Source organism: Lactuca serriola, chromosome 8 (assembly GCF_051521515.1).
Source record: "Lactuca serriola cultivar US96UC23 chromosome 8, Lser_US96UC23_V15, whole genome shotgun sequence".
Taxonomy (NCBI): domain Eukaryota; kingdom Viridiplantae; phylum Streptophyta; class Magnoliopsida; order Asterales; family Asteraceae; genus Lactuca; species Lactuca serriola.
The window spans coordinates 116,096,904-116,168,992 of NC_136415.1; the positions used below are offsets into that span (position 1 = coordinate 116,096,904).

Sequence of the window (72,089 nt, forward strand, 5' to 3'; positions counted from 1 at the left end):
GGAGAATTCAACGCAGTTAGGCTTAAAGAGGAACTTTTACCTCATACAATTTGGATTAAGGTTTTGCTTTAACTTCATAAGTTGTCTCAACTTTGACTGATGATGTTTTTATCATGTTTTACTAAGCAATATCGATCTCCAGGTGGCGTCAATGATGTGGCACTTTGTGCTTCAATGGATATAATGTGTGTGTATGTTTGGCTTAAGATATCTCTTTGTGTGCTTATTAATTTAGTGCAAATACTAATTTCCTTTCTTATATATCTCAGTTTTGTTTATTTAAATTAACAGTTCAACCGACATAAACTTATTTTTCATTTCTTCATTCTCTTAGTTTTATTAAAAGCAACTATGTGATCTGATTCTTCTCATGTATACATGGTGCTTCATTCCATTTATATAATTATCACCAAAGCTAACATATTGAGCAAATGTATGAAGGTCTACATATGGGGATATTTTTGACTGCATAAGATAGCTTTAGAGAGTTGTACTAACATGAATTCATTCTTTCTTTCTCTTGTAGGAAAGACTACGAAATTTGTTGTTTTCTTGATCGTCATGGTGGGATTAACCCTTTGAAGTGATTGTTGACTTGCTTATTTTTAGGCTATGTTATAAGTTTCAAATCTTTTCTTTTGGTTCTCTAAGGCATCAAAACTTTTAGACCTACCTACCCTTTTATATTTCTTTTTTATTTCATTCTTTGTCCGTTGTCATTAACAGTTATACGCTTTATGCAAATAAATAGTGGAAATTACATCGCTTTTAATGATTTTGATGAATTACTAGATAAAAACTTATTACATTTTTACTTACAATTTCACAAAGCACTGTTGCAAACCACAATATCATAAACTTATATTTATTTCAAGTACTTTGTTTTACCGTTGAAAGTGAAACAAAGGAATTTGAATTTTCATGATTAAATTATCTACATTCGGATTGTTTGACTTGCTTGTATTGATGATTATCAAAGGATATTAACTCATATTTATTTTTATGTTTGAAAATACATTTTTAGACAACTAGGCATGAATATTTTTTTTGACATTTAATACTTTTTTGTTTATATAATAATTTTAAAATACAAACGTTTCCACGGGTTATAACCTAGTATATATATCAAATAAGAACTCCTAAAGGTTAAGAAACCTAATAACCTATAACTTTTATCCTATCATCAAATAAATATTTGTTATTTATCGAATAAATGTTATTTTTGTCCAATAAACTAAAACAAAAAATGGTATGATGGTAAATAAAACAAAACTTAAGCCTGATTTTTTTTTTTTGTGTCTGTTCTTTCAGATCTGATCATAATTTCTCTTAGACAAAAAAAACCCTCTCAACTTCTTCTTCATGTGGATGAACATCAACACCTCCACCACCGCCGACGACAACCTTTCCACCACCACACCGTCGACAACGGCCCTTTCCACCGACGGTAACCTTTCCACCACCACACCGCCGGCGACAACCCATCCAGCGTCACATCTCTTACTCTGTTGCAACCTCCAATCACCGCCACCATTTCCGATGACGAAACAACCACTGTCATCACTGTCGGGGTCTTAGTTCTCTGACGAATGAACCAAAACCTTTAGCAAACGAACATCAAATCCTCGTATGTGATATCCAACGAAGTTCCGACTATCGTATCCGATGGTTTGTCAAGAGATTTATGAATCCGGTAACTTTCCTTTACACTTCCTGCTCAAATCTACTTCGATTTTAGTGATTCCAGTGGTTTTTCTAGTCCATATATGTATAGATATAAGTGAATTCGAGTTTCAATTGCTTCAATCTTTGTTTCTGGCATTAACTATGTTGTTTCAAGCCATCGTCGATGTTCTTTTTGTTCCAGATCTGATTGATATTTATTTTGATGATGAGCTCCGACGACGATAGCTCAAAATGATACTTTAGGGAATAAGTCGTCAATGGTGCAAACAGAGAAGTAAAAGCAGCACCTACGATTGGGAATTAGAAAAGAGAATAATGAGACGTCGACATTTTATTAATATCATATTGAGTTGTAATTCTCAAAGTTGCAAAAGTAAACAGGAGAAAAGGAAAAACTTAAATTTTGATGCTGCACTTTTGCAGGTACTTTTTATCTATACTTTTGAATTAATTAAAGTATTAATTAATTAACTATGATAGATAGAATAAGTGGTTTAGGTATTAGTTATAAATAGTTATATATAAATATAATATGCCATACACACAATAACATACACTTATATATATATATATATATATATATATATATATATATATATATATATATATATATATATAAAACGTAAATATGTCATATATACTTATATATATACTAATATACTAATGTGTGAAGTAAACTTTGTCAGTAAACATGTAAAATGAAGATGCTGTTACTCGAAAGCTGTAATTAGAACCAAAGTGGAGATGCATAAATAAATCTTATTATCATTAGACAATTATACAATTTTATTAAGTTGTGAATGTACAATGTATTAAGTTGTGAATAGATTATTTATTAAGTTGTGAACGGACTCTGAAATTTATGTTAAAATACGAATAATTTATGTATAAATATTTGTATTAAATTTCTACTTACATTTATGATGTAAGTTTTTTTCTTGTTTTTCTTTTTAAATTTCTACTTACATTTAATATTTGTATTAAATTTCTACTTACATTTATGTATAAATATTTGTTAAAATACGAAAAATTTATGTATAAATATTTGTATTAAATTTCTACTTACATTTATGATGTAAGTTTTTTTCTTGTTTTTTTTTATTAAGGTGTGAATTTAATATTTTAATCTCTTATTTTTTTGTCTATTTTTGTTCGTCTTAGTTTTAAGTGCTGTTAAGTTGTGAATATATAAATTTTGAGAACTAAACTGTGAATTTATTGTAGAAGCTATGAAATTTGTGTATTAATTTGTGAATTGACTGTATTAAGAGTTTTAAATTGATAATATGGTTATCAATGCATACTTTTTGTTTATTAATCTGTGAATTTATTGCATTAAGTTGAGAATTTTGTGTATTAAGTTGTAATTTTTGTGTTTTCAACTATGAAATGATTTTATTAAGTTGTGAATTTCCCGTTTAAATGGTGAATTGACTATATTAAATTGTGAATTTTTTGTATTAAATTATGAATTAACTGTATTAAAATATAAATTGACTAATATTACGTTGTGATATTTTATAATTTTTTTGTTTGATTTTAAAATATATTATGAAAGAAGCGCGTTATATACCAAAATGATTTTATCTAATTTTGAATAAAGTGTGTGAAATTTAAATTGTGAATAGTGTGTAAAAGAACTTTGAAAGAAACACCAGCCTCAATATTTGAATGTATAAATGTAAGTTTTAAGTTAAGAATATGACTATGAATGTATAATTTTTGTGCATTAAACTGTGAATTATGTGTACTAAACTGTGAATTTATTATATTAAGTTGTGAATTTTTTAATGAATTTTATGTTAAAACTAGGCGAATGCCCGCGCGTTGCGCAGAAACACCTATATAGTTGATGTCTTTACAAATATATGTTTTTTTAAATATAGCAATAATGTTATGTAAAATTTGATACAATAATTTGTATATACTAAATTGATATAATATATTGATTATATTTGCATTATATGATAATATATATACATTTATTGTAACTTCATATTCTCAATCGTTTAAATGACTTCTACCCGCGAGTTATACATGAATAACATTAAATATAATATATGATTTGATGTTATTTCTAATAGTTTTTATTGTTAATTAATTTTTTAAAATTTATTTGCTTAATGTTTTAATTTCTATCATTATAATTATTTAAAACATCAAACATTGTTTTTTATTTTAAAGACAACAATATAATCATTTATATAGAGTTGTTTTTAACTATTGTTATTGTAAGTTATTTTAAGCTACTTATTTGGAAACTTTTAACGATTATTAAAATATATTTAAGAAATATTTTAGTTAAATTGAGATTATAATTTAGTTTTTGCTTTTATCACTACAATTTATCACTTTTAACTATTTACAAAATATTCTTTAGTTTTTTAAATGGAACTGAAATTTATATTTGAGTTGACATTGTAATGCACATAAACACCTATATAGTTGAAGTCTTTACAAATTTATATTTTTTAAATATAACACTAACATTGTTTTTAAATTTGATATAATAATTTGTATATTAATTTGATATAATATATTGATTATTTTGAATTATATGATAATATATACATCTATTATAACGTCATAATCTCAATCGCTTGAATGACTTCTACTCGCGAGTTACACATCAATAAAATTAAATATTATATATGATTTAATATTATTTATAGTTGTTATTGTTAACTAATTTTTTAAAATTTATTTGCTTAATGTTTTAATTTTTATCATTATAATTATTTAAAACATCAAGCATTATTTTTTGATTTTAAAGGTAACAATATAATCATTTATATAGAGTTATTTTTAACTATTGTTATTATAAGTTATTTTAAGCTACTTATTTGAAAATTTTTAACGATTATAAAAATATATTTAGGAAATATTTTAGTTAAACTGATATTACAATTTAGTTTTTGCATTTATCACTTTTAACTATTTATAAAATATTATTTGGTTTTTTTAGTGGAACTGAAATTTATATTTAAGTTGACATTGTAATGTTATATTTAAATTAACAAATTAAGTATTTTGTCCAAATTATTCAAAAGTTGTAGCTTTAAACTAATAATGGTTTACATGCAACAACATTTTTAATCTAATAAATTAAGTATAATATGTTAAAATTTAAAGACATAACTTTATAAATAGAAGTAAAGATATTATTTTAAAATTGAAATTTAGTCTATTTATGATTACACTTTAGGTTTGATATTTATTTAATCTTATTAACCAACTTACAATCATTATTAGAAAGACACTATATTTTATCACTTTTAACTATTTAAAAAATAGTTTTTGGGTTGTTTAAGTTAAATAAAATTTATATTTAAGTTGAGCCTATAATTTTATATTTTAATTAATAATTTAAATATTTTATACAAATTATTCAAAAATTATACATTTAAAATGATAATGGTTTACATCCAACAATATATTAAAACTAATAAATTAAGTATAATATGTTAAAAGTTAAAAAAACATAATTTTATAAGTAGAAGTAAAGATATTATTTTAATATTGAAATTTAGTTTATATATGATTACACTTTAGATTTGATATTTATTTAACCTAATTAACAAATTATAATTATTATTATAAAGAAATTGAAAAGTCATGGGAGTTTCAAATGAATGTGGTGAAAGGAAAAAAGAATGGGGGTTTCAAATGCATGAGATTCAAGAAAAAATGCTAGCTTTATAAGTATGTATGATATGATATGAATGATTGATGTATGAATTTTTGTATTAATTTTCTTGTGAATATATTTATTTTTTGTGTTGTATAAATATCTAAAATGTATCATTTTTTATAATTATTTTGTATTGAACTTTGGATTAGTAAATTAATTAGTTTATTAAATTATAAATATATTACTTAAGCTATTAATCCATGATTTTATATGCAGATCTAAATTGAAAAGAACGTTATTTGCGCTGGTGGAATAAGTTTTAGGTGGTGACATGTGGTAGTTGGTGGTGGCATAGCTTAGGTTTGACTTTTTTGAACATGTAAACTGGTTTATAATGAATTGTATTATGTTGTGAATTTTATGTTTTAAATTAAAATTTGACTGTATTAAATTGTATATTTTATAGAATTTTTATGGTAAAATATGACTGAATGTATGCATAAAAATATTAAACTATTTATTAGTGAATTAATATGTTTATTAAACTATGAAAATGGTATTTGAAACTGTGAATATGTCTTATAAACGATATATATATATTTTTTAAGAAATCTACAATTTAGAAGAGAGAAAATTTCTATATTTTTGTTATTAAATTTTATATATTTTGCTGCAAAAATAAAATAATAAATGTTAAAAAGTATTACCAAATAAATGAGAGTTACAATGTTTGCTCTATTAAACTGCGAATTGCAAATACGACCTAAAATATGTCATTGAATTTGGTGTTAGTCCGACGGTGGTCTGGGGGCGATCCAAGGGCAGTCTGATGGGACGACGGTCCGACAGCAAGTGGCAGTTAGTTGAAAACTAGGTTTCTTAATGACAACTACTTTGCTCTATTAATGTTTGATTTGTCCAAAATGTCTTTAATGCAAAAAAATTAAAAATGATTCTTAGGGTTCTTAATTTCTTTTGGTTCTCATTTGAACCACACACACACTCTCTCTCTCTCTCTCTCTCTCTATATATATATATATATATATATATATATATATATATATGGATTATGATTATGATAAATACCTTTTATAGATATATATTGGCACTTTAGTCTATCCGAAAGACCAAAACTATATGATTACACTGTAACCTTTTTCACACATTCATTTGCCCAATATCATTAAATCCTAAGATTGAAATCTTTTCCTCTCATGCTAAACTAGTGAAGATTCCACACTTTGCGGGGGTTGGAAGTCATTGAGTGTTTGCAAAAGGATGTTAACTTGAATCTTCTATAAACCGATGAACATGTTCAATCTACACATTTGTCAAAATGTTACATTTTTGTAAAAAAAAATCTCAAAAGGCATAGTGTGAGAATACATAGGATTTTTTACCTATGCATGAGCCCTGTAAAGCAAATCAAGGAAATCTTTAAGTGACGTGATAAATGTTGTTAAAATGGCTTGTGCAGGAGAACATAACCTGAATGTTGACGGTTACAGTAACTTTTCCAAAACACCTGACACCGGTATTTATCAGAAATTCACAGCCATTTGCAATTGAAATGCATATAGAAACAAAAAAGTAACAAAAAACAACACATGGAACTTAAAGTTGAAAAAAAAACACATATAATCAAAACTTGTAAAAACCCTAATGATACAAGAACAGAAAACACAATTTAAATCACACACAACAGTGTGACAAACGTACCCTTAAAGAAATGCCTTTTGGTGTAATGTCTATGGATCCTTTTAATGGTCTATATTAACTTTTATGAGTTGAACTCCAATGAATAGGCTGAAAAAAAGAAAACAATATTTGTGAGAATTGAAGAACAAAAAGTTTACATTTGGATTTCTATCTTCACCTGTTGCGACATCAAGTATAGGGTTCTTCAAAATTCCCAATCAAACTTTTGTGTTGATCTATAATGGTTGTTGGTTTATTTAAGCTGATAACTTGCATTTTCAATTCCCATCGTTCAAGCTCTGGTGATGTTTCTTATTGTTTTAATGCATAAAAAAAAGGTGCTATAAAGAAATTAAAAAAGATCATATAGCTGATAAACAATAGTTAAGGTGGTGATATATATATTTTTAACAAATCAATCTTTTCGAATAGTTTTTATTAGTGTACTTGATATGTGGAAATGATTCCCAGTTTGTATTCGGCGTGCTTCTTGACCTATTGAAAGTGATGAAAAAGATGAAATAAACATTAACATATAGACTTCAAGTCCAATGATCATGAAAACTGGTAAATTAAGAAAGAATTTATTTTCTAGGATATGAAATCTGAATTATTGTAGGTTATTAAAGTCATATGAAGAATCTGGTACCTAACAAATGTAATCCTCCACCTTTTAACATAGAATTGAATACAGTCCCTCAATACACAAACATTTTTCTTAACTTTATGTCTAAAGAAGTAGTAAAGCCAATGGTGTGTACTACAAATAAACATTACCCAAGAGAAAGGATTTTACTGAAATAAGGCATGAGTATAGCTCTAGACTTGTGAAGTATTTTTTCCCCCTAATTTTCATGCCACTGGTAGAACTCTATACATAGAGGAAAGTGATTTGTCACAAAAAAAAGCACGAAAGGAAATTTATGCAAAAATAGTCTAGTTACAATACCTCACTATCATTTTTAATGCTAACAATAGTGGTATAACGATAAAAAAGATCATCTACAATGTAATTTGTGTATAAGAGCATCACACAAAGATATGAATGAAGCAAAGAAATTTTTAAAGAAATGAGTATTTTGTTCTCAATTAGGAAAAGTCGATTTGAAACAACATGTGTACCATGGTCATGAAGAGTACCACAGTTATTTCCTAATAGGAAACTGGCAGATAGTAACTCTGGTACATATGATACGAAATGAAAAATAACAAAACTTGAACAGTGCATGTGTTGTTTGACTGCGATTAATTTTTTTGATAAAAAATGCGACATACCAGAAAAGGGAAGTAGAACAATTGAATATGTAACGACTGAATATGTGTGGGTATCAGATTCTTAGTGTCGATCTTCATCGAGGCCTTGCGTGTTGCCGCCCTTCTCTTTATGTAACGACCTTTAAACAGCAGCTACTTCGATAAATGAATCGATTAATACCAAATTGAAATCAACAAAGCACGGTAGAGGAGGTAATCTTGTGTTGAATCGCCTGCATAGGTAGGGTTTATCATCATCGTTGGAACTTACTGTGTTCCTCTTCGATATGTGCAGTAGACGCAAAAACATCGATTGTAGATTTTGTGGGTAATTGTGGAAGCGGTGGGTTTCAGAAGAATGGAGCGAAGCATACCCACCGACCTACCGACATCTTTCTTATCACCCACAGAATTGCAGATATGCAGTAAAAAGATAACTCGGGTAACAAGTAAAAAGAAGAGGAAATTTTTAACCGTACATACTGTTCCTAAGGGAACATAAAATTTATAGTATTATAAATTACGAAAATACCAACACCTTTTATCTCATGTATCACAAGTTGTATATAAGAATTAAATTTTATTAATTGTCAAAAGACATTAAATCTTCCAACAAATTACTTGATATTATGTTGAATAAAAACTTCAAATCTTATTTATAAAATAGTAATGTACTTTCAAAATATTCTCACCTAGGATAAATCTTATGAGAGAGAATTGTTATTAACATGTCGTATATGCACTTTTTAAACATCAAAATATCAATGATAATATCTAAAATATCATTCATCTACAAAATGATAATAATCAACAACAACAAAAACTAAACAATCAAAATATACATTCCATAGAAAGGGTTAAAGATAAATTTTTTTGTCTGTCAAGAGACCGACATTCCAACAATTTAGAAGTTCACATTCCATTATCATAGACGTAAGGATAATATGGTTAAATTTCTTAATTATTATAATAATTATAAGGTATAAAAATTATTATAAATATTAAAAACATTATAAAAAAGGATTTAGGAAAATATAATATTTTGAAGGTTTATGAAAGGTAAATATGATATTGAGAAATTAAACTAGACAAATATGGTATTTTGACGTTTAAAAGGGGCATATATGAAATTCTCCCTAACAGAAATGAGGCCTCTCTCCTTTAATCTTGAAAGATGTTTCCGTTCCTCCCTTGTTTCAGCAAAAACCTAGATTAAAATCTTGAAATTTGCTATAAAAACCAAGTAAAACAAATGACGAAAAACAGTAACCAATTTCTAGATCTAAACAACACCAATTTTTGAAAATTTTATACACTTTTATTGAGCAAAGAAAAATATAAAACATGTTGGCTCCATTAATTAGTTACCTTCTCTAAAGAGTTGGTCGAATATGTATATCCTGTTTCATTAATAATAAGTGTGATAATTATGAGAGTGTAATTGTTGAATCGGTGTCAAATGTGTATCATGTTTCTAAACGCTTCAAAAAATCATGGAATAAAAGATAGAGATTGAGCTAAACACTTCAAAAAATCATGGAATAAAAGATAGAGATTGAGCAGTCCATTATGTAAAATCATCATAAAGTAATTTAAGGCTAAATAATATAACCAATTTTTTTGTTAGTCTTTCATATAATCTAAAGTCTTATTAAAAGTTAAAACACATAAACCACATCATATCGTTTAAAAATAACATAAATTATTTAGGACCTAAAGAATCAAAACACTAAAAGAAACAAAACCCTAGAAACTAAAGCAGTTAAAGAAGACTAAATTGAAATTGTATTTGACCAACAGTTACACCATTCAAATAATACACCATTCAAATAATAAAAATCTTGGTTACCCGAGAGAAAAGGGATCGATGTTCTTTCGTCACCTCTAAAGTTTCCAAATATGATCTGGATTCCTCAAACACATCTCCATAAGCCTGAGGGCATCCTATGACGCCCATAAATTTCAAAATCAGATGTAGAAATTTCATTATCGGCTTTAGTATGAGATAAAACACAAAACAAAGCATCTTACATTGTTACATCTTTCGGTTGAATAAAAAAATACAGCAACACTATAAACACATTCACTTCTAATAGACTGATGAAGAGACCATAATCTTGATGTTTGTGGATTGTGTCTCTGTGTGTTCAGAGACACTAAGAAGTTGAAGAAGGAAGTTTGCCGCCCTAGTTTATAGGAATTGATTTGGAGATGATTTCGTTTCAAACCCCTAGCTTCCTCTAAAAACGGCTAATTTGTAGTTGTTTGTGAGATAAAACGAAACCGTATATAGAGGAAATTTAGGAAACTTCATAGCGTGAAAATGAGCGGGGAAAATCGATTGGGTGGGGGCTAAGAGAATATGTTATCTTTTAAGACTATTACAAGTTCTTCTAACTTTAAAGCATGGCAACTTTGAAAAGCTAAACCATTTGTTTTTGAAGTTTGAGGCGACAACTAGAAGATAGAATGCAATGTTTAGTTGGCTTGATGTTAATATGGTTTCAGCTAGAGCTATGTTTGATGCTATTGATGATAGGGATGAGCATATAGACCGGGAACTGGCCGAAACCGATACCGGAACCGGAACCAGCACTGGAACCGGAACCCGATGGAACCGGTCGGGCCGGGACCGGGACGTTATTTCTGTGGATTTTTTGAACCGGGAACCGGTAGTAACCGGAACCGATAGAACCGGACCCGATAGAACCGACAAAAACCGGAATTGTATGATGCTATTTTTCGAGGATCGGTTCCAACATTTGAAGACACGACAAGAACCGGTAAAACCGGGAACCGATAGAACCGGAACCAGTAGAACCGCTGGGCCGGTTCGGTTCTTGATTTTGGCCGAAGCCGGTTCCTGGGTCATGTCCGGTTCCGGCCGGTTCGGTCCTTTTGCTCATCCCTAATTGATGACTATCATGGTTCTGTGGAAAAAAAAATCATTGATGCGGTGATGTGTATTGCCTTTTGGAATTTGTGGCGATTTCGGAACGGTCAAGTTTTTGCATGTATTAAGATTAGAAAACATCAAATTGTTGATGTGATAAAGGATTTTTTTTCTTATGGTTTTGCAATAGAAATAATAAATGCTCTAGAAATTGGGTTTGTTGGTTACAACAACCTTTAGACATTTTGTAATTGGTTTTTTTCTTTCTATAGCTTCTTGCTAGAATCTTTAGACATTGAGCCATTTGAATTTTTCACACAACTTGTCCGACAATTTTTATGACATGTTACAAAATATGTTTTTCATATGATACAACTATATGAAACTAGACTTTATTGGAAATAAGTGGTCTTTGCACAACTTTAGTGACAAATTACAAAATATGTTTTTTTTTCATATGACAACTATTTCATGCATGATTTTGAACAACTATTAACTATTGACTACTACATACAAAATTCTTTAGCTACTCAAAAGTTTAGCTCCAAATAAACAAAATCATCTTAAAACTTACCAAAAATCCTTACAAGAACAAGATCCATCCACAAAGTGATGAAACCGACTATTATCTCTAAGAATAATCTCTCTCCCTTCAACTTTAGACATCAACTTAATTGCAGAATGACAATCAACACAAACTTTTAAATTCTTCTTCACAATAATCGGTTTCCCAATTGGCATCCTTATAAGTGCATACGCTATTGCAATCCTCTCACTATGATGATTCAAAATATTCACCTTCATATCATAATCCAAATCAAATGGAACATATTCAACATCAGGAACATATCCAACTTCAATTATCTTCCTCAAAAGATCATCAAGTTTCAAATCAATCTCCTTTTTATCCCCATGGCACAAATCTTCAACTCCAAAAACATGAACTCTGTTATCAACATCAACCCAACTACACCCCTTGAGTTTTTTCACATTTTCATCTTTCATCATCTTTCTAACACTTTTCACATCCTCCCATTGTTGTTCTTTTGCGTATATATTCGAAAGTAAAACATGGGCCCCACTGTTTAAAGGGTCAATAATCTTTAAACTTTTGGATGCAAACTCCCCCCTTTCTTTATCACCATATTTTCTACAAGAAGCTAAAAAAGAACACCATGCGTAGGCGTTTGCCTCAAATGGCATACTTTTTATAAAAACTTCAGCTTCTTTAAGCTTCCCTGATCTTCCCAATAAGTCAATAACACAAGAGTAATGTTCTGATTTAGGTTTTACACCATAGATTGTTTCCATGGAGTTGAAGTAGCTTAATCCTTCTGTTAATAACCTCGAATGGCTACATGCGTTTAGAAGATTTATAAATGTGACTGAATTTGGTTTAATGTCATGCAATAACATCTTTTCAAATACATCTATAGCTTTGTGCCCTAATCCATGGTGAGCAAACACACCAATCAATGAATTCCATGTGTACTCATTTGGTTTAGAGATTTTGTCAAATGCTTGAAGCGAATGATCAAGCAAACCACATTTCCCATACATGTCAACAATGATGGAAGAAACAAAAGGGTCTTGATCAAGATTGTATTTTAACACTAGGGCATGAAGTTGGACCCCTTGTTCAAGTGTAGCATGATTAGCACAAGCTTTGATTAAGCTAGAAAAGGTGAACTCATTAGGTTCAACTCTTTGTCTTTTTAGCTCAATGAAAATAGTGAATGCCTTCTCGATTTGATCAGATTCAACATATCCATCAATCAAAGAAGTATAGGAAACGATATTTGTACATTTAGAGTTGATGTTGAGCAACTGCGAACCACTATCCATGTCTCCTAGTTTACAATACATGTCCATAAGTGCATTGCCCACAGAAATATGTTGTTCAAATCCCAATTTTGTAACAAAGGAATGAAGAGATCTTCCAATGTTATATGCTTTTAAAGGTCCACAAGCACAAAGTGTACTACAAACAAGATGTTGATCGATTATAACATCTTCAGTCAGCATCTTCTTAAAAGAAATAAGTGCTTCTTCGTTATAACCATTTTTTGCATACCCATTAATCATTGAGTTCCATGAAACTTCATCTTTAGAAGGCATCTCCTCAAAAACCATACAAGCCTCAATGATAGACCCACATTTTGAGTACATGTCTGCTAAATTACTACCCGCAAAAAGCTCAAAACTAAACCCGACCTTAAGAGCAAGACAATGGATTTGTTTACCAATTTGGACAGATTTGAGAGACGAGCAAGCTTGAATCACACTGGAAAGCGCAAATTGGTTTGGGCTTTCACCGGAGACGCACATTCCACAAAATGTGGTAATTGCTTTTGTGAACTCAGAATTCTGAGAAAACGCAGAGATCATAGCAGTCCAAGACACCAAGTTTCTTTGAGGCATTTCATCGAACAGCCTATGGGCGTACCCGAGGTGACCGCATCTCCCATACATGGACATTAGATGATTGGTAAGATATGTGGATGATGGGTAACCAGAAGTGATGAGCTGCGCATGAAGTAGCTTTCCATTAGTTAACTGTTTGGATTGGGCGTAGGTTTGAATAATGTGCGCCAAGGTATTCGAGTGTTCTTGCAAGTGTTTGGTTAACATTCGAAATGTCATAACAAATTACGCCTCTCACTTCTTCCCAGATCGCTCCGTCGTCGCCCGCCTATCCTTCTCGTTGCTGTCTCCATAAGCTATCAGTCAAAACAAGATGCAGTGGGTGATAGAGTTGAATCAGTAAAGAAATAGAGGAGTTGATGGATCGAGGGTTTAGTGTAGAAGATGTAGGGATGGAATCTAATTTGTGTGAGTGAGGGTAAGACGCAAGCGAAAGGTTGTCTCTCCGTGCGTGTTGGTGATGGTGGTGGTGGTTTGTAGGTACATCCACTCTGGTGCGTGTTGACAGATCTTCTTCTCATTCATATACCTGAGGGGCTTAATCATTTTATGGAGCGAGCATTCTTGTTTTTCTTGGAAATATCCACCTTAATAAATGAAGGTTTTTTTGCCACGTGTCAATCTTTCGTTAATTTTGACACTTGTCATTTTGTGGTATTTTTGAATTAAATATTATCCACTTGTTAATTTTTGGTTTGTTCCAATTTTTAAAATTAAAGTCATATACTTATATATGTAAAGTATTAAATATGATATATTAAATTGCAATAAATATGTATCTTTCTTAATTTAAAGTTATACATTAAAAAATATTTTCCGTTTACACTTTAATGTTTAATTTTTTTTTGAACCAACCCGTGTAATACACGGGTTTCACACCTAGTCTTCAAACAAACAAAAATAAATAATAAGTCATCTTTTTAATGATAACAAATTAACATGTTATATGTGTTTTGTATTCGATTTACTAAATTTAATTGACTGTTAAGTTTTAAATATATATATATATATATATATATATATATATATATATATATATATATTATAAGCTTTAAATCAAGATACCCACCAATATTGTTCTTCAGAGTTTAATTATTACTCTATTAGATTAGAGGGAAACATACGGTATTATGTTTCTTTTTTCATACCACCTAAGTAGTGTTGTAAACAGATTATGAACGGAAAGTTAGACTTGGCAATGGGACGGGTTTGGAGCGAATCGATCTTGATCCAAACCCTTTTAACAAATTTCAAAATCCGATCCAAACCCGCTCCGTAACCCGCAGGGTTTTGAATAATCAAACTCATACCCTTATCCACCGAATCAGCAGATATCCAAACCCGCCCCGTAACCCGTACGTTTTTTGAATAATAAAACACATTTTACTTAAATCATAAAATCACATTTATTAAATAAAACTAAGTTTTGATTTAGAAAACACATTATGTACTCGAGAACTTTCTATTGGAATTAAAATCATTATTTTAATTACTTCCTATTGGTTTTTGACCGTCGATCGCATTGATAGAGAATAGAAATTACAAACTTTCTTCCGGTTGATAAATAACCTTATTGATTTATAAATGAAATTGGTGATTACATGATGAAAAATAAATGAAATGAAATCATGAATCTTGGGAGAAGAGTAGAAGACTAGAAGTCTAGAAGTTGAGTCTTTGACTCCTATGTAAAAATAATTTAGTCTTTAGCTTTTTATCTTTGTATTTCTGATTGGAATTTAATATAAACTTTATGCAATATAAAATATAAATTTATATTTCTAAAATTTATATGGGGCGGGTTATAAACGGAGCGGATCGGTGCTGATCCATACCCGACCCTTTTAATAAAAGGGTTAGTGGGTACGGGTCGTTAACGGGTAAACGGATCAAAAACTATGCTCCAAACCCATATAATTTTTAAGGGTTTTGATCGGATCAGGGTCAAAATCCGCTCCATTGTCAGACCTACTGAAAGTTTGTCGAATTATTTGACAGAAACTTTCTTCTCTTTATCATGTTAAAGAAAAGTGGTTGTTTTTTAGGTTAATAATAAAAAAAAAGATCATGTTTGTTTAGTTGAATGAACAAACATGAGCAATGATCTTATTCATTTATTTATATTGGTAAATATTCATTTATGTTGTACGTTTACGTTTGTTTATATTTTTTCATTTAAGTTTATTTATATTTATTTATGTTCAATTTATTATTATATTACTATATTATATGTTTGTTTAGGTTCATATGTATTTAATCGTGTTTGTTTATCTTTGTTCGTTTACTATGTTCATGTACATAAATGTACGAATATAAACAATGTAATTTGTTAAACGAACAAACACGAACAATAGAATTCATTCGTTTGCTCGACTTGTTTAAATGAACGAACATGAACAAGCTCTTATTCATGTCATTCGGCTTGTTTCCAGCCATATACCTAAACATAGCATGATGTTAGAGAGTGGTGGTTTCTTAGCATACCACATCATTTTTTTAAATCATTTACAATTTATGCTTATTTTTTAACAATCATTTTAGTGTTATGTGAAATTTGATTGGTTTAAGCTAGTCAAGGGGTCACCGTCATCTCTTTTCCTTCTCTCTCTCTTCACACTAACCATACATCATGAAAGTCTTGGTGTACACCAGAGTGCGGTGTTTGGCGTGATTAGCGTGCAGGGCGAGTGAGCTTGACGCACCCATTTGGTGCAGTCTTATAGTTAACCGATTTATATAGAGTCATTTTATAATTATATCATCTTAATAGTAAATTAATTAAAAACTATTGATTTGAAAACAATTATTATTATAAAAATATAGTTTTTGATCGTCCATTTTTTTGCTTAATTTCAAATTTTCATTTAGGTTGTACGATCTAACATTATTATGATATTTGAATCGACTTATTTTAATTTAATTCTAAAAATAACACATACTATAATCTTTTTAGTTTTCATTATTATTATTATTTTAAAATGTGTTATTGTTTTCAAGGTAATTAAATATTTTCTCCGCCCCATATTAATAGTCTATGTTTCATTTTTGGTTTGTCTCAAAATAATAGCCTACTTATAAAACTAAATATTATTTTTACCAAAATACCCACAATTATTAGTTAAACTACCATGAAATTAAATTCAACTATCATGGAATTAAACGCAACAAAATGATATAATTGTCATTTCTTTTAATAAAGTTAATGGTAATTAATGTTTTATTAATTTGTGTTTTTTTTCGTGGACAATAATTTTGGGACGTGGAAGTATGTTTTTTTTAAAGTTATTTATAAAATAATAAAATTTTAGTTATTATAAAAGTACCTTTATGGAAAATTATACTTATTATAAAAAATAATTTGTGGTCATTTTTTTGTTTATTTGACATTTTGATGTAGGCTTTACATTTAAAATTATATCATATTTTTTTAACTATCTAAAAAACTAGTCTATGGATATTTTTCTCAAGTTTATTTGACTTTTGATTTATGTTTTGCACTTAATATTATATTTAGATTACAAATTTAAGTATACTAGATCACTAACTATAAAATGTTAGCATTAAAAAGATAATATTATAGTTTGCCGAGACTTTGGTCTCTTCCAAAAAAAGATAATGTTATACATCCAACTTAAATTAATAAATTAAATATATTGGGTTGAAAATTGAAAAGTTATTATTGAAATTAAAATAATAAATGAGTTTAAGTGTTAATTAAAAGAGAAATTGAAAAGTCTTAAGAGTTTCAAATAATTATTATTGAAGTCAAATGACACTTGTTTTAAAGTATATTAGAAGTGTGTCCGTACATTGTGCATAAGTAAAAAATATTAACATATCATATAAGAACTGGACAACATTATATAAATATACATGATTAGTTGTAAATATGTTATCACAATACACATCATGTATCAATTTATAAAGTTTTCATCATAAAAATCAAACATTCTATCCTAATCACCTATTTGCAATAATTATAATGTTATCAACAAGTAAATTTAACCAACATCAATTACATATATAATAGTATTTATGCATTATATATGGAGTGTCTAATGATAAAACATAAGAAAATATGTTTACATGAATTAACTCAACATCTAAAATAAAATTGAAAATATAGCTTACATTAAGTTCCTTCTTCTTCTTATTGAGTTTTGAGTTTTGTCGGATGTTAAGAAAAATACCATTTAGGAATTTGTTAGGTACAACAACATACTTAATTACATTGCAACTATTATATTTCATAATTGCACATTTCTATCATAAAAATAGCAATATGGTTTAACTTTTATTTAAATTCCTAAATAAAACCCCAAAACTCTATTTTCATATAACCAACTACAATTTAACTACCATTTAGGTAAGTAACATAAAAACATGCTTTTGGCCTAATCTATATGCTGTCACGCCACTTTTTTGTGAAATTGTGGGTTAAGTCTCGTCCGAGACATATAAAATTAAAGAGTAGTTTTGAAGTAAATTAAAATGTGTGCGTTAAAATAAACTAATATAAAAATTATTGATTACATGAATAAATTAAAACATAATCATTTTTTTCTTTAATGATTTTCATGGATTTAATCAACAATAAGTTCATTCAAAAGATAAAAGTTCTATCTATTTATCTCTTTCATCCCATGAGCATATAAATGCTCACAAAAAGAAAAATCTTCAAAGAAGTTGGCAAATAATAGAAGTAACGCACAAAATCTTGCAGGAAGTTAGAAAAAAAAATATGAACGCATTTTCAAATCCTCTTTTCCTTCATCTCATTCTTCAGGCTCTAGCAACTTGATTTATCTCAATGAACTATATTCTCGATATAACCAGTCGAATAACATAACCACTAATTAAATACAATAAGTTAAAAAAATGATTGATTAGTTTAACAAATTCAAACGAATATGGTTCAATATATATAACCTATCTTGAATGATATTAAGTTGGATGAACCTTTATTATAAGATATAGATTTAAGACTATGTTATTGGTGATTGACACAGACCAATTTATCAAAAAAAAAAATATAATAATAATAAATACAGGATTATAGAAAGAAAAGAAAACAATTAATTCAAACCCACACACAAAGAGTTCGACGGAAATACAACTTATACTATGAATATACATCACGATCAATTCAAACTCACACAAATAATTTGTTCTATGTTTCATGAAAAGCATAAACATAATGATCAATGTAGACAAGCACAATAGTAACATCAAGAACAATTTAGTGTAGTTCAATCTGATGCAAACACAAAAATAAGGGGAAGAACAATTTGTTGCTGTTATCATATACAAATTACAAAATAAGGTTAATCTGTATAGTTTTAATTTGTTGAATGAATATACAAACCAATGGAGTTGTCACCTTTCTCCCATTCAACTATCAATAACCCTCTATGTCATGAAAGATTCACCACACCCACATTGTCCCTTTGAGTTAGGGTTGATAAATACAAACTCTGACCTGTTTCATAACAATTATAAATAAATAAGAGATAAGAGATAAACAACAGCTTACTGGTGTAAATATTGAAGATTGAGACACTAATGATGATGTTGAAACGATACTCTAAGTAGAAATAATTTATCTGGTAATGAAGGTATGATGTTCGTACCTCAACTTGTCATCTACAAAGTCCATTTTTGTTCCGATTACATGCATCAGAGCTTTTGGATCAATCACAATCTTCACACCTTTGTCTTCAACCAGTTCATCGAACTTTCCTTTTTCATCTACATAGAAAACCAACAATTTACAGGAGTTAGTTTGATAACCAACAGTCTAACTACACGTTCATCATCTAGCACTTCAGGATACACCCTTTGATTCTGATTATGATTTTCTGATCTTTTACGGACAAAATAATATGTGATTTGAGGAGAATTAGGTTTAACAATTCACATAAATCTGGAGTCGAACGCAAACACTTGAAAAAACGAATGAATACAAATTGATAAGAAGCAACTAGGGTTTTTGCGAAAAGCAATCGAGTACGATTAAACAAAACGAAATACAAAAAAAGCCCAATTCTGTAGAGACAAGAGAAGCATAAATTAACATAGATAACATATTCAAATATATATCGATTGCGAACCTGCGTAATTGAGGGTGTAGGATAAGCCATTGCAGCCGCGAGCCTTGACGCCGAGCTTGAGAAAGGCGCGTTGGCGATTGTGAAGGAGTTGTCGTATTCTGTCCGCAGCGGCTTCCGTTAGCGTGAGGGCTTGCCGGCGGGCTGCCGAACCCACCTTCGCCGCCGCCTTCGCCAGTACCGGAGACGCCATTCAACGGATCGCGTTTCGTGGTTGGGAGAAATTGTGATCTTGAAATGGAACTTGAATCGAATAGAAATGGAATTTTCTGTTGTTAGGGTATCTACTTTTCGACATTTTTTGACCGTCACGTTGGTAATTCGTCATCAAGATTAGAAAATCCAAAATCAATGGGAAATCACTGAAGACATTTTTTTTTTTTTTAATAATAAATAAGAATTTATATTTAATATACACTAGGTGTCAGACCTGTGTAATATACGGGTTGATTTAAAAAAAAAAATTAAACATTAAAATGTAAACAAAAAATATTTTTTAATATACAACTTTAAAATAAAAAAAGGAAGAAATGTATTTATTGCAATTTAATATTATATATATATATATATATATATATATATATATATATATATATATATATATATATATATGATATTCAATACTTTACCTATATAAGTTTATGATTTTAATTTTAAAAAATTTAACAAACTAAAAATTGACAAGTGGATAATATTTATTTCAAAAATACCACAAAATGACAAGTGTCAAAACTCATGAGAGATTGACATGTGACAAAAAAAAACCTTCATTTATTAAGAAGGATTACATCATTTTTAAGCATAAATTATTGTGGGAAAAAAAATTATTGTCTACGAATTACCTTCCAAAATAAATTACACAACTAGCCGTTTTTACTCAAACTATTACCGTTTTTTTTAAATCAATTTTTTACCCCCTTTTCCAACCTACATAAATACTAGACAAAAATGCAAAAATGGTCCTTGTGGTTTGTCATTTTTTATGGATATGGTCCAAACCTTTTAAAATTTGGATTTATGGTCCTTATTGACAGGTTTGTTTGTGGAACAAGTCCCTGGGGTTAACTTCCGTTAGTTTGTGGCTGTTAAACCCCTCACGTGCATTGCACACGAGGGCATAAATGTCTTTTTACTTGAGGGACCATTTTTACAATTCCTGAAATAAACCCACTTGTTACCGTCTTAGCGCCATATTACACACAAAATCACAAAATATTTAGTTATCTCCTACACTTCCATCTTCTTCGTCATTCATTTTGAACGCAAAAACCCTAATCAAGATTTGGTCCAAGGTGTTTACTTGTTTTTGCTTTTCAACTGTAAATGGTGTTCGTAATGTGGGCGATTAGGCCAAAAGGCGAGACGTATGACATCACAAATGAATATCGTTAGTTTCACTTATCCTCTGTTTACGAAATTTTGTTGGGTTTCTTGATGATCTGAAGAATAGAGCCAAAAATACAAACATCTGATAATTTCCTACTTAATGTTTTTTGTATCTTGTAGAGCGTGTACCAACAATGTTCACCATAAAGCTACGCCATGGTGGAAATTTTACCAAGCTTCCAAACACGAAATATGTTAAAGGTGAAGTGCGATATATTGATTTAGTAGACATTGATGAGTTCTCAGTTCATGAACTAGACGCAATGATGCTAGAGCTAGGTTACTCTGTACCCCCAGTAATATATTACCATTTTAGGATTCCTCATGAAGACTTGGATTTTGGTCTTAGAGCTTTAGGGAATGATAATTATGTCTTGAATTTGGCTCAATATATTGGAGATAACAAGGTCATTGAAGTGTATACAGAACATGGACAAACTAATTCGCTGACCTATTTTATGTCTCCAAAAGGAAAGCAAAAAAGTTATTATTAAGGAGCTCTGTGATGGTGATCTTCCAAAAGAAGCAAATGTACCTCAAGTACCAGCAAAGGATAAAACCCCAATAATAGATGAAGCTAATGATCAAACACAGTTGGCAGGGTATATGTCCTTGATACTCTTTGACAAAGTCCCTACACAAGTTTCACCAGAGTATAGAAGAAATGGAAGGGTGAACTCAATAGTTGGCCAAAGTTCTTGTGCCAAAAAGCTTCGTTTAGTTGAATTGGATGATGTAGTAGAAGATCAAGGTGGTGATCATGCTAAATTGGATGATGTTGTACAAGATCAAGGTGGTGAGAATCCTAAATTAGATGATGTGGTACAAGATCAAGCTGGTGAGCATGCTAACATGGATGATGTGGTACAAGATCAAGGTGGTGACCATGATAACTTTGATTATGATGACTTTCATTATGAGAACTTTTCACATGATCACTTTGATCCTTTTGATGGAGAACCTTATCAACCACCAGAAGATGAGAATGTTGAAGACCATCAGTCTAAACATGAAAAGTTTGCTGACGGTGATGATCTTGGGCAACAATCAGAAGAACGGTATGATGAACTTGTTGATGATGAAAACAATGTATCAGAAGTGGAGGTGGATATGACTGACTTTAACCTCAATCTTGATAAGGATAATGGTTGTGTTCAAATGGATGGGTTTCATAACGGGGTTGGGACAAATGATGAACATGAGGACATAGAAGTCATTGACAATGATAGATGGGATTCGTTAGATGAAGGGTCAGAAGATGAAAGGAAAAGAAGATGTGTTCTTAAGAATTTGGCTAAGGAGAAAAGATGCAGTCTTGGCAATGTCCATAAGGCCAGTTTTTATGTTGCGAAAAAGTTTAAATCAAAGAAAGATTTGAAAGAAAAAATTGACATGCACGCATTAGAAACTAGGAGGAATTTATATTATAAAAAGAATGACAAGCTTAGACTTCGGGCATTGTGTAGAGGTGTAGTCCCTGTCATGAATGCAAGTGGGGTGGTGGGCCTTAATACCAAAAATAAAAGCAAGAGCAAAAAGGTAAATTCAGAAAAAGTAAACTGTAGTTGGTTCCTTCATGCTTCTAGGTCAAACACAAAATCTCCCTGGTTTGTAAGGACATTAAATGACAACCATACTTGCCTTCAAAGTAGGAAGATTAGAGCTTGCACTGCTACTTTTATATCTAAGTGAATCATGGACCAAATCGACACGAATCTAGGGATTCCTCTTCAAGCATTGCAGGAACAACTTCAAAAGGACTTCAAGGTTGGTGTTTCTATTGACAAAGTATTCAGGGCCAAGGCTATTGCAACTAAGATCATGGAAGGTGACTATACGAAACAATATGAGATCTTGTGGGACTATGTCCTTGAATTGCAAGCAACCAATGTTGACACAACTGTCAAGATTGATGTTTACAGTGAACAAAACCCATCAAACCGACCCAATGAGGAGGTTTAAAAGAATCTACATTTGCTTAGATCCCCTGAAAAAAGGTTTTAAGGTTGGCCTCAGAGATCTTTTGGGTTTCGATGTTGCGCATATGAAAGGACCATTTCCTGGGCAAGTTCTAACAGCAGTTGGGTTGGACTCTAACAATGGTATTTACCCCCTTGCTTATGTCATTGTTAAGACAAAGAACAAAAGTAGTTGGATATAGTTATTGCAGTGTTTAGGAGAAGACTTGGATCTTGGTTCAAACTCAAACTTTACTTTTATCACAGGTCGACAAAAGGTATCTCTTTCTAACTTGTATTATTAATCACTTATTATTATATAAACTAAATACTTAATTTTTGTTATTGTTTTAGGGTTTAATACCAGCAATAGCCCAATTATTCCCATGTGCTGAGCACAGGTATTGTCTCAGGCACATACATCAAAACATGAGAGTGAAATGGAAATTAAAAGAGTACAAGGATCATTTATGGAGATGTGCAACTGCAACCACTGTACCTGAATTTGAACATTGCATGAGAGAATTTAGCAACTATGACAAGGAGGCATGTGAATGGCTTAGAAAGATTCCTCCAAAACACTAGGCAATAAGCCATTTTACAGGTACATAACTTACCCTAAATTACTATATGTTAAATGTGCACTTGTACTTACAACAATATGTTGATTTTTTTAACAGGCAGAGCAATCTTTGATATACTGTTAAACAACCTTTGTGAGGTATTTAACAGCAAGATAATAGAGGGAAGAGATAAGCCTATCATAGGTTGTTTGGAGTATATTAGACAATACTTGATGAAGAGAATCTGTAATGTTATGAAGGTGATGGACAAGGCAAAAGGGCCTTTAACACCCACTGCAACAACCATATTGGATGTAAACAAGTCTCATGCATCGCATTACATTGCAAGGTGGAATGGGGGTGAGAAATACCAAGTCACTAGGGAATGGCAAGATCAACATGTTGTAGATGTTAGGAACAACACATGTACTTGCAGGAAGTGGGAGCTAATAGGCATCCACTGTAAACATGTCATTGCAACCCTTTATGAAATGACCAAGAACTCAGAGGATGTTGGTGACATTTATAGGTGGGTCAATAAGGTATATTGGTTGGATACATGGAAGAATGCATATTCCTATAAGGTAGAGCCCATAAAAGGAAGAATAATGTGGCCTAAAAGTTTGTGTCCCACAATAGTTATCCCTCCAATACATCATAAGTGTGACATCCCCATTTTCACGGCCAGAAAAGACCGATGTTGTTTATGCTTTATAAAAATCAGAGTACTTCATTTTATAAAAATGTTGCGGAATTTGTTCCCAGAAAAACATGGTAAATACGTTATTAAAACATTTTCGAAGAAACGTATTTATTTCATTTTAAAACGTTTGGGATGTCATCGTTAATACAAAAACATAAGCATAAACAGAACTTACAATTATTTACACTAGTGATCTACATCTCTTTAAATCTCTCAGTGTAATGTCACTTCATATCAACACCTGTGATATAAATAAACTGAGTGGGTCAGGTTGGGAAACCTGGTGAGTACATAGGGTTTTCAACCCACAATAATATAATTATTATGTTTAAACAATCAAACAATCAACCCAATTACCCATCCCCATTATCTTCTTTATTCTTAAGGATCTACCCTAAGAATCAGCTATTTCTCATTCATTCATTCCTAAGGATCATCCTAAGGAAACAACATGAAGTCCATTGTTGCCAATGACACATTGGTCAAGCGCAGCTGCTAATATTGTCACTTAGGCTCAGCTGCCAGAATTAGGACATTTTCTATGAGGCGCTTCTGCCGGTATTGACCTTTAAACACTACTGTCATGGTCATAAGGCTCCCTATTAGGCGCAGCTGCCGATACTATCCTTGGAGCGCAGCTGCTAGGACGTTTACCGTAGATCTAAATCATCTACGGGTTGTGGCGCAGCTGCCAGTGCTCATCTATAGGGTACTAGGTCCACTGCTGCCAATGTATACCTATAGGGCACTAGGTCCGTACTACTAATGTTCCTCTATTTCAGCTTTTATCCATCATCATTCATCTACCCATGTTTTACCCAACATATCTTGTAGATATAAAATACTTTATACAGTTTACATCATTTAAAACATGTATAAAAATCTTTCACCAGCATAGACAGCAAGTATTTACACAATATGCACACATAGCACGTAAATTTATAATAAAATACTTCATATCTATGTGTAAGATGAAAGTAACTATGCACTCACCTGATTAGGTGGTGATTCCGAACTCAGACAGCACTTCGTTATCTCAAAACAATTTTCCTCGACAAAACCTAGTATCAATACCACTAGGGTTTAGTTTTTAACATTAACCACGACTAATTAATAGTCTAGCTATTATTACTATTATATAAGCGTTAAATAACACTCAATATAACTCATAATAATAGCCCAAATAATTATTTTAAGGTCCTAATAATGTTACTATAATTAAATAAAATCTATATTAAATATAGTATAGGCGTAGCTCACTTACAGCGAGTTTTTATTAAAAACCAGGCTTCGCTGGAGCAGCGTTTCCAAGCCGAAAGCTTTTCTTCTTGGAGTCGTCGGGCGCTCCGGGGCTTTCTTCTCGTGCTAGGGAGGTTCCATAGACTTGGCAGGGGTTTAGGGAGGCTAGAGAGAAGTTAGAGAGAGAAAGAGAAGCTTATGGTGTGAAGAAAATATGAGGAGTTCACCCTTGTATTTATAGGAGTTTTATAGTAAAGTAGTCTCTAAGCTTCGTCCGTAACTTTTGCATACGAGCTCCATTTGTGTCTGTCTTTTTACCATTGAGTTCCTATTAATGAGATCTTCAACTTTCATTTAGACCTCGTTGGCTAATTCTCATTCTATCTCGGATTTACAAAACTGTATCGAATTCGCCGCGCTCGAAAAGTAGGGACTAAGCTTCGTCCATAACTTTCGCATACGAGCTCCATTTTTGTCTGTCTTTTTACCGTTGAGTTCCTATTAATGAGATCTTCAACTCTCATTTAGACCTCGTTGGCTAATTCTCATTCTATCTCGTATTTACAAAACTGTATCGAATTCGCCGCGCTCGAAAAGTAGGGACTAAGCTTCGTCCATAACTTTTGCATACGAGCTCTATTATCGACGTTCTTTATATCCACGCGTTGGTATTTACGAGTACTACAACTTTCATTTAGATCCCGTCGGCTAAAAATCGACCGATCTAAAATTCAGATTTCGGGCTGTGCACTGCTATGCTAAATCTTAGAAAAATCATAACTTCCTCATACGAAGTCAGATTTGGGCGTTCTTTTTATAGATGTTCTTAGTTTAACATATTCTACGACTTTAGTTTAGATCGCTAAGGCTAAATCTCACTCTATCGTAAATTCACTATTTACGCTTCCCGGTATCGTGCCGGTTCCGTCGCGAAACTTCAACGGGTCATAACTTCTTCGTTATAACTCGGTTTTTGGCGTTCTTTATATGTACGAAAACCTTGTAACATACTCTAAAACTTGGTTAAGATTATTTATTAAAAATAATCTTTTGTCGAAAAGTCGTTTTCGACCCCTATTGCCTCTAATTTGACTAGCCCAGATTTGCGGGCGTTACAATAAGCAACCAGGTAGGCCTACAAAGAAGAGGAAGAAGAGTGAGGATGAAAAATTGAGTCAGAGTCAAAGAGGGAGTCAAATTCAGAGTGGTACTCATGGTGTAAGTCAGGAAGAAGGCTGTAAAGTTGGTCCTGATGGAGTTCAAAAATTAACAAGGAAATATGTCAGTGTAACATGTGCAAAATGCAAAAACAAAGGTCACAACTCAAGGAAATGCAAAGGTCAAGGAGGTGGAAGTTGAAGATCAAGGTTGTGTTTGTTTTGGCAGATTTTATTTGCTAATTTTGGAAGTGTTTTGATGTTAAAAAACTTAGACTTATGGTTATTTTGGTTTTCATTAGTATGATAAGTATTAGAACATATATATGGTTGCATATTTTGGGATAATGTAATTGCACTATATGCTTGTAGTCTATTATGTAATTGCAGCCTTGGTTATTATGGTTTTTGGTTATTGTTGTGTATTATGTAATTAAAGTCAATTATTCACATTAACCTTTCTTTCACCTTACAAAAAACTACAAAGAACCTTACAAACAACATAAGCAATTCCATAAAATTCATATTTATACCAGGAAGTCAGTTACTACATAAACAATTTACTTTGACCTTACAAACAACTACAAAGAACCTAGGTCAAAGTACTAAAAACCATTAATCCACCCAAAAACCACACTTTTATCGATCTTCAACAAAAAAACCCCACCCCATTGCCATATTACCTAAACCTAAACAGACCTTATGAACAAAATCACAAAAAAACCCAACTAGCCAACAACAGAATCTTTAGAGCTATGCACCAAGCTTGCATTCGGTTAATATTTCTCAATAGTCCAGGAATAATGATTTAGACCTTTCATATATGGGGGGATCAACTCATCCAATGAAGCGACAAGCAGAATCCTTCAAAAAGGGGAAAATAACAAATGTTATTTGATTACAAATCAAAATGGGTGCAAACGGATTTCTTTACCTTTTGAGGGCAAGCATAGAAACGTCTGCATGGGTTCTTCGGTGTCCATGAGCATTTAACAACAGTAAACTTACCACAAAAACAGAGAACCATCGTGTGATTAACTGACAAAACGATCGTTAACAAAGAGAGATGAGAGAAGGAACAACAACTTGAAAGTTGCAGAACAACATTTGGGAAAGAACTTGAACGTTGGGGAAGTCTCTATATATTAGTTCAGGAATTGTAAAAATGGTCCCTCAAGTAAAAAGACATTTATGCCCTCGTGTGCAATGCACGTGAGGGGTTTAACAGCCACAAACTAACGGAAGTTAACCCCAAGGACTTGTTCCACAAACAAACCTCTCAATAAGGACCAGAAATCCAATTTTTAAAAGGTTTGGACCATATCCACAAAAAATGACAAACCACAGGGACCATTTTTGCATTTTTGTCTAAATACTACTTAACTAGCAAAAAAACCTGGGCTTCGCCCCGGACCGTTTTTTGTGTTTTTTATGAAAAAATATAAAAGCTTTGACTGTATGGACCAAAAGTGTCAAAATGGCTAAAAAATTTAATGAGTTTGAATTAGAAAGTTTTTAGAAAAGAGAGCAAAGTTGTCAATTCCTTAAAGTTTTGTAGCCAAAATTTGAATATTAAAAGGTTCCTAAAAAATGTAAAAATTTTGATTCCAATGACCAAAAGTGTTAAAATGGCTAAAGATTTAAAGGGGGTGGAATTAGCAAGTTTTTAGAAAAGGGACCAAAGTCGTCAATTTCTTAAAGTTTTGTGGCCAAACTTTGAATATTAAAAAGTTCCTAAAAATTGAATTTTTTTTATTCCAATGACCAAAAATGTCAAAATGGGTAAAAAAGAAGGGACAAAGTTGACAAAAAAAAGGCAAGTTTACTATAAGGCGTTGGAATTAGCAAGTTTTTAGAAAATGGACCAAAGTTGTCAATTCCTTAAAGTTTTGTGGCCAAACTTTGAATATTAAAAAGTTCCTAAAAAAATAACCAAAAATGTCAAAATGGATAAAGAGGAACCAATTATGTCAAACCCTTAGGAACTTTACTGTTCTTCCTAAGGGAACATAATATATATATATATATATATATATATATATATATATATATATATATATATATATATATCATATTTTATACCACACTTCCATCTTTAATTTTTCACTAAAAAAGTCTTCATACTGTGGAAAAGCAGTTTCTCGTTCCAACTCAAAAACTCCAAAAACTAGCAAAAAGACATTAAAATCATAAACTCAATCTTACCTTCACCGCCTATCTTCATCTAAAATTCACCTCCTAATTTCCACTATCTTGGTGTATACTACCCATATCCTATCCAAACTCAACCATAATTCCAAACTCAATCACAATCCCAGCCTCAAATGCAATTCCAATCTCAAGTGGAAAATGACTTTAATCCATTTGACCATCTTTCCGACTCGCCATTTAAACTTCAATCCCAATCCTAAACCCAATTTCAAACTCACTCATAACCCGAAGTCGTACCGAAACACAAGGACTAAAGTTGGCTTAAAATAATGCCATACAACATTCTTGAAGAAAAATACAAATTATTCTATCACATTTGACGATTTGACCTTTCAATCTATCTAAAGTGGTTGTACATCATAAATATAACTTCAATATTTTATAAGTATGCAACAATCATAAATACAATCAACAAAATTTATATACAAACAAACATTTGGAGACATATACATCATTACAAAAGTCTACAAACTTTGATACAACAAATCCAATCAACTTTGTTGAAACACCAATCACGGCGTCCTACTTTTTGAGCATTACCAGGATTAGCAACCAACTTATGAATACCCCAAAAACACTAGTAGCAACAACTAACTTGTGACTTCACCATATTAGCGACTAAAGTCAGTGTACAAATCAGAATAACACCAAACCCCACATATTTAGAAAATCTTCAAGCCAACAATGAATCAGTTATATCCTTTTGCTTCCATTACCATTCAAAATAATCTCAAAAACTCAATAGCAAATTATATGTGTAACATCCCAAATCATCAAGGTAAAATTTTCATTTTTAATACAATCAAAACACCCATTTATCATTTACTTAAACATTTAGAATTATTTTATAATAAAACAGTTATTAGAGTACAATCTCAAAATCACACGGTTACGGAAAGGCATGGGTGTATACGCTGCGATCAATCTGAGTCCTTCCCTTTCGAACCGGAAGTACATGAAACCATAAACAACAACTATAAGCACAAAGCTTAGTGAGTTCCCCAAAATACCACATACCATACATAACATATTAGTCATACATATCATACATATCAAACATTCAATAGGAGGTGTTATGTGCCAACCATAGTCTTGTCGTTATGACACAAGCCGTATCATGGTCTTTCCTTACCAGGCTGGGGGACAAAACTCTGGGTCTTACAGACAAGTGCCAGGAGCCACCTCCTGGTCTTCCATGCAAGCATCACAAAGACAACTAGCATACAATCTACAACTAACTATCTACTTAACCGCCAGGGTCCGAACCCTGGTCTTGCATACTGATTTGCTAGGATCCACCTTCGGGTCTTTCATACAAATGCCAAGGGCCATCCCTTGGTCTTTCCAAAATACATAACCCAATGTGCTGACATTGGTGCCTTCGACCTATAGTATAGTGAGGAGACTAACCTCAGACAGTTGAAACCCATGGATAAATCTTCGATTGCAAATCCGCTAAAATCCCCACGCTATCAAATACCATAATAACATTGTGACACCTGTAATTTCACGGCCAGAAAAGACCGATTTGTTTATGATTTAATTGAAAACCAGAGTATCCTTTTGAAGAAATATGTTGCAGAATTTTTTCATTAAAATATGATAAGTAAATTATCAAAGAATTTCCGAAGAAATGTGTTTCTATTATATTAAAAACTTTGAGATGTCATTGTTAATACAATACATAAGCATAAACAGAAATAGTACATGCCTTACAACATTTATTATTCTAATGGCCTGTAATCCATTGATCTCTCATCAGATCATCACTCATGTGCTCTATTTCCACTACCTGTAATACAAGAAACTGAGTGGGTCAGGCTTGGGATCCTGGTGAGCACATAGGGTTTTCAACCCACAATAATTAAGTTTATTAATTTCATCAAATCAATCAACCCGATTACCCGTTCCCGTTATCCTTGTTTTTTGTCCTTAAAGTATCTAAAGTAAGGGAGCTATCCTAAAGATTTTCATTGGGATGGACAACACTTCTTAGGGGATTCCTCAGCAATATATGTCAAAAAGCGACCATGAGGGGGATGGAGTATATCTGGTGAACACATAGTTCAAAAACACCTATAGGTTGCGAGCTTGTCAGCGTTCCACTGGACTGTCTAGAATAGCCCGTGGTCATCATCTATACTCCGCTAGATGACTGAATCAGCTTAAACATCGAGGCCTCTCATCATTTATTTCATCATCTATATCATCTACCCATCTTTACCCATCATAATTATAGGTATAAAATACATATACAGTTTAAATCGAATAAAACATGTATATTTTGTTCATCCAACATAGATATCAAGAACACATATAATATACACACATAGCACGTAATTTATATTACATACTTCATATCTATGTGTAAGATGAAAGTAACTATGCACTCACCTGTTAAAGTGATGACTCCAAACTTGAGCAGCGCTTCGCTTCTAACAATTTTATTTTCCTTCGACGAAACCTAGTATCATTATCACTAGATTTTAGTCTAATATTTATTTCGACTAATTATTAGTCTAGATTTATCATTATCTCAAGGTCTACGTTATGATCTATCAAGTAAGGACCAGCCAGGCCGGACAGTTGGGAGGCATGACCATTTCACATATAGTTTTCTGAAATCCAACAACCATGCCCAACGTGATGATTCTAGACACCTCTCCCGTAAGTAGATCAATCAGTATAACGAATATAAATCACTATAAATCTTGTTTATAGTTTCATAATAACGATAATGAACTTAAACATAAGTTATACTTAAAGTAGGGTAAACATAACTCACTTAAAAGGGGGTTTAGCTAGGAGTCGGGCTCTCTAGGGGAAAAAATTTTGAGCCAAAAACTCTTCTTCTCGGAGCCTTCTAGTGCTCTGGGCTTCGCCTCTAACACTTGGGAAGTGCTAGGGAAAGGAAGGGGCTAAGGAGGGTATTTGAGAGAGAAAAATGGATTTGGTGTGAGGAAATGAGGTGATTTACGCCTCTATTTATAGGCTGCAAATCGTGAGTATGCGGGGCGTAACTTCGGAGAACGCGAGACGTACACAGGACATGTGTCGAGATCCAATGGCAAGGCGTGGGGAGAAAACAATAGTCAGGATTGTGCCACGTGCCAGCCTCGCATAATAACTTTTAATTTAATTATATTCTAAACTTCGTAACTTTCGCATACGAGCTTCATTTTTGACGTTCTTTATATCTACACGTAGGTAGCGACGTGATCTACAACTTTTGTTTAGATCCCGTCGGCTAATTTTTACTTTATTTTTAAAGTTATATTTTCACAGGCTTAAACAAATAAAATTCATTAAAAATTCATAACTTTGTCATCAGACGTCCGTTTTCGTCTGTCTTTATATCGTTGAGCTTCTATTAACAAGATATTCAATTCACATTTAGATTGTGTCGGCTAAAAATCGATCAATCTAAAATTCGATTTTCGGGCTGCATACTACTATGCCAAATCTTAGAAAAATCATAACTTACTCTAACGAAGTCAGATTTGGACGTATTCTATATGCACACTCTCGTTTTAACGTATACTATGACTTTCATTTAGATTGCTAAGGCTAAAAAGTATTTTATCGCAAACTTACTTTTTATGACGTACAACGTCGTGCTGATTTTGTTGCAAAATTCGACGGGTCATAACTTCTTCGCTATAAGTCGGATTTTAGCGTTCTTTATATCTCCAGAATCCTTGTCACGACCACTTTTAGGGGTGTTCATTTGGATGGATCGATTCGATCCGATTCAATCAAGTGAATCCAAATGAATTTCGGTTTTCAAAACATAGATCCGAACAATCCAAACTAAATTCAACTTCGATACGAACCAACCAAATTACAATTCGGATGGATTGGTTTTTACCAATGTTCTAAATAACGTAAGGTGTGGCTTGGCGGCAAGGTAAAAGTTAAGCCATGACAAGCCTTGGCGAGCCATAGCGTTTTTAAAGGCGTGACTATATTATATACATTAAAAGATATAAATCATATAATTATTTAATTTTATCAAATATATGAAGTTAATAGAAGTGTTATATTAATATCTAATAGAAAAAAGTTAACAAAAACTCATTTATTTTAGGCCCGATAAAAAAACAAAACAAAAAAAATTCGCGCCTTGAAAAACACTCGCGCCATAACGCGATAAGGCGCGCCTTGACACGTTATTTGGGCGCCACACTTCACAAACCCGCCTTGGACGTTTTCGTAACGGTTACATCCGCCTCGCGCCATGGCGCGCTTTTTAGAACCATGGTTTTTACAATTCGATTTTCAAGAGGCATAACATTTAAAACTTATAAAACATGAATGTTGGACAACTTTAAACAAAAATAAATTGTTTAGTTGTGAATTAAAATTTATGAACAACCGTTAAGAAAAATGTGTTATCATTTAATATTCGATTGATAAAAAAAACATTTGTGAAGTACATATTTAGGTTTTTTATTGGGTAATACATTCAAATATATTTAAAAAACAATTTACATTTAAAAAATAATTAAAAGAAGTATATTAAAAACAAACAATGTATATAAATAAACAAATGATAAATAGTTATTCGGTTTTTTGGACTATTCGGTTTTTATTTTATAAACCAAAATCAATCTGAAATCCAAAATAATAACTCGGTTTTGCTAAAAACCAATCCAAAAATCCAATTATCTGAACCAAATAGTTCAATCCAAATTGTCTAATTGGACAATTTGGTTTTATCAGAATAGTGAATAGCCCTAACCACTTCAACTTTCTTTAAAGATATTGTGTCAAATCTTCGTTCTATTGTTTATGCATATTTTTTTTATTATTTTATTATATCGTTATAAGCACGTGTATTGCACATAAATCACACAAATCACATAATACTCAAATAATTCTTCTTCAATACTTTAAAATAGATTACAATTGTTAACCCTAACTATTACATCATAATATTAATGTTTAGGTCCTGACTCATATTAAGATTCCAAATTACGGTAAAGACCTTTTTACCCTTCATCTAACTTGGCCGAAGGCCAAGGCCCAAACCAGTTGTCTAAGAACCCAAAATCTAAAATAAGTACCTAAGGCCCAAATATGGCCTAATTTTCCAAATTGGGCCAAATCCCTTTCATGAGCCTTCACCCAAGTAAGTGCAATAAAATCTCAATAGCCGAACCATAAAATTATGATGGCCCAACATGGCCCACGACAACCAAGCTCATCCTAGCCTAAAGTCGAAGCCCAAAACAATGAAACCCAAGTCTGTTGAGTTCGTGAGGTGTACTCAGCCTGTATGCGCAACGTGTTGCTTAAAGGGCTTGGCCCCGCATACTCATCAGCTTGGCCAACTTTTTCATTTCATCTCTTAATCCAATTAAACTTCGATCCAAACTCATATTTGACTTCCTTAAGTTGGTTAATCACATAAAGTTGCCAACTTTATGTGCATGCATGACTTAATGGGGATCTAGAGCTCAAAGGGTTCTGACGTTCTCACATTAAATAATGTTCTCATTTGAACTTAACCCTATATATATATATATATATATATATATATATATATATATATATATATATATATATATATATATATATATATAGGCTTAGGTTATTGTGTTCTAATTAATTATTGTGTGGATGTAGAGATGAATATGGACCGATAATTTTAGTTATTTAAAATAAATAGTTTACCTATCTTTGAATTAGGAGACGCATGTTTAAATTAAGAAACACATGTTTAATTAACGAAATTTTCAGATTTTAAGGGATATTGATTCTTTTAATTTTGAATTCTGATTTTCTTTTAGTTAATTCATTTTTAATTCTAACATAATTTTTAATTTTACTCGATTTTATTCTTTTAGAATGCAATTCTCTCAGAACGATATTCTATGAAATTGCCAAAATATATTACTACCTCCGTCCCAAATTGATAGTCCACTTTTGACTTTTGAAGTTTTTTTTCTTCAACTTTGACCTTAAATATTTTTGTTTTTGATAGATAATACTTGATGCAAAATATATGAATGAATTTTTTTTAAATGTTGTTTCATTGTTATAAGTTTTTGCAAGTAATATATAACACAAATAAAAATATTTAAGGTCAAAGTTGAAGAAAAAAGACTTTAAAAATCAAAAGTGGACTATCAATTTGGGACAGAGGGAGTATGATAGAGTACATATTTTGATTGAAGGAACTCCTTATAGAAAAACAACATTCTTAAACATTTAGTTGAAAAATAACATGATCATTATATATTTAAAAATTGAAATGCAAATATAGATTCATACATATTTTTACAGAATAATAGTTTTATACATTTTAATACAATTATACATATTCTAACAGACATTCAGAGAGAAAGTGTTTACAAATTTATAAGAATGAACTTAAATGCAATTAGAAGCTAAAATACATCAAAAGAATTAAGAAATATTAAAAAAACAAATCATTCTTGAAATTCTTGAGACTCCCCCTCATCTTTTTGGTTTGTTTCCATCATGTCTGTAATCAAGCACAAAAACAAAATTTTGTTTTTAAAATAATACTTTGTCATTGACCTACAAAACATAATAAAAAACATTATGTAAGAATAATGTAGACTACTTCCCAACATCAAACATATCAAACACATGGATCTTAGCTTCAATTCTTTCAAAAAAAAGTTATGTGGACTTTCCAATACCTATCTTGATCGTCATTTACTAAATTCAACTAGACTAATTACCAACATCGAACACATGGATCTTAACTTCAATTCTTTCAAAGGTCCGCTCCCAAACATTTTTCAAAACATGACATCCATGTCATTCCTGGATCTTTCATGCCTTGAAAAGTTTGGCATGGAACTTTGCAAACTTGTTAAACATCATTTCTTCTTTATCAGAGCTGCATTTGTCAGGATGTCGGGTTCAATAACAATTTCCTCTCTTCCCCTCATCTTAGCTATTCTTATATTCTTCCTAAGGTTGGGTTGACCGATGTAAAAAAGATTGATTTTACATTCTTTTATAACATATTACATCCATTTGTTCCCATTATAGCATTGTACAATGACAAATCTACCAAATTATAGTTATATCATTCATATAAAGTTGTTTATTTGTTTGTAGGCAATGCATTAGGAGCAATGTTTATTCGTTGATTTGTTTATTATAGCATGCTGCTTTCAAGTACATTGCTCTTTTTTCTGGAGTTTTTAACTTAAGCATAATATTTGCAAAAAATATTGACCAAACAATTTTAGTTTTTAACTTATTTACTAAAAATTTTATAATCTAATTTTTAAAATAATAATAATTTTTAAAATAATAATAATTTTTAAAAGATTAATTTCCTTGTGGAGATTATCTTTGTTTTGGAAGGAGGGTACCTACCTGTGCACAGTTCCACACTACCAAAACGCTGCTTAGTAGACCCTTTTCCATACATATTTGTAGTTTCTTTGGTAATTTTCCTATTTGATTCATTAGTCCCCGTGAATTTTAGGTGTCATTTGGTTCGCGAAATGTTGCTGAAGGAATTGGAATTGGAATTGGAAAATGATTTTTTCAGGAATTTGAATCCAATTCCAAGTGTTGTTTGGTTGGTAGGAAATGAAATTTGAATTAATTCCAGATCTTGCTTGGTTTGCAGGAAATGGAATTAGAATTCATGAAAAATGACTGAACTGCCTTTTTGTCTATTTTGCTTAATCACATGAATTTATCATGTTCATACAAAATCATATCGTATTGAAGGTGTAATGTAACTTCCAGCAAGTATATCTAAAACCACACAATCAATTTTTAAAGATATTGTTGTTTCTAAACAAGCAAGCAAAAAAAAAAGAACATTGATTTCCAGCAAGAACAGAAAGAATTTGTTGTTCTTAACAAAAAAAAAAAAAAAACAGTATGTAAACAACACAATCAATTCATTTAATAAACGATTTTCACAGTTCATTCGATTACCAGAAATTTATAAACATGAACATTGATTTTGATTTTAACAACAAATTATAAACATGAAAATATAGACAACAACAACAATTTTAACAATATTTGATTAACATAAATTGATTTTCTTATCAACAAATCAATTTTCAGGGGACGAGGTTGAGAAAACAGAAAAGAAATCGAGTTTCACAAACCCCTCGATTTTCACAGTGAGAGATAGCGAGAGTGAGAGATAACGGCATCGATTCACTAACATGGTGGAAGATTGGAGAAGACGACGACCTGGTGGAAGATTGCAAAAAAACGATGTGGTTTGGAGAAGAAGATTAGAATGGCTTGGTGGGTGTAATGGTAAATTTTAACTTACCATGTTAACAAGAAATTGATTCCATCCTGTTGGTGAAGGAAAGTATTTTCCCTCCATTGAAGGAATGTTTTCTCATTTAGGAATCCATTTCCTTCTCTAAAAGTTGAACAAAACGCAGGAATTCGAGGGAATTGGAATCCTTTTCCCTCGAATTCCATTCCAATCCTGCCAACCAAACAGGCCCTTAGTTCGTGGATTATTGTCAAAGCCTTCATATTCATTGGACATCTTATTTCCATTTTTAACATTTTCATATAAAATTGCAACACTAGGTCCTTTACATTTCAAATAAGTCATTTGTTAGTTAATCGTAAATAAACACTTTCAAATTGATCATCTATTTCTTACATATTCACCGAAAATGCCATTTAAAAAAATATCATAATAGTATGTGCATACATTTTACAACATCTTCGTACATTATCTAAATTGGTTTTTCATAAAAAAAAACATCAAACATTAGATATACTTTACTCCTTTCCCTCACAGATGTAATGAAACTATTAACATTAACCACGAGCCAACCTTGAAGTGTGGTCTTTGTTTCTCATTGTTCTCCAAAAATGACAACAAACTTCCACGAAGCAACAAAGATCCTAATAGTAAGAAACTTGCTTTCAAAGACTCATTTGAATTGTCTCGGAAGTTAAGAAGGTTCATTTACTGGATTGAAATTGATTTAGGAGTACCTGAAGAATATAAAACTTTGGAATAGATATCACTGATGCAGATATATGTTGCTCCAGAAAGGTGTTTGAAGTTAACTTCTTGGGGACAAACACTTCAGAGCTAATAAGCAAGAGAGGGAGCTCTAGTTAGTGCTAACTATTAAAATCATATACAACCCTCTTCCAAAGACTCCCAGCTTCCACACAAGGTTTTACCTCTAAAAACATAAATTTTAATAAACAACTCAAGAGAAGGTAGGTTAATTTTGGTGAAAACTTTTGGATCATGTGACAAGAAATTGTAGGCTCTACCTTCTTCGGTTTTGATTATTTGATTTTGTTCATTATTGGAGTTGGTCCTTTGATTGTGTTCAAGGCCTATCAATATCACAGACCAAAATCATGGGGAAATTTAAACACCATAACAATTAACAAATTTGTAAAAAAGGAAAAAAAAAACTTATCTACCAAGTTCTTGAATTATTTTAACCTTAAGTAAAAAATAAACACTAAGAGGGTTAAGTTCTACTCAGACTAAACATCATTTCAAATGCATCATCGCTTATATCGACTAAACAGTTTATAGCTTCTATAAACACCTATAGGAAATTTGGGATCAAAGGAGTATTAGTCCTTAAAGTTCAACCATAACAATTCCCAACCTCTCATCACGAGGACTCCAATCAAAGTAGTAAACATCGAGAATATGAGCTTTTGCAACCTATTTTAGAGAAAACCAAAGACAAATGTAACTCATAATATTAAGATGCCAAATATTATAAAGATTCATATTAAAATGCACAGGTTGATCATGATTTGGATCAAACCTTCATGATCCCTACACTATCCATATAACATCAAACTCAACAAATATCACTTTAATAATTAATTATTCAAGTTCAAAAACAACTGAAAAACGTAAAGAAAAGAAACCAAGTTGCTTCAAAACTAGACAGAAAAGGGTATATAATATCCCTTCCCAAGAATGAATCTATACACTTGAGAAACTATTATATACAATTCAATTGAAGGCATGTTTCCATACATTTTAACGAACATGACTTCCCTAAGAGTCCTCAACCTTTTAGGAAACATGCTGAATTCATTATGCCTCCAAGCTGCTAGAGCTTGATCTCTCTTTGAATTGGTTTACACAGATTAATCATGTTGGAATATGGAGACGATGTCATCTTAAACAATTGAGTGCGTCATTCAATTATGTGGATCTAGAAACGATCAAATCACTAGAAAATATATCAGAATGCTCACAATATGCTTTGAAGAGGTTGGATTTATATGGTACAATTCCAGAAAAACCATTTGGAAGACTCACCAATTTAAGAGGCTTATATCTATCTTATAACAGATTTAACAGGTTCAATCCCCGATTAAGATTTCTAGAAGTATTAGATCTATCTAATAACCAAGTATCGGGTCCTATTTCGACATTCCTTGGAAAACTTTCCCAAATCGACCTTTCTTCAAATTTGTTAAACGGGACTATTCCAGTTTCAGTTGGGAAACTTTCAAAACTCCCTTCTCTTCATCTCTCTAACAATTCTTTAGAAGGAGTAGTTTCTGAAGCCCATTTTGCTAACCTTTCGATGTTGAAACACTTGGATACTTGTTCCAACACTAAGTTGACATTCAATGTTTCACATGAGTGGATACCTCCATTCCTATTGCTTCTTGCAATATTGCAAATGCAGTGGCTTCGATATCAGAGAAAACTTGTGATTTTAGTGTTGTCCAATACTACAATCTTGGGTACTCTATGCCCATCATTCCTTTCTTAGATCTCTCTCACAACAAACTCAATGGACCTATGAAAAACCTTCCTTATGGGTATGTGTTTGGTGGGGTATTATTTCTGGAAAATAAACTTTTCAATGAATCGATTCCAAGGTCATTGTGCAAAAGTACAGATTTGGCTTTGCTTCATAAATCGGTTGTTAACTGGGAAAATGCCCAAGTGTCTTGTGAAACTGCAAAGGTTGTATAACATGATAGTTCAAATCGATTGTCCGGTGTTATTCCAAGTTTCATAGCTCTTGCTTCACCATTACAGTGGTTAAAACTGAATGACAATAATTTCATTGGTGAACTTCCCCAGAATTGGGGATTTTGCGAGATTTAAGAGTCTTCGACGTGGGGGATAATAAATTGTCTAGAATGGATTGGATTGGATTGGGGAAAAACTTGCATCTTTGGTAGTTTTGAGGTTACACAAAAATAACTTCAGTGGAAAAATTCCTCAATCTATGTGTAAAACGTCAAATCAAATCTTCAGATTTTGGATGTTTCATGCAACAACTTAAAAGGAACCATCCCTAATTGAATTGTCTAGGAGAGTTGGATGCCATGGCTAATGGACCGGGTGTGGATCTTAGCAGTCTCGATTATGATCAGATTCAGGTCATAAAAGGTATTGATCTTGAATATACAAAAACTTTTGATATAGTTTTTAACATGGATCTTTCAAGCAATAAACTAGTAGGAGAAATACCGGTTGAGCTAACTGCACTTTTTATGTTAGTGGGTCTTCAATTTGTGTCTAATAATCGTCTCACTGGGGGTATTCCAGACAACATTGGAAACATGAAAAGGTTAGAATCTCTCAATTCCTCAACAAAAAAGTTGACTGGGACGATCCTTCCAAGCATGACAACTTTGACTTTTTTGAGCCATTTGAATCTGTCACACAACAACTTGTCAGGAGTAATTCCAACAGGTCATTAGTTGCAGACTTATGTCGGGAACAAAAATCTATGTTGAGCTTCATTGCCAAAGGATTGCTGAAATAATCAAGACCCAACAACAGCTCCCAAGAAGAAATAGAAAGCAATTGAGGAGTTGATGAAGGTTTTGCAATAGGGTTTTGGGGTGTTATTGGAGTTTTGTTGTTCAAGAAGCCTTGGAGACCGAAGCTTTTCATGTTTTTTGAGGATACCATGGACAAGATATACGGAAGAGTTGCTAAGATGAAGAGATGGGTCATCTGGAATGCAAGTAATTGTTGAATATATATATATATATATATATATATATATATATATATATATATATATCATTGAATATTATTTTGCTTTATAATCTGCTATATGTACTACTATTTGGGTCTTATATTTGTATCATGATTTATCGACTAAAAGTACTCCTTAACATTTGTTTTTCATATGATACAACTGTATGAAAGTAGACTGTTATTGGTAATAAGTGGTCGTTGCACGGCTTCAGTGACATGTTACAAAATCTGTTTTTTTTCATATGATACAACTAGTTCATGCATGATTTTGAACAACTATTAACTATTGACTATGACATACAAAGTTCTTTAGCTACTCAAAAGTTTAGCTCCAAACAAAAATAATCATCTTAAAACTTACCAAAAATCCTTGCAAGAACAAGACCCATCCACAAAGTGATGAAACCGACTATTATCTCTAAGAATAATCTCTCTCCCTTCAACTTTAGACATCAACTTAATTGCAGAATAACAATCAACACAAACTCTTAAATTCTTCTTCACAATAATTGGTTTCCTAATTGGCATCCTTATAAGTGCATACGCTATAGCAATCCTCTCACTATGATGATTCAAAACCTTCACCTTCATATCATAAACCAAATCAAATGGAACATATTCAACATCAGGAACATATCCAACTTCAGTTATCTTCCTCAAAAGCTCATGAAGTTTCAAATCAATCTCCTTTTTATCCCCATGACACAAATCTTCAACTCCAAAAACATGAACTCTCTTATCAACATCAACCCAACTACACTAGTACACCCCTTAAGTTTTTTCACATTTTTATCTTTCATCATCTTTCTAACACTTTTCACATCCTCCCATTGTTGTTCTTTTGCGTATATATTCGAAAGTAAAACATGGGCCCCACTGTTTAAAGGGTCAATAATCTTTAAACTTTTGGATGCAAGCTCTCCCCTTTCTTTATCACCATATTTTCTACAAGAAGTTAAAAAAGAACACCATGTGTATGCGTTTGCCTCAAATGGCATACCTTTTATAAAATTTTCAGCTTCTTTAAGCTTCCCTGATCTTCCCAATAAGTCAATAACACAAGAGTAATGTTCTGATTTAGGTTTTACACCATAGATTGATTCCATGGAGTTGAAGTAGCTTAATCCTTCTGTTAATAACCCCGAATGGCTACATGCGTTTAAAAGATTTATAAATGTGATTGAATTTGGTTTAATGTCATGCAATAACATCTTTACAAATACATCTATAGCTTTGTTCCCAAATCCATGGTGAGCAAACACACCAATCAATGAATTCCATGTGTACTCATTTGGTTTAGAGATTTTGTCAAATGCTTGAAGTGAATGATCAAGCAAACCACATTTCCCATACATGTCAACAATGATGGAAGAAACAAAAGGGTCTTGATCAAGATTGTATTTTAACACTAGGGCATGAAGTTGAACCCCTTGTTCAAGAGTGGCAGGATTAGCACAAGCTTTGATTAAGCTAGAAAATGTGAACTCATTAGGCTCAATTCTTTGTCTTTTTAGCTCAATGAAAATAATGAATGCCTTTTCGATTTGATCAGATTCAACAAATCCATCAATCAAAGAAATATAGGAAATGATATTTGTACCTTTAGAGTTGATGTTGAGCAACTGTGAGCCACTAACCATGTCTCCTACTTTACAATACATGTCCATAAGTGCATTGCTAACAGAATTATGTTGTTCAAATCCCAATTTTGTAACAAAGGAATGAAGAGATCTTCCAATGTTATATGCATTTAAAGGTCCACAAGCACAAAGTGTACTACAAACAAGATGTTGATTGATTGTAACATCTTCAATCAACATCTTCTTAAAAGAAACCAATGCTTCTTCGTTATAACCATTTTTTGCATACCCATTAATCATTGAGTTCCATGAAACTTCATCTTTAGAAGGCATCTCCTCAAAAACCATACAAGCCTCAATGATAGACCCACATTTTGAGTACATGTCTGCTAAATTACAACCAACAAAAGCTCATAACTAAACCCAACCTTAAGAGCAAGACAATGGATTTGAGTCCCAATTTGGACTGATTTGAGAGACGAGCAACCTTGAATCACACTGGAAAATGCAGACTGGTATGGGCTTTCACCGGAGTCCCATATTCCACAAAATGTGGTAATTGCTTTTGTGAACTTAGAGTTCTGAGAAAACGCAGAGATCATAGCAGTCCAGGATACCATGTTTCTTTGAGGCATTTCATCGAACAGCCTATGGGCGTATCCGAGTTGACCGCATCTTGTATACATTGACAGGAGATGATGATGGGTAACCAGAGGTGATGAGTTGCGCATGAAGTAGCTTTCCATTAGATAGCTGTTTGGATTAGGCGTAGGTTTGTATAATGTGCGCCAAGTTATTCGAGTGTTTTTGCAAGTGTTTGGTTAACATTCCAAATGTCATAACAAATTCCGCCTCTCACCTCTTCCCAGATCGCTCTGCCGTCGCCCGCCTATCCTTCTCGTCGCCGTCTCCATAAACTATCAGTCAAAAGAATGATATAATCATCTCTATTTCTCATATGCAACTGAAACAACTTGTACTTGGCAGAACAGTAAGTAACTTTTATGTTTCAAATTACAATTCATTTCACCCAATAAAAGACTTTAATATGTATTTTTTTTCTTAAAAACTTTTTATCTATAAAATATTAACTATAATATATTTAATTATTTTTTAATAGTTGTTTATAAAATTTAATATACGATTAAATAATTAGTTTTTGGTTTCTTAAATAAAGTTGACCAATATTCTAATTATACATGTTTTTAATATGTTTTGAGTCTTGAAAATCGATTTGTAAAAACTGATCCAACTGAATTATAATTTGGTTGGATCAGATGGAATTTGAATTTAGTTTTGATTATTCGGATCCATAATTTGGAAACCAAAATATATTTAGATTCACTTGATTGGATCGGTTCAAATTGATCCATCCAAACGAACATCTCTAAGTTTAGCGGGTTAGTGAAACGATCAAGCCCTGAAAGCTTATGCATTGGCTGCTTGCAACTTATGTTTGTATATTTGTACCATAGTATGTGGGTCGAGAGAGATAAATTTCTTAAGTGTTTAAGATTAAGAGAGGTAAAAGTAAGAGGAGATATGAATACTGGTGTGATTATGGATGACAATTCTCAACTCAACATGTAACAAGATATGAAAATAAACAAGTTTGGGTTGAGATTTCTGACCCGCTAACTTGTTTATTTCATGAGTTGGGTTGGGTTAGGTTACATATTTAGATTCGCGGATCCATTCGCCAACCCGACTATATGTATTATATTTTACAATAATAAAATTTTATATATGAATTAATATAATACACTATACGGCATGCCGTGACATTCTAACCCATATCCAATTATATTTCTCGATCATTCTAGTCAATGTAAAATGATATTGTTAATTAATTTAGAGACATGTATACCTCATATAAATTTAACATGTGAACAGTTACATGGAAATTGTAAACTAACAAATGAAATACATATAACGGCTAGGGTTTCATATTATTATCAAAGAGAAGTACAAATACAATGAAAAGGAAAGACATAATATATAGACAAGCTAATTAGGGTTTCCTAGCGAAAAGGCCTAATCATTAAACCCAATACAAAATAAAGCCCAAAATATTATTAGGTTAACATCCCCCTTCAAACTCACAATGCAACAGCAATAAGCATTGAGAGTTTGTCAGGCAGAAAATGGAATCGAGGAGCAGTCAACGGCTTCGTAAGAATATCAACAATCTGCAAAGAGGAAGGAACATAAGGAAGGGAGATAGTGCCCTTCTGGAGATGATGACGTGTGAAATGACAGCCAATCTCAATGTGCTTTATGCGCTCATGAAACACTGAATTCTTGGCAATCATTATCGCACTCTCGTTATCACAATCCAAAGGGGTAGGCTGAGAGATGTGAACGCCCATATCTGCAAGAAGCCATCTCAACCAAACAATCTCACAAGTGGCGATAGCCATGGCTCGATACTCAGATTATGTAGAAGATCGAGAAACAACATCTTGTTTCTTGCTTTTTCATGATATCAATGAATCTCCAAGAAAAACACAATACCCAGTAGTGGACTTACGATCATAAATATCACTATCCCAATTTGCATCACTATAGGCACGCAACTCAAGAGAGGATGAAGAAGGAAACATAAGAGTGCGGAACTGAGTACCACGTAAATATCTCAAAATACGAAGAACAGCTCCCCAATGAACAGTAGTAGGAGCAGTGACAAACTGGCTAACCAAATGAACTGCATGAGCAATATCCGGTCTAGTGACAGTCAGGTAAACCAAACTCCCAACAATGGTACGATAAAGACTTGGATATGATAATGGGACACCATCAGTTGGAGAGTACTTTGCATTACTCTCTATAGGCGTATCAACTGTTCGATTATCCGTGAGTCGTGCACGTTCAAACAAATCTGAAATATACTTCGTTTGAGATAAAAGATAACCCTTTGGAGATTGAGCAACTTCAATCCCCAAGAAATAACGAAGTAATCCCAAGTCTTTCATAGCAAAACGGTGAGCCAAATCACACTTTAAAGACTCTATACCATCATGATCATCACAAGTAATAATCATGTCATCGACATACAAGGAAAGAATAATCCGCCCTGCATTCGTACATCGAATAAATAGAGCCGAATCATGGTTACTTGGTTGAAAACCAAGAGAAGTAATCACCATAGAAAATTTCTCAAACCAAGCACGAGGGGCTTGTTTGAGGCCATATAGAGCCTTCCGAAGTCGACAAACTTCACCTGGTCGGTGAGCAATACCAGGGGGAGGAGACATGTATACTTCTTCATGAAGATCGCCATTCAAGAAAGCATTCTTGACATCCATTTGATAAATCTTCCATTGACGAATGGAAGAAACTGCAATCAAGGTGCGAACAGTCGTCATTTTTGCAACAAGAGCAAACGTCTCCTCATAATCCATACCATACTTTTGCGCGTACCCTTTCTCAACAAGTCTGGATTTATAACGCTCAACGGATCCATCAGACTTTGTTTTGATTTTATAAACCCAACGACAACCAATCGTGTGTTTTCCAAGTGGAAGCAGAACCAGATCCCATGTATGAGTATGATAAAGAGCTTCAAGTTCCTCAGCCATAGCGGTCTGCCAAAGGGGATCAAAATGGCCTCTTTATAGGATGTTGGCTCAGAGAGACGATGTACATTAGCAATAAAAGAGGCAAAAGCCGGTGAGTAAGAGGAATAGACAAAGTCAGGAAGCTTTGTGGACTTATTATTACGATAAGGTCTCGATGGAGGGGGGGTCTTGATGATTTGTAGACAGAGGATCAACGATAGGTGCTAGATCAGCCACATGTGGTGGATCAGCAGCAAGTGGTGGATCAGTGACATGTGGTGGATCATTAATGTCAATGCTAAACGGATCAATAGTACAGAGCTCCTCTCGGGTTGCATCATGTGACTGAACATGAATGTTATAGAATGGAATATGCTCCAAAAAGGTGACATTGCGAGATACATACAATTTCTGATTTGAAGGATCATAACACCGATAAACTTTCTGACCAATACCATATCCCAGAAAAACACAAAGAGCTGATTTTGAAGACAACTTATCTCTCTCTACATGAGGTTTCAAGACAAAACATGTACACCCAAACACTCGTAATGAAGAATAATCTGGGAGTTGTTCAAATAACATTTCATAAGGAGACTTCCCTGAAGTGTACGCAGTAGGAATGCGATTAAGAACATAAGTAGCGATATGAACAGCTTCTCCCCAAAACATATTGGGAACTTGAGTAGAGAGTAGTAAGGATCTAGCAGTTTCTAGGAGATGTCGATGTTTTCTTTCTGCAACACCATTCTGCTGAGGAGTGTCTGTACAAGATGATTGATGTATAGTGCCATCAGATGCCAATAATTGTTTAAAATCATTGGAGGTAAATTCTCCTCCCAGATCACACCGAAAACATTTTATGACAGCAGAGTGTTGAGTCTTGACAATAGCTCTAAATTCACTATATATGGTGAAAAAGTCAGACCTGCACTTTATAAAATAAACCCACGTATAACGAGTGTAATCATCAATGAATGAAACATAATAGTTAGCTCCTAAATTGGAGGTTATCGGAGAGGGACCCCACACATCAGAATGCACAATATCAAAGGGAGCAACAGAACGAGTGACACTTTTATTAAACGGTAAATCAGAAAATTTTCCCAGTTTACAACCACAACAATCAGAAATATCATCAAATTTCAAGGAGCCTAACACACCAGTGGAAACCAAAAACTGTAAACGAGACGCTGAAACATGTCCTAAACGAGAATGCCAAAGATAAAAAGGAGACGATGAAGGGTTTAAACGAAAACACGACAAATCGACACTAGATGCAGCAACATCAGCAACATGTAGCTGCTCCAAGACATAAAGCTCCCCAAGTCTACGGCCTATCCCAATCACCCTCCGAGACCGAATGTCCTGTACACAGCAGAATGAATCAGAAAAGAAGACCCAACAACCAAATTTACACAACTGACTGACCGATGCAAGATTCAAAGCAAGTGTAGGAATGTAATACACATCTGTTAAAGATATATAAGGAGTGACAATAGAACCAACACCCTCTACTGACATGGGTGTAGCACTAGCAGACATAACAAAGACAGGTGTACGAGAAGATAATGAAGCAAAAGATGAAAAATGTGGTGACATGTGATGAGATGCACCAGAATCCAATATCCACAAGGATGAAGGAATACCTGACGTGTTGGATGAAGACAAACCTGAATGAGACATGGAAGCTGACATGGCAGTTGGATTGGTAGCTAAGAACTGTCTGAACTGCTCAACAATCTGTGGATCCAAGGCTGATGGTGGTGTGAAATCTGTTTCATTCTCAACTGAAGGTGTAGCAGCAGCGTACTGTGCTGGCCTAAAAAATGAAAAAGAGGGACGTGACTGTCCAGAAGACTTGTTCTGCTGTGAAGATTGAGAGTATGCTGGTGATCTTGTTTGTTGTTGCTGTTGATTTCCCTTGCTTGTCAGTAAAGGACAATTTGCCTTCAAATGGTTTTTCTTCTTACAGAAAGCACACTCATCAAATGCAACTCTGGGACGATTTTGGTTTGAAGATTGGGGTCGTTGTGAAACAGCAAAGACAACAGGAGTGGCTGTCTTGGGAGCTTTGTCAGCATGGGACTTGATACGAGTTTCTTCAGCAATCAACTCGTGAACAACCGAATCAATAGTGGGAAGAGGTGTACGATGCAAGATTGATCCACGCAGACCTTCAAAATCTGAACGTAATGCCATCAAGAACTGAACCAAACGTTGCTCTTCCCTTTTATCAATATAAGGCTTAAAAGCCTTCAACACATCAGGTTCTGTAAGAGCTAACTAATCCCACAAATCCGACATAGCTACATAAAATTCCTGAACACTAAGATTGTTCTATTGGAGGGCTCGAATATCAAACTCTAACTGATACTGCTTTGCAAAGTTAGACTGAGTATACAACCTAGCCAAGTGATCCCAAACCTCCTTTGTCGTGTCATACTTCGCCAACTGAGTACCGATAGACTGGATGACAGAATTATTAATCCAAGTAATGATCTTGGAGTTATTAGTCTCCCATGAATCCAGTAAGGTTTCATAATTAACGGCCTTCTCGTCTGTTGGTTTCTTCTTGTCACCTGTAACAATCCCCCACATAGTCTTGCCCCGCAAGAAATTTTTCATAACATAACTCCAATAGGCATAGTTTTTGCCATCAAGTTGAATACTAATGGACTGAAGAGAATCATCTCTTGGGGCCATATTTCAATATCAGTCAAATAGTAAATACGAGTAGTAGCAAAAAATGATCAAGATCTCGAAATCAACAAAGCTAGACGAAAACGAAACCCTCAAAACCGACAAATGAACAAATCAAACCAAACCAAATACAGAAACGAGCAAAAAAGGCATACCCCAAAATTGCAAATGGTGACAATGAGCAGTACACATGAATAGTGCCGATGAATAGTAACCGTGAACAGTAACCGCGCGATGAACAGTGTCGATGAATAGTAATCGGTGAATAGTAACTCCGATGAACAGTAACCGCACGATAAACAGTGTCGATGAACAGTAATCGCCCCAAAAAAAAAACGAAAACTACAGATAATCAACTGAGCTCTGATACCATGTAAACTAACAAATGAAATACATATAACGGCTAGGGTTTCATATTATTATCAAAGAGAAGTACAAATACAATGAAAAGGAAAGACATAATATATAGACAAGCTAATTAGGGTTTCCTAGCGAAAAGGCTCAATCATAAAACCCAATACAAAATAAAGCCCAAAATATTATTAGGTTAACAGAAATAACCCAACGACTCTGACTAAAATCGACCTATTGACCTGTGAACCTATATACTTAAACAAACTATGAGGATTCATCCCTACCACGTAGACATCATATCTAGGTCTGAAATTGGGTTAAGTTCGGGTTGGGTTAATGTATTCTGACCTACCAACCCAAACATAACCCAATTGCCCGAGCTAGATGTGATGTCTACATGGTAGGGATGAACTTCTCCCCCCCCCCCCCCCCCCCCCCCCCCCCCCCTTTAGGAACATTTAGGTTTGGATTTTATGTAATTTTAAACATTTTAATAACTCAACATAAACTTACACTTAATTGATTGTAACTTTTAATAGGCACATTTTTTATTTTTTGAACGGCATTTGAACATAAAAATAAATTCGTAATAATTTAATTGAAGGTCGGGGATCGATAATTCAATAATATAGGGAAGTATGCCAAGATGTTGACAAGCAAGTCATCAAAGAAGATCTGAATAAGTTAGAATATTTCTTGAAATCAAACAAGTCTATGTACGAAGCATTCTCAATTTAGTTTGAACCTATGGTTGCCAATCAAATTAATCTGAGAAATTAAATACTTTAGAAAAAAATTTGATAACTAATTAATTTTAATTTTAAGCTGAAATTCCAATCACCTTGTATGACCACCCATTGCCATATACAAACATTTGTGGTGACACGGTTGTGACACAGTGACAGTGACTATCGGCCATCAGCCCATCATGACATGACAATCATATATATTATTGGCACTTGGTAGTGATCAGATTCTTTGGTGGAAGTCCGTTGCTACACCATTGAGTTGCTCTTATTCTAAGTATAATTATCAACATGTTATGTGTTTTTTAAAGATGTTTGAAGAGGTTAGGCATTATGGAAAAAGATTTTTATAGATCTATGTGTATTCTGCTTACGTAAGATCATTTTGGTGCACACATTTTGATTTATAATTGCCATTTATTGTTAGCTTTTGGTCTGAAAGCTAAACTTTCGTCGGCGTCAATTGTGATGGGAGGGACCGAGAGTATAACATGACCCATCCATGCATCCTTGTCGCCTTTATATCGATGGTAAGTTCTTGGTACATGCACATTAAATGATTTTATAGCAGAAAAAATCTTAACAAAAATAAATAAATTCCATTACCCATGTGTAAATTGTTAATCGACAACATGGTATTTAATAATACTAAGGATATGGATTACACTAAGAAGTAACAACAATAAATGAGGTTGTTAACAAAAATAACCAATGGTTTGTGTGTGTTTTCTTTTTTGCAAAATAACCACTTATTCTAAAACACTTCATTGAATACTATTCCAAATTTCGGAGAGTGACTTGTTGTTATGTGATTGTATTGGAACGGATATTTCTTAGCCGATAGTCATTATCTTATTAATCAGTTTTTCATATTTATCCTTTATTATCTTTTATGGTTTCCTTTGATTAAGGATTGTTTAGTTTTGGCTTTCTGGATTGTATTTAAAGAACTGTTTTATTGGCTTGATGATAATAAGAAAATACGTTCCATTCCATCTCTCTAATTATCAAAATCTACATGGTATCAGAGCAGGTTTCGGAAACATCAAAACCATAAACAGACATCGTCATCATGGCAGGCGATGATCAAGGCAAATCCAAAAACAATCCAGAACCGATCGATGCAAATTCAGAATACTACCTGCATCCTTTTGAGTATCCGAAACAACTCCAAGTAAACGAGAGTCTCACCGACAACAACTTCAATGATTGGAGCCAAGAGATGACCAATTTTTTGTTCGCAAAGAATAAGATTGGTTTCGTTGATGGCACCCTCCTTAAACCCGACAAAAGTAACGAGAAGTATATGGCGTGGATGCGGTGTGATGCCATGATCAAAGGATGGCTCACTACCGCCATGGACAAGGAGATACGAAGCAGTGTGAAGTATGCCAACACTGCCCTCGAAATCTGGAATGATTTACACGAAAGATTCGGGAAGGAAAGTGCTCCAAGAGGATATGAACTCAAGCAATCCATCACACAGACACGTCAAGAAGGGACCTATGTTTCAGCCTACTATACCAAACTCAGAGGTATATGGGATGAAATAGATTCCGTTTTGCCGACTCCTCGATGTGAATGTGATGGCTGCGAGTGTAATATCGGAAAAAAAATTACTAAACTCAAGGAAAAAGAAAGACTATACGAGTTTTTAATGGGTCTTGATGCCGAATTTTCAGTCATGAGAACCCAAATACTAGCCACCAAGCTGACGGCTAGCCTCGGGACAGCCTACCATCTGGTAGCGGAAGATGAACAACAGCGAAGTATTGTTGCTGGAAGAAAGATCACGACCACTCCAGATGCCGCTGCCTTCCAAGCCTCGCAACAAGTCAGCCGTGAGAATCAGAATCACAAAAAGAACTGGCAAAAGACCGACAAGACAAGCTCTAACAATAAATCCGGACACTGCACCTTTTGTGGCAAAGATGGACACGTTAGAGACGGGTGCTTCAAGCTTTTCGGATACCCGGACTGGTGGCAAAGGAAAGGAAAGAAGGAGATGGTGAAGCCAAAGGTAGCCTTGGCAGAAACGTGCGTTGACAAGATGCCAGGATTGAGCGACCAACAATATGAAATGCTTCTAAAGATTCTCAGCAAGAGCAGCAACGACAAAGCCAACAATACCCCGAAGGCAAACATGGCAGGTAAATTTAATAATGAAAGTGACTGGATAATTGACTCGGGAGCAACCGAATGTATGACTTACAATCGGGAGTCTCTTGAAAACTTCACTACGGGAGGTAGAGAATTGCCCGTCATCATCCCCAATGGCGAAACCATTCCCGTCAAAGGAAACGGTGAACTTACCTTTAAAGGAGGGATTAAAATTAAAGGAGTTCTTTATATACCAAATTTTAAATGCAACCTTATATCTGTCAGTCAACTAACGAGAAATTTGAATTGTGCCATTACCTTTTTCCCGGATTTCTTTGTAATACAAGGCTTGAGTACGAGGGGCTTGATTGGAATGGGTAAGTGCATTGGTGGACTCTACAGAATGGGGATCATGCAAGAAGGTCGGCGAGCTATGGCAGTCACTACCACAAATCAATGGCATAAAAGACTTGGTCACCCATCAAATAAAAAATTATCTCATATTTCTTTATGTAAGGATTTTAGTAGTAACTCTAAAGAAGTTTTTTATGATTCATGTCTAAGAGCTAAATTAACTAGACTCCCTTTTCCTACAAGTACAATAAAAACGAATGATTGTTTTGAGATGATTCATTATGATATTTGGGGTGGTTATAGAACATTTTCACTTACACGTGGAAGTTATTTCCTTACTATAGTTGATGATTATAGTAGGGCTGTTTGGGTTTACATAATCAGGCACAAATACGAGGCAAGTGATTATTTGATCAGTTTTTACAATCTCATCCAAACACAATTCCAGAAAAACATTAAACGAATCAAATGTGACAATGGAGGAGAGTTCACCTCCAATCACATGAAAAGCTTCTATGCTAATCATGGCATCGAGCTTGAAACAACCTGTACACATACCCCTCAACAAAACGGGGTTGTGGAAAGAAAGCACAGGCACCTCTTGGAAATAGCGCGTGCCTTGAGATTTGAAGGGAAGTTACCCATAAGGTTTTGGGGGGAATGTGTTTTGTCGGCTGCCTATATCATTAACAGATTACCTTCCAATGTAATTAAATACAAAACGTCATATGAGATAATATATGGAAAAGAACCTCCTTATGAGCACATGCGTGTATTGGGCTGTCTGACTTACTTTTGGAACACCGAAACAAAGGGAGATAAATTTGCTCCACAAGGAAAGGCAGAGGTGTTTTTGGGATACCCTTTCGGCACAAAGGGTTACAAAGTCTATGATTTAGAAAAATGAAAAATAGCCGTAAGTCGTGATGTCAAGTATTTGGAAAGCGTCTTCCCATTCTCCAACCACAAAGAGAATGTAAACCAGGTAGAGAATGAAATCGTTGGTGAGTCTCAACCAACTGATGGGCCTGGACTCGACATGGAAAGTGATTTATACCATAAGGAAAATCCCAGCGCATCCATTGTAAGAGAAGAGGCCGACGACATGGATTCACCCATGCAAAGTAATGAGCCCAATAACCCACCAGAAGATATGACACGAGCTGACGAAGCCAATAACGATCTGTCACCTAATAATGGTGACCCGCAATATCTGAACAATTCAAGTCGTACTTCTCAATGGGCCAAGACTCAACCCTCACGGTTCATGTATTACGAAGTTAACATCCCACCGTTTGTCGATCATGCACACCCAAGTTCCAATCAAGCTTCCTCCACGGTACACCCTCTTGCTCATTATGTGACTTATGAAAAGTTTTCTAACAAAAACAAAAGATTTTTAGCGGCCATCATGTCGCATGATGAGACTAAAACTTTCTTTCAGGCATCACAAAATGAAAACTGGCTAAATGCCATGAAACGTGAAATCAAGGCGCTTGAAGAAAATCAAACGTGGTCCTTGGGACCTTTACCCGATGGAAAGAGAGCAATAGATTCTAAATGGGTGTACAAGATCAAGTATAAACCAAATGGGGAGATCGAACGCTACAAAGCCATGCTCGTAGCAAAGGGATTCACACAGATGGAAGGAGTGGACTATCACGACACTTTCGCGCCTGTTGCAAAATTAGTAACGATGCGCACTCTTCTTACTTTAGTTGTGAAGAAGGACTGGATTATACACCAGTTAGACGTCAACACTGCGTTCTTACATGGTGATCTCAACGAAGAAGTGTACATGAAGCTTCCATAAGGGTTCTCAAAAGACAATGATATACGTGTTTGTCGCCTCATGAATTCACTACACAGCCTCAAAAAAGCGTCGCATAATTGGTATCATAAGTTCACCCAATCTCTGTTAGAGCTTGGTTTCACTCAATCCAAGGCAGATTATTCGTTGTTTATATACAACAAAAATGCAGTTTTTGTAGCAGCTTTGATTTATGTTGACGATGTGATCATTGTTGGCAATGATATGGACATGATTCAATACACCAAGTCTCAAATCCACCACAGATTTAGCATTAAAGACCTCGGCACCTTGAAGTATTTTTTGGGAATCGAAGTGGCTCGTACGAAGGAGGGTTTAGTCCTTAGTCAACGAAAATATACTTTGGACATTTTAGAGGACAGTGGCTTGCAAGGGTGTCGTCCAAGTGGGTTTCCCATGGAACAAAATCTAAAACTTGATAAGAATGAGGAAGAAGAAAAGGTTGATGTTGGTAAATACAGGCGATTGGTTGGGCGATTGTTATATTTGCAAGCCACATGCCCGGATATTTCTTACTCTGTTAACGTGTTAAGTCAATTTGTCTCCGACCCTAGACAAAATCATATGAATGAGGTTACTCGTGTCTTAAGATATTTAAAAGCCACCCCGGGTCAAGGTATTTTGATACCCCGCCAAGGAGGCCTGAAACTAGTCTCTTACTGTGATGCCGATTGGCTTGGATGTCTCTTTTCAAGACGTTCTCGCACCGGGTACTTGCTCCTCCTCGGTGGTGCTCCCATATCTTGGAAGTCGAAGAAACAATCAGTTGTTTCCCGTTCATCGGCTGAAGCGGAGTACAGGGCAATGGCTAGCACAGTCAGCGAAATATTGTGTGTTCGATCATTGCTTAAGGAACTTTGCGAAGCACCTACAGAAGGAACTACTCTATTTTGTGACAACTTAGCTGCCAAACACATTGCTAACAATCCAGTTTTTCATGAAAGAACGAAGAATGTAGAAATGGATTGTTATTTCGTCCGAGAGCGAGTTGATTCGGATGAAATACGTCCCATGCACATTAATACCACGGGTCAAATAGCCGATCTTCTTACCAAGCCATTAGGAGCTCAGCAACTTCGAAACTTACTTGTCAAGTTGGGCATGCAAGATTTACACGCTCCAACTTGAGGGGGAATATTGGAACGAATATTTCTTAGCCGATAGTCATTATCTTATTGATCAATTTTTCATATTTATCCTTTATTATCTTTTATGGTTTCCTTTGATTAAGGATTGTTTAGTTTTGGCTTTCTGGATTGTATTTAAAGAACTGTTTTATTGGCTTGGTGATAATAAGAAAATACGTTCCATTCCATCTCTCTGATTATCAAAATCTACAGATTGTGGTAAATCAAAGCCTACATTTTTATTGATCATTCTGAAATCAGATAGCCATACGTATTATAACAACATATAACCACATACATTACAATAATAAAGAGGATAGATTAGTTTGTACGTATGTATGAGACTTAGTTTTCATATACATATAATCAAATACATTACACTATACAACATATATAAACAACACATACGCACTAATCATTTAAGGAAAACATATAACAAAAATAAATAAAGAAATATTTCATATACATATAAGACAAAATGAATATGAGGTTGTTATATACATAAGCTTAGGTGTTGAACCCAATATTTCGTAGTTTTGATTAAATTGATAACTAACAACTTTTTAGTAGGCCTAACAATTGAGTTGGGTTCGGGTTGGCGGGTCACGGGTTGACGGGTCAGAAAACATAAACTCAACCCAACTGTTATAATATATGGGTTGACGGGTTGGTGGGTTGAAAACCTCAACCCAACCAAACTCATATAGCCCGTTTAAGTATATGGGTTCGCGGGTTCACAAGTTAATGAGTCAAACCTAACCCATATAACCCGTTTAATAAATAAACAACACATTTTAAAAAATGAGGTTTTTTCAACATAAATTCATAAAATGATTAAAATAATTAGCATAAAAAAGGTTTTCAACATAAATTCATAAAGTCAATAACATCCAAATAAAAATGTAAAATGAAAACATTTGTAGAAAGTGGATATGTTCTTCGTTCGGACTCGTGAAATAATGAGCATGCATTTTTTTCTTTTTCTGATTAACGAACCGCAAATACAGATTAGTCACATACGAATACGGAAGGAATACAATCAGATAAGCCAACTCAACCCATGAAATAAACGGGTTGGCGGGTTGACAGGTTGGCAGGTCAAAAATCTCAACCAAAACTCATCTATTTTCGAGTTGGGTCAGTGTCGGGTTACGAGTTGGATCGAAAGTTGCCACCCCTACATTTCAGTGATATTTTACTCTTCAATGTTTTAAACTAAATAAGTAACTATCCTTATTTTTTCCCTTCCATGTATTACAAGAGATAACAAATTATTTGCTAGAAGGAAGATTGTTCTTCAAATTGAGATTCCCATGCCATATGTTTCCTTTATGAATTGATGAACATTATATTTTTATTTTCTAAGGGTTTTCTACATAATTGATGCTATGGATGAATTAGAAGTGGAAAAGGAAGCCAATTTTATAGGTCATGGTGCGTGAAAGAATGAAATAACCACAAACATTCGACGGCACAGTTAAGGAAGTGGCAAGAGGAATCAAAGGTGAAATAGCATCAGCCAGTTAATTCCGATGGAATAGCCTAGTGGCTACAAGCTACAACAACAAAAATAAACAATTAGGGGTGGATTTATGCCTAAGGTATATAACAACTCCTATTCACTATCCCATACATATAACCAAATTCATTACAATATACAACATTAACCCTAAATCTTAAACCATAACTAAATGTTAAACCATAACGAAATATAATATATTTTGAAACATTCTCTAAAGCTAAAACCTAAACCATAATTAAATACAATCAATATTAAATAAGTCTCGAATATGCTATTCCATACTAATCCGTAATAGTTTGGATGAGCTTTATGTCATGTTTCAATGGTCCAGAATCTCTAATGAATCTAATTTATAGCATGTCAAATTCAAAATACATCTATTTCAAATCTCACCAACTCCAGAAAATACATTGGAATGTTGTGTTCCCGACAAGTTGGTTAATATTTAATATGGGATAAATATGGTCGTTTTGTTAATTACCTTTTTTTATAGTGGTTAGATTAATAAAGGGTAAATGTTTTTTTACCCAACAAACTTGTTATGTTTGTTTTAAAAGGTCATTCAATTTTTTTTTCACATTAAGGGAATGAAGTCCGAGTTTACCGTTTTAAAAGGCCCCTATTTAACTTGATACCGGGTAACCTGGACAAATATGGTGATGTATATTTGATAAATGAAATTAACACTAAAGAGCTTTGATGTTGGCAAAATTATTCTTTCAAGCATTTTGTCGAACATCTTCTATGCATTGCTTATCTCTCTCTCTCTCTCTCCAAAAATTAATGCATGTAAATCCATCTTGTCTTCATCAATTTAGAAAATAAAGGAAAATGAGATTACGGAGATTAGATAAGTGATGTTGATAAACTCAGTTTCCAATTTTCCAATGAAGTTTTATTGGAAAATGGAACTCGAAGAGCATTCATAACAACAATCTGTAGATGTTTTCTATCTATTACCATATGCTTTGGTTCTTGGAATCTTCAATAGGGTTTAAGATGTCAGATCCTTATCTGCGTGTATGGTTCTCTATAAAAGTTTCAGAGATCTTGCTACCTAAACGGACAACGTTTCTCTAGAAATCATTCGTCGAAATAAGCTGTCGTAGTTTTCGAACGGTGGTTCAAGTTGGAATACGAACAAATCAAAAGCCTTCTTTAGAAGATCCATTATAAATCTGATTTAATCTCTTTTACATCGTATGTTTTCGAGGAAATACAAGGCGTGTTCTCACTGTAATTCCGATGATGAAGTAGACACCACATTTAGATTGCCTGATATAAATGGGGTTAATCGCCTTCACGATTGATACATTGCATTTGATTAGGGGTGCGTTCGTCAAAACTAGCTGGTAGTAGATAACTAGTAGTTGGTAACATTTGGTTAAACGCTGCATGAGATAGTTTTTAGATTGAGTAAATTATATGAATGATCCCTATGGTTTAGAGTAATTTGTGTGTTTGGTCTCTAACTTATTTTTTTTAACTCAGAAGGTTCTTACTGTTTGTTTTTGTTACACGCTTGGTCCCCGTCTTACCTAAAAAAAACCTATTTTGCCCTTGATTTTTTAATTTATTTAAATAAACACACCCCAACCACACCCCCTCACCTTATCTTACCTACCACGCCATTTTTCCTTATTTAAATATGTAACATCCATAAAACTTCAGTAAAATTTAAAGTTTCCAAAACAATCCTTTTTCTATAGAAGTGTTTACAAAACCGTTGTTTCCAAAACATTTATTTAAAATCGGAATCATTTACATATAGTTTTCAAAAACATTCACATTATCAGAGGTTCCCAGAAACCATAAGTCCAAAACGCGAGGATGTGTACGGTCACGCCTTCGCCTTGCCAAAACATCTAAAGCACCTGAAACAATAAACTGAAATCGTAAGCACAAAGCTTAGTGAGTTCCCCCAAAGTACCAACACACAAACAAATAACATATACCAACAACCAGCATACTATGGGTCCAATCAACCATCGGGTTGGAATACCCCAGGCCCTCAACCATTGGGTTGGAATGCCAACATACTATGGGTCCAATCATCCATCGGGGTGGAATACCCCAGACCCTCAACCATCGGGTTGGAATGCCAACATACTATGGGTCCAATCATCCATCGGGATGGAATACCCCATGCCTGTTAAATGATGCACGAAGCAGTCAAGTCTCACCGTATACGAAAACAAATATGTTGGTTCCAATCAACCATCGGGTTGGAATACCCCATGCCTAATCAACCTCCAGGTACAATCATCCATCGGGATGGAATACCCTAGGTTGGAATGTTAATATATAACAGGTCCAATTATCCTTGGGATGGAATACCCTCGGGCCCAATCAACTATCGGGTTGGAATGCCCCCGGTCTGTTAGCTCACACACATAGCAATAAAGCCTTAACCACCAACAATTATGTGCACATATAACAGATAAGCATATAATCAGTCAACCTACAATCAGACAGATCTACAGATCCCTAAGCATAACATCATCCTATATACCAGGATACATATCTAACATATCACTACAACATGATAACATACTATCACATAACATGATATCTAATCCAATAGGCCCGCCTTAGTGCCTTCGACCCGTAAGTACAGTGAGGAAAACTCACTTCACAAGTAGCACTGACTGACAAGATCCAATTCTCGAATCACAGCTCCTAACTCAACCGCCTACAACCACCATGTGACTAATTTCATTAAGATCCCAGATTACCAAAAATACCCTTAAAGTCAAACTTGATCAACCATGGTCAAAGTCAAAGTCAACAGTCCATGTTGACCCAACTTGTCTAGTGCAACTTCCGACTCGTTGAGTTCCTTCATGTCTCAGAAAATCATGAAAAGCTCGAGGCAACTTGCAGAGTTACCAGAGCAACTCGTCGAGTTCTCCAGCATCCAAAAAGTAGGAAAACCCAAACCAACTTGTCGAGTTAGCAGAGCAACTCGTCGATTTTTCATAGCCTTAATGCATTTATACACTTCCAAGCGAAACCAAATCCCTAAACTATAGATCTGGTCTCTTAGGACTGAAATACCACGTAAAGTTGGTAGCTTTACGTCCATGCATGGCATCAAGAGGGCTAAAAAACTCAAATAAGGCTTATCAAGGGATCTAGGGCACGAAGGAAGGCCAAGACTTAATAAAATTGGCAACTTTAAGTCTATGGAGGCCATGAGGTGTCCAGATCTAAAACTATGGCTTCATATCATGCTCAAATCCAAGAATGGTCCCAAAATAAGCTAATAATGGCCATAACTTTCAAAAGAAGACATCTAGAAAAAGGGATGATCAAGATAACAACTTTATACCTCCAAGTGGCTGCAACAACATTGAAAATACCGGATCTAAAGCTTCTCCATTCAACTTTGCACCACAAACTTCAAGCTCAAACACACTCAAAATGGGGAAAGAGGCACGATTAGGGTTTTCTCTAGACTGAGGGGATGATGAAGGAGTCTAACAATGGGTTATAAAGTCTTTAAATAAGGTGCAAAACCCTGAAAATTAGGGTTTCCCAAACAGCCGTCAACTAGTCTAGTTAGGGTCTTCAACCTCGTCGAGTATACATTGAAAGATATGTGGGAATTAAATACTCTACACGACGAGTTTGAGCCTTCCAACTCGTCGAGTTGCCCTAAAAATATAAATATAAAGCTTTAAATTCATACCTAAAGATTGGGATGTTACAAAATAATAGTCTTTTTAGGTAAGACAGGGACCAAACACGTAACAAAAACAAATAGTAGGGTTTTCTCTGGACTGAGGGGACGATGAGGGAGGCTAACAATGGGTTATAAAGTCTTTAAATAGGGTGCAAAACCCTGAAAATTAAGGTTTCCCAAATAGTCGTCAACTCGTTGAGTTGGGGCCTTCCAACTTGTCGAGTAGACATTGAAAGATAAGTGGACATTAAATACTCTACACGATGAGTTGGGGCCTTCCAACTCGTCGAGTTGCCCTGAAAATATAAATATAAAGCTTTAAATTCATACATGAAGATTGGGATGTTACAAAATAATAGTCTTTTTAGGTAAGACAGGGACCAAACGTGTAACAAACACAAATAGTAGGGACCAAATGCATAACAAAAGCAAACAGTAGAGACTTTCTGAGTTAAAAAAAATAAGTTAGGGACCAAGCACACAAATTACCCCAAACCATAGAGACCATTCGTGTAATTTACTTTTTTAGATTTGGAACGTCAAACACCAGAAGCGAGAAGCTCCCAAACACTCGGTGTCAAACACGCCTAGGTTGTATAATCCAATCGATCCAAGATTATAGAACCACAAACCGAGAAATGATGTGATGTGGATTTTATTTTTATTCTTTAGTGAGATAAAGCTGGAAATCGTTAATTACAAGTTAAGGTACCTTTTTAGCAGATAAATTCGGAATTCATTCTCTAAATTTGCAAAAAACAAATAAATGACCTTTTAAAACAAACGAGACAAGTTCTTTGGGTTAAAATGATATTTTTCCTTTAATAAATACCCCTTAATAGTTAATACTATCTAATATAAATAACATCATAATATGATAATCCATTATTTTGTATCCCAAATATATATATATATATATATATATATATATATATATATATATATATATATATATATATATTCCAGATTTAGAAAGAACTTTACTATAGAATCATAACTAGATTATGACCCGCGTAAAACACGGGAAACATATAAAAATGTATATATAAAGATATAAAAAATTGGCACTATAAAAAAATAAAGTAACAGATCAGACTTTGCATTATTGTAATATTGAAATGTTTCAAAAAAAACCAATGAAACACCCGAATTTCTATAATCCTTGAAAGATCTCTTTGTAGACATAACTTTTTGTTTTATTAGTTGGATGACCTTCCTCGTCATAAATGAGTAACTTCAATCCCTTTTCACTTGTGATGCGAGAAACAAAAAACATATAATTGACAATGAGTGAAGACGGTCCTACACAAGTATAATCCAACAATTGATAATTATTGTTATTGACTTTTGTTAATGACCATAACAAAATAAACAACTATGGGGATTTGCCTCCGCTAAAAACGTAATGAGATTCTTTTATTAGACGGAGTTAACTTCCTGCAAGGTATATAAGTAGTCTCGTTGAAGAATCTAGCATATATGATTCAGGCTTCAATGACGTGTCTTCCAATCCTAACAATATGTAATCTAGTACCATTGCATAATCCCTTGGATTGCTAAATATTATGAAGTAACATGACTGGAACACCTATTTTTAGTGTAAGTTTATGGTTGGAAATTCTAGATGCCTTAAAACCATTCAACACAAGTGGAGAGTAGACTGATTCCTCAAAAAAAACCTGGTAACTCTATCTCACATGTGACATCCCCAAAATCACGACCAGAAAAGACCGATTTTCATTTATGCTTTTAAATAATTTCAGAGTAAATCCTTTTGATTTGAAAGAGTTGCGGAATTTGTTCCTAAAACAAAAGATGATAAAATAATATTTATCAAAGCATTTCATCAAGAGATGCATTTTCATTATATAATCAAAACTCGGGATGTCATGTTCCGATACAGACCATAAAGCATAAACGATAACATTACAAGTCATTCAACAAATATATACATATACAGACTTGTAAACAAAACAACTTGATGATTCAACCATCTTATGCCCTCGCGCCACTACCTGTAATACAATTAAAACTGAGTGGGTCAGGCTTGGGAGCCTGGTGAGCATATAGGGTTTTCAACCCACAATAAATAAATTATATTTAATTTCACCAACCAAATCACTATCCCGATTACCCATTCCCGTTATCCTCACTTTACGTCCCTAAAATAACATCTATCTCAAGGGACCTAATCTAGGATTTTCATCGGGACGGACATCACTGCTAAGGGGTTTCCTCAACAATAGATATCCTAAAGGCAACCATGAGGGGGATAGAGTACACCGATGAACACATCGTTCACAACACCTACAGGTTATGAACCTGCTAGCGTTCCACTGGACTGTCTAGAAAGAGTCCGTGGTCGTTATCCATACTCCGCTGAATAACTAGATCAACAACAACAACAACATCGAGGCCTCTCATCTTTTTATTACACACCAACTATCTACCCATGTTCTACCCAACATATTAGTAGATAAAATATATATTTTCATACATAGTTTAAAACCTGTATATCATTTTCATTCAATATATATTCCACATAACAGATGAGGCATACCCACGTAACACGTATTTCATAGAAAGCAATTCAGATATATGAGATGGAAGAGGGTGAACATACATTCACACACATAACAACAAATTCTACACATAACACGTATTTCGTATAAAATACTTCATAATCATGCGTTAGAAGAAAGTAACTACACACTCACACATATAACCAACAATATACTTAATACACTCGAACCATACTTGTATTATTATCGTGTTTATGAAAGGTAGTATACACTCACTTGATCAGAAGATGATCGGACAGCACTACGACTTGCAGAAGTAGTAATCCTCAGCAGATCTGGAAGATCTTCACAAAAATCGAACTTCTCGCGGGCAGAGCTTCGACTCGGGAACCGCACTTCTCGGGATCTTCGGGATCTCGGGACTTGCCTCGGGGCTCGAGAATAATACCGGGGCTTCGGGGTATTTCTGGCACGCAAATCGATGCAAAACGGGAGAGAGAAGAGAGAAAATGAACAAAACTCTCGGCTGCCCTCGCAAGCCTTTTATAGAGGCTGAGCCTCGCACGTACGCGGGGCGTACAGGTCCGAAATCGTCACTGCGTTCGTCATCCGAAGCCACTTGCTGCGAGTGTCGACATCTTCGGAGTACGCGGGGCGTACTTCGGATCGGACTGCTGACTCCCCTTCGGATAATGCCGGATTTTTCAATTAAAAATAAATACAAATTAATTAATAAACTTCGTAAATTCATATCTTCTTCATACGAACTCCGTTTTCGACGTTCTTTATATCCACGCGAAGGTGAGACTACGCTCTACAACTTTCGTTTAGACTCCGTCGGCTAATTTTGACTTTATTTTTATTATTTATTTTTAATAGGCCGCGACAGAAAAACTTCGTTATAAATTCATAACTTCTTCGTTTGACGTCCGTTCTCGCCTAACTTTTTATCGCTTTGATACCAACAACGAGACCTTCGATCCTCATTTAGAATGCTTCGGCTAAAAACCGTTCGATCTCAAATCGAGTATTTCAGGCTGTATACTGCAAAGTCGAAACTTCGATAAATCATAACTTCCTCATACGAAGTCAGATTTGGGCGTTCTATATATATTCGGAAACCTCGTTTCAACTACTACAACATTATCCAAAGATATTAAGTTTATTTTACACTTAAATTTTGACGCTTATTTTTATTCTTAATTAATCAAACCACATAATTAAGCAATTAAGCACAAAACACATACTACTCAAATAATACACTCTTATTATTTCAAAATGGGTTACAAAGGTTAACCTAGACTATTACATTTCTAAAAATGGCAAGCCCGGAAACACAGGCGTTACAATTCTCTCCACCTTAGAATGATTCCGTCCCCGGAATCACACATCAACAAACAAATGCGGATAGCGACCCATCATGTCACTCTCCGTCTCCCAGGTGAGATTCGGCCCATTCGTGTGTTTCCATCGGACAAGCACTAACCCAACCATCTTACGTCGCAATTTCTTAGTCTTTCGGTCAACAATTGCCTCTGGTTCCTCAATCAACCTTTTGTTCTCATCGATTCTCAACTCCGAAAGTGGAATCATGTCGGGAACTTCTCCCGTGAACTTCCTCAAATAACACACATGAAAAGTGTTATGAATTCCATTCAGTTCTTCTGGTAGTTCAAGCTTGTAAGCTTGGTTCCCAATTCTCTGAAGAACTTTAAACGGTCCAATAAACCTTGGACTCAACTTTCCCCTTTTACCAAATCTTATAAGTCCCTTCCACGGCGAGACTTTAAGCAAAACCGAATCCCCAACCTCAAAAGTCATCGGTCTTCGCTTCTTGTCAGCATAGCTCTTTTGACGATCCTGAGTTGCTAACATTCTTTCCCTAATTACTTTCAACTTTTCAGCAGTTTGATGAACCAACTCCGGTCCCATAAACTGCTTTTCCCCAGCCTCAAGCCAACAAGACGGCGTACGACACTTCTGTCCATACAAAGCTTGGTAAGGTGCCATTTTAATACTCGAGTGGAAACTATTATTGTAGGAAAATTCTACCAATGGTAAATGTTCATCCCAATTACCTAGGAATTCCAAGGTACATGCTCTTAGCATATCTTCAAGTGTTTGTATCGTTCTTTCACTCTGACCATCAGTCTGCGGATGGTAAGCTGTACTTAAACATAACTTGGTACCCAATTCCTCTTGTAGACTTTTCCAAAATCGTGAGGTGAAACGGCTATCACGATCCGACACAATCGTTAACAGAACATCGTGAAGCCTCACAATTTCCTTCATGTAAGAATTCGCAAGCTTCTCCATAGACCATTTCTCCTTGGCCGCTATGAAATGCGCAATCTTAGTGAATCGATCAACGACCACCCAAATCATGTCGTGACCATTCTTTGTTCTGGGCAGTTTAGTGACAAAATCCATAGCAATGTCTTCCCACTTACCCATTGGCACAGGCAAAGGTTCTAAACTCCCGTACGGTTTCTGATGTTGTGTCTTTACTCTCGCGCAAGTCACACACTCAGCCACATACTTTGCAACATTAAGCTTCATCGTCGGCCACCAGTAGTAGGGTTTCAGGTCCCTATATATTTTAGTGCTACCCGGATGAATCGAGTACATGGTCTTGTGAGCTTCTTCCATCAGAATACCTCTAATTCCTCCGGACATAGGTACCCAAATCCGATCTTGGAACACCTTCAGTCCGTGACTGTTTACACCGAACACCAACGTTTTGCCCAAACGTTCCTCCTTTCGGTCATTCTTTTCAGAAGCTTCCTCTTGAGCTTTCTTTATACTTTCCACAATAGTCGAGACAACTTCAATTCTCAACGCTCTTGGCCTTTTCCTTTCAAGATTGACTTTCCGACTGAGAGCATCAGCAACAACATTAGCTTTACCGGGGTGGTAAAGTATCTCACAGTCATAGTCTTTAAGTAATTCTAGCCAGCGTCGTTGCCTCATATTCAATTCCTTCTGATTAAAGAGATATTGGAGACTCTTATGATCAGTGAAAAGTTTGCACTTCGTGCCATAGAGGTAATGCCTCCATATTTTCAGAGCGAAAACTACCGCTGCCAACTCCAAATCATGAGTCGGGTAATTCTTTTCATGCTCTTTCAGCTGTCGAGACGCATATGCTATCACCTTTTCTCTTTGGGTCAAAACACAACCCAATCCAACCCCAGACGCATCGCTATAAACGGAGAAGTCTTCAACTCCATCGGGTAGAGAAAGTATCGGTGCCTCGCATAGCTTCTTCTTTAGCTTCTCGAATGCTTCTTTATGCTTATCACTCCAAGCATAAGTAGCTCCTTTGTGGGTCAAAGCTGACAATGGACTAGCAATTGAAGAAAAACCTTGGATAAACCTTCGGTAATATTCGGCTAATCCTAAAAAGCTTCGAATCTCCGTGGGACTTTTCGGTTGTTCCCACTTTGTCACAGCTTCAATCTTTGTTGGATCAACCATTATCCCTTCTTGGTTGACCACGTGACCCAAGAATTGGACTTCACGAATCCAAAAATCACATTTGGAGAACTTAGCATACAACTTCTCCTTCTTCAAAACTTCCAACACTTCTCGCAAGTGTCTGCCATGCTCCTCCTGGCTTTTCGAGTAAATCAGAATGTCGTCTATGAAGACTATCACGGATTTATCAAGGAAAGGATTACAAACCCTATTCATTAAATCCATGAATGCTGCAGGAGCATTGGTTAGTCCAAACGACATAACCAAGAACTCGTAGTGTCCATATCTAGTTCTGAATGCAGTCTTCTCTATATCCTGCTCTCTTACTTTCAGCTGATGATATCCTGACCTTAGGTCGATCTTCGAGAAATAGCTCGAACCTTGCAATTGATCAAACAGGTCATCAATCCTTGGCAACGGATATCTATTCTTTATTGTTGCCTTATTCAGCTCTCGGTAATCAATGCACATTCTCATACTTCCATCTTTCTTCTTCACAAATAACACCGGAGCTCCCCAGGGTGATGAACTAGGTCTAATGAAACCCTTGTCCAATAACTCCTAAAGTTGCATCATTAGCTCCTTCATGTCCGTCGGTGCTAATCAATAAGGTGCTTTCGCAATTGGCGTTGTTCCTGGCAACAAGTCAATACGGAATTCCACTTGTCGATCAAGCGGTAATCCAGGAAGATCTTTGGGAAATACTTCCGGATAATCACACACAACTGGAATATTCTGCATCACCTTCTTTTCCTTCTTAGCATCAATCACGAATGCTAGATATGATGTACACCCCTTGGTCAAACATTTTCTGGCTTTCATCAATGAAATGATTCCAGAATTCACTCTGCGTTTGTCCCCATACACCATAAACGAATCTTTCCCAGGCGGGTTTACTTTGACTATTTTCTTCTTGCATAAAATTTCGGCATCGTTGGCACAAAGCCAATCCATTCCCAAAACGATGTCGAAACCGTTTAGTTCTATAGGCAATAATTCCTCGTGGAACTTATTCCCATTCAGATCAATTAAGATGTTTTTCATACGATGGCTAACAGGTACAAACTTGCCACTAGCAACTTCGACTAATAAGGCATCATCTAGTCTAACAACAGGCAAAGCTAGCTTTCTACCAAATTCATGCGATATAAAGGAGTAGTTGGCTCCAGAATCAAATAAAATTTGGGCAGGCAATTTGTTAACGAGAAAGGTACCTGAAGCGACATCAGCTTCATCTTTAGCAGCTTCCAGTGTCATCTGGAATGCTCTCGCCTTTGTCCTTGGTGGAATGTTGGGTCTAGCTGCCTCCTTCTTCTTCGGGCAGTCCCTCGACATGTGTCCATCCTCACCACAACCATAACAAACTTTCTTAGTGAGGGTACATTCATTGGCATAGTGCCCTGGCTTTCCACACTTGTAGCATGTGTTCGCCACCTCACATCTTCTGTGATACTTCTTCTTACATTTGTCGCACCATTTCGCTTCACCTCCACTTCCCCTCGAACCAGACTTCGAGAACTTGTTTTTCTTGTTGGACCCTGAAGTTCCATCGAACTTCCTCTTTTCACCAACTTCTATCCTTTCTAGACCCTTTTCCTTCTGCTGGGCCTCCACATTCTTAGCTGCACGAACAGCCGTTTTCAGAGTAGTTGCCATCTTGACTGTCGGACCAAAGTCGGCAGGCAGTCCATTAGAAAACCTCTCTATCTTGGAGAGTTCCGTTGGCACTAGGTACGGAAACAACTTCATTTTCTCAGTAAATGCAGTAGCATAGTCGTCTATGCTCATCTTCCTCTTCTTCAAGTTTTGGAACTCATTGTTCAAATCAATCAGATCTATTTCTGAACAATACTGCACCCTTAGTTGCTCCAAGAACTCCTCTCATGACATTTTCAGGGCTTCTCCTCGTGGCATAGTATCTGCCAACAACTTCCACCAACTCAAGACTCCAGTCTTCAGTTGTCTAACCGCAAAGACGGTCTTCTGTTTGTTGCTACAGTCGCAACTTTCAAATACCATCTCCATTTCGGAGATCCAATCCATTATCTCAACAGGCTTTGGGCTTCCAGAAAGACTTGGCGGCTTGGTTCCCAAGAAATTCTTATACATTCGTCCATCCTTGTTGTTTCTCCTTTCCGGATCGTTCCTTCGTTCTCCCTGAGTCCCAACTTGACTCATAATGCGACTATTGTTCCCTTCTTCCGATTGCTCAGGGATCAATTCGGGTTCCTCAATAGGTATGATAGGTTCATCCCTATTATCATGCAACATTTTTCGCATCTCCTCCCTTTGTTCGGCTAGCATAGCCCGAATCATGGCTTGCACCGCAACCATTGTTATTGGTTCTGGTGCTGCTGCTACAACGGGTATTTGCTCAATCACTGGCGGTTGATTCTTGTTTTCATCCGCGTTTCCAACGCCACTCCTTGTTCTCACCATTTTTGATCTACACACCAAATAATTTCACCTTATTACTCCAAATGATTACATGCTAGTTCTAATATCGTAAACATACGCTTACAATCCTACACACATAAGGTTTCCAGATCCGGTCGGCAACAGACCGTAGATCCGAACAAATAATATCATATATGGCAACATATAACATTTAGCACATAAAAGCATTTTAGGCAACTTTCCTAAAATAAACTAGTGCTCGTGTCTAAAATCCAACAGACACACAACTCACAATTCCACTTAGCATTCTAAGTTTAAGTCTAGAAATACCAACAAATTCCTAGTTCGCTTAAACTAATGCTCTGATACCAACTGTGACATCCCCAAAATTACGGCCAGAAAAGACCGATTTTCATTTATGCTTTTAAATAATTTCAGAGTCCTTTTGATTTGAAAGAGTTGCGGAATTTGTTCCCAAAACAAAACATGATAAAATAATATTTATCAAAGCATTTCATCAAGAGATGCATTTTCATTATATAATCAAAACTCGGGATGTCATGTTCCGATACAGACCATAAAGCATAAACGATAACATTACAAGTCATTCAACAAATATATACATATACAGACTTGTAAACAAAACAACTTGATGATTCAACCATCTTATGCCCTCGCGCCACTACCTGTAATACAATTAAAACTGAGTGGGTCGGGCTTGGGAGCCTGGTGAGCATATAGGGTTTTCAACCCACAATAAATAAATTATATTTAATTTCACCAACCAAATCACTATCCCGATTACCCATTCCCGTTATCCTCACTTTACGTCCCTAAAATAACATATATCTCAAGGGGCCTAATCTAGGATTTTCATCGGGACGGACATAACTGCCAAGGGGTTTCCTCAACAATAGATATCCTAAAGGCAACCATGAGGGGGATAGAGTACACCGGTGAACACATCGTTCACAACACCTACAGGTTATGAACCTGCTAGCGTTCCACTGGACTGTCTAGAAAGAGTCCGTGGTCGTTATCCATACTCCGCTGAATAACTAGATCAACAACAACAACAACATCGAGGCCTCTCATCTTTTTATTACACACCAACTATCTACCCATGTTCTACCCAACATATTAGTAAATAAAATATATATTTTCATACATAGTTTAAAACCTGTATATCATTTTCATTCAATATATATTCCACATAACAGATGAGGCATACCCACGTAACACGTATTTCATAGAAAGCAATTCAGATCTATGAGATGGAAGAGGGTGAACATACATTCACACACATAACAACAAATTCTACACATAACACGTATTTCGTATAAAATACTTCATAATCATGCGTTAGAAGAAAGTAACTACACACTCACACATATAACCAACAATATACTTAATACACTCGAACCATACTTGTATTATTATCGTGTTTATGAAAGGTAGTATACACTCACTTGATCAGAAGATGATCGGACAGCACTACGACTTGCAGAAGTAGTAATCCTCAGCAGATCTGGAAGATCTTCACAAAAATCGAACTTCTCGCGGGCAGAGCTTCGACTCGGGAACCGCACTTCTCGGGATCTTCGGGATCTCGGGACTTGCCTCGGGGCTCGAGAATAATACCGGGGCTTCGGGGTATTTCTGGCACGCAAATCGATGCAAAACGGGAGAGAGAAGAGAGAAAATGAACAAAACTCTCGGCTGCCCTCGCAAGCCTTTTATAGAGGCTGAGCCTCGCACGTACGCGGGGCGTACAGGTCCGAAATTGTCACTGCGTTCGTCATCCGAAGCCACTTGCTGCGAGTGTCGACATCTTCGGAGTACGCGGGGCGTACTTCGGATCGGACTGCTGACTCCCCTTCGGATAATGCCGGATTTTTCAATTAAAAATAAATACAAATTAATTAATAAACTTCGTAAATTCATATCTTCTTCATACGAACTCCGTTTTCGACGTTCTTTATATCCACGCGAAGGTGAGACTACGCTCTACAACTTTCATTTAGACTCCATCGGCTAATTTTGACTTTATTTTTATTATTTATTTTTAATAGGCCGCGACAGAAAAACTTCGTTATAAATTCATAACTTCTTCGTTTGACGTCCGTTCTCGCCTAACTTTTTATCGATTTGATACCAACAACGAGACCTTCGATCCTCATTTAGAATGCTTCGGCTAAAAACCGCTCGATCTCAAATCGAGTATTTCAGGCTGCGTACCGCAAAGTCGAAACTTCGATAAATCATAACTTCCTCATACGAAGTCAGATTTGGGCGTTCTATATATATTCGGAAACCTCGTTTCAACTACTACAACATTATCCAAAGATATTAAGTTTATTTTACACTTAAATTTTGACGCTTATTTTTATTCTTAATTAATCAAACCACATAATTAAGCAATTAAGCACAAAACACATACTACTCAAATAATACACTCTTATTATTTCAAAACGGGTTACAAAGGTTAACCTAGACTATTACATTGCTAAAAATGGCAAGCCCGGAAACACAGGCGTTACATCACATAAAGAATTTGAACTCATATATGTTTTCTCTTCATCTTTCATCAATCCTAAAATGTAGTAATTGGTAGCATTAAATTATTCATTTGTAGGTACCAAAATAGTTTTATCTTGAAAATATGATGGATCATTAAGATGGTTTTCAAATGTTGGATAAATGGTGGATACAATTGAATGAATATGCTCATATGTAGAGCGAACAACAACGTCTTCTGGAAATTCAACTTCAACTTCACCATCATTAGGGCCACCAATATTGCCTTCCTTAATTTTAAGAATCCACTCTTCAAATACTTTTGTCTCATCCAAATCATTAGTTAGAAAACCAAACTAAAGCCTCATGTTTACGGTTAAACGTAGAACTTTACATTGACGCCATAATTCAACAGGGGAAGCTAAACAATTTACGATATACCTAGATAATCAAATGCATATCAACTCGATAACATTAATTGAAAATGTTCAAGGTTTAATGTTAGAAGTTCGATGTACAATTTAGGAATTGAATTTAGATTTACTACAATTCAAAGTTCATTGCCTGTTTTGGATGATTACTCAAATTACATTGCTAATCTCAGTGGGGGTCACTAATATGGTTGATGGTTTGATCTTGGTCGATATGATGTGTTCTTCTCAATCGTGAAATCAATGTGGACAGTCCGCAGACCATGTGCTGAGTAACTGATGGGTTTTAGCCA

At 34.5% G+C, this 72,089-nt stretch overlaps 1 protein-coding gene, 2 long non-coding RNA genes and 2 pseudogenes across 4 annotated transcripts; 1 reads left to right on the forward strand and 4 right to left on the reverse strand.

The window, feature by feature from the left end:
- The first annotated feature begins 1,164 nt into the window (after positions 1-1,164).
- On the forward strand, positions 1,165-5,801 carry LOC145071285 (uncharacterized). Its single transcript, XR_013690359.1, has 2 exons — positions 1,165-2,109; positions 5,594-5,801. It is a non-coding gene; the product is annotated as an uncharacterized LOC145071285 (long non-coding RNA).
- A 618-nt stretch (positions 5,802-6,419) lies between these two features.
- LOC145069098 (uncharacterized) lies at positions 6,420-8,627 on the reverse strand. Of its 2 annotated transcripts, XR_013689273.1 has the most exons (5): positions 8,291-8,627; positions 7,194-7,510; positions 7,037-7,123; positions 6,718-6,842; positions 6,420-6,637 (listed from the first exon to the last, which is right to left on the reverse strand). It is a non-coding gene; the product is annotated as an uncharacterized LOC145069098 (long non-coding RNA). The 2 variants fall into 2 exon arrangements; XR_013689272.1 differs by having other exon boundaries at positions 7,037-7,510.
- A 2,935-nt stretch (positions 8,628-11,562) lies between these two features.
- On the reverse strand, positions 11,563-14,098 carry LOC145068880 (pentatricopeptide repeat-containing protein At4g14850 pseudogene; annotated as a pseudogene).
- Positions 14,099-18,809: 4,711 nt separating this feature from the next.
- On the reverse strand, positions 18,810-19,962 carry LOC145071005 (iron-sulfur assembly protein IscA-like 1, mitochondrial). The gene is made up of 3 exons (XM_079017957.1): positions 19,697-19,962; positions 19,217-19,334; positions 18,810-19,065 (listed from the first exon to the last, which is right to left on the reverse strand). The coding sequence occupies exons 1-3, from the start codon at positions 19,884-19,886 to the stop codon at positions 18,996-18,998; spliced, it is 378 nt and encodes a 125-aa protein (XP_078874083.1). The 5' UTR covers positions 19,887-19,962; the 3' UTR covers positions 18,810-18,995.
- A 21,288-nt stretch (positions 19,963-41,250) lies between these two features.
- On the reverse strand, positions 41,251-43,313 carry LOC145070507 (putative pentatricopeptide repeat-containing protein At5g52630 pseudogene; annotated as a pseudogene).
- Between the last annotated feature and the right edge of the window lie 28,776 nt (positions 43,314-72,089).

Coding starts and splice junctions, on each gene's coding strand:
- LOC145071005 (XM_079017957.1), bottom strand. CDS start 19,886: ATGGCGTCTCCGGTACTGGCGAAGGCGGCGGCGAAGGTGGGTTCGGCA. Junction 19,335..19,696: donor CTACACCCTCAATTACGCAG/GTTCGCAATCGA, acceptor TTTTCTATGTAG/ATGAAAAAGGAAAGTTCGAT. Junction 19,066..19,216: donor TTTGTAGATGACAAGTTGAG/GTACGAACATCA, acceptor GTTATGAAACAG/GTCAGAGTTTGTATTTATCA.